This window comes from Salvelinus namaycush, chromosome 16 (assembly GCF_016432855.1).
Source record: "Salvelinus namaycush isolate Seneca chromosome 16, SaNama_1.0, whole genome shotgun sequence".
In the NCBI taxonomy this organism is placed as follows: Eukaryota; Metazoa; Chordata; class Actinopteri; order Salmoniformes; family Salmonidae; genus Salvelinus; species Salvelinus namaycush.
This window is the reverse complement of record NC_052322.1, coordinates 19261741-19333380: the sequence shown is the minus strand read 5'-3', so window position 1 is coordinate 19333380 and position 71640 is coordinate 19261741. Positions and strand designations below refer to the sequence as shown.

At 40.9% G+C, this 71640-nt stretch overlaps 4 protein-coding genes across 8 annotated transcripts in view; 2 read left to right on the top strand and 2 right to left on the bottom strand.

Annotated features, from left to right (window-relative positions):
• The window catches only part of LOC120061123 (spermatogenesis-associated serine-rich protein 2-like), a 25303-nt gene extending 11083 nt beyond the window's left edge, over nt 1-14220 (top strand). The window contains exons 2-13 of the mRNA XM_039010682.1: nt 3828-4183; nt 5244-5323; nt 5507-5615; nt 5780-5829; nt 6275-6506; nt 6649-6831; nt 6928-7063; nt 7701-7759; nt 9116-9225; nt 9385-9487; nt 11141-11274; nt 11396-14220. Coding sequence (XP_038866610.1) covers nt 4159-4183; nt 5244-5323; nt 5507-5615; nt 5780-5829; nt 6275-6506; nt 6649-6831; nt 6928-7063; nt 7701-7759; nt 9116-9225; nt 9385-9487; nt 11141-11274; nt 11396-11674 — 1500 coding nt within the window. The 5' untranslated portion in view covers nt 3828-4158 and the 3' untranslated portion in view covers nt 11675-14220. The remainder of the gene's footprint in view (nt 1-3827; nt 4184-5243; nt 5324-5506; nt 5616-5779; nt 5830-6274; nt 6507-6648; nt 6832-6927; nt 7064-7700; nt 7760-9115; nt 9226-9384; nt 9488-11140; nt 11275-11395) is intronic.
• A 12530-nt stretch (nt 14221-26750) lies between these two features.
• LOC120061122 (PAN2-PAN3 deadenylation complex catalytic subunit PAN2-like) lies at nt 26751-39716 on the bottom strand. Its single transcript, XM_039010681.1, has 26 exons — nt 39211-39716; nt 38586-38886; nt 38091-38260; nt 37711-37831; nt 37487-37564; nt 37095-37365; nt 36652-36997; nt 36163-36259; nt 35868-35990; nt 35586-35705; nt 35281-35409; nt 32679-32878; nt 32325-32473; nt 32105-32211; nt 31904-32002; nt 31567-31658; nt 31226-31367; nt 30789-30926; nt 29896-29955; nt 29699-29789; nt 28964-29121; nt 28555-28698; nt 28181-28360; nt 27791-27884; nt 27459-27662; nt 26751-27317 (listed from the first exon to the last, which is right to left on the bottom strand). Exons 2-25 carry the CDS (start codon nt 38871-38873, stop codon nt 27472-27474), a joined length of 3588 nt encoding a protein of 1195 aa, XP_038866609.1. The 5' UTR covers nt 38874-38886; nt 39211-39716; the 3' UTR covers nt 26751-27317; nt 27459-27471.
• Nucleotides 39717-47526: 7810 nt separating this feature from the next.
• LOC120060676 (ORM1-like protein 2) lies at nt 47527-54019 on the top strand. 2 transcript variants are annotated; one of them, XM_039010075.1, is made up of 4 exons: nt 47527-47566; nt 49380-49554; nt 52922-53073; nt 53242-54019. In XM_039010075.1, exons 2-4 carry the CDS (start codon nt 49381-49383, stop codon nt 53375-53377), a joined length of 462 nt encoding a protein of 153 aa, XP_038866003.1. In that variant the 5' UTR covers nt 47527-47566; nt 49380; the 3' UTR covers nt 53378-54019. The 2 variants fall into 2 exon arrangements, with proteins under 2 accessions (XP_038866003.1, XP_038866002.1); XM_039010074.1 differs by lacking the exon at nt 47527-47566 and adding an exon at nt 47816-47905.
• Nucleotides 54020-57327: 3308 nt separating this feature from the next.
• LOC120061120 (nuclear envelope integral membrane protein 1-like) lies at nt 57328-68622 on the bottom strand. Of its 4 annotated transcripts, none has more exons than XM_039010677.1 (10): nt 68522-68622; nt 67737-67858; nt 60122-60341; nt 59952-60024; nt 59552-59645; nt 59247-59361; nt 58276-58501; nt 58020-58196; nt 57634-57813; nt 57328-57377 (listed from the first exon to the last, which is right to left on the bottom strand). In XM_039010677.1, exons 1-9 carry the CDS (start codon nt 68613-68615, stop codon nt 57636-57638), a joined length of 1299 nt encoding a protein of 432 aa, XP_038866605.1. In that variant the 5' UTR covers nt 68616-68622; the 3' UTR covers nt 57328-57377; nt 57634-57635. The 4 variants fall into 4 exon arrangements, with proteins under 4 accessions (XP_038866605.1, XP_038866607.1, XP_038866604.1 ...); XM_039010679.1 differs by having other exon boundaries at nt 57330-57372; XM_039010676.1 differs by having other exon boundaries at nt 57349-57813.
• Nucleotides 68623-71640: the final 3018 nt, after the last annotated feature.

The following is a 71640-nucleotide window of genomic DNA, read 5'->3' as shown; positions in this document are numbered from 1 at the left end:
CTGGATAAGTTGCACTACCTGAGCCACTTGTGTGGGTTGTCGACTCCGTCTCATGCTACCACTAGAGTGAAAGCACCGCCAGCATTCAAAAGTGACCAAAACATCAGCCAGGAAGCATGGGAACTGAGAAGTGGTCTGTGGTCACCACCTGCAGAATCACTCCTTTATTGGGGGTGTCTTGCTAATTGCCTATAATTTCCACCTTTTGTCTATTCCATTTGCACAACAGCATGTGAAATTTGTCATTCAGTGTTGCTTCCTAAGTGGACAGTTTGATTTCACAGAAGTGTGATTGACTTGGAGTTACATTGTGTTGTTTAAGTGTTCCCTTTATTTTTTTGAGCAGTGTATATATTTTTGGTGGATGGGATGTGCTTTACTATTTTTTTTAAATCAGGACAATGTACATTCATAGTAGTATACATTTCTATAAGTTTTCCCTAGAATCGCCTAGTTATAGGCTTGACGTCAGGTCATTTCCATCTATACAGATCCTTGAGCACTAACGTGACGTTTATAGGAGCATATCAGATGAAAGCCAAGAGTCTTTCAGAAATTAAGGCATATACCCTACCAGTCAAGAGTTTTAGAACACCTACTCATTCCACGGTTTTTCTTTATTTGTACTATTTTCTACATTGTAGAATAATAGTGACGACATCAAAACTATGAAATAACACATGGAATCATGTAGTAACCAAAAAAGTCTCAAACCATCAAGCGCTATGATGAAGCTGGCTCTCACGAGGACAGCCACAGGACTGAAGACCCAGAGTTACCTCTGCTGCAGAAGATGAGTTCATTAGTTACCAGCCTCAGAAATTGCAGCCCAAATAAATGCTTCAGAGTTCAAGTAACAGATACATCTCAACATCAATTGTTCAGAGGAGACTGCGTGAATCAGGCCTTCATGGTCAAATTGCTGCAAAGAAACCAGAACTAAAGGACACCAATAAGAAGAGACTTGCTTGGGTCGAGAAACACAAGCAATGGACATTAGACGGGTGAAAATTTGTCCTTTTTGTCTGGAGTCTAAATTTGAGATTTTTGGTTCCAACCGCCGTGTGGGTGAACGGATGATCTCCGCATGTTTATGTCCCACCGTAAAGCATGGAGGTGTTATGTGTTGGGCTGCTTTGCTGGTGACACTGTCAGTGATTTATTTTGATTTCAAGGCACACTTAACCAGCATGGCTACCACAGCATTCTGCAGCGATACGCCATCCCATCTGGTTTGGGTTTAGTGGGAATATCATTTGTTTTTCAACAGGACAATGACCCAACATACCTCCAGGCTGTGTAAGGGCTATTTGACCAAGAAGGAAAGTGATGGAGTGCTGCATCAGATGACCTGGCCTACACAATCCCCTATCTCAACCAAATTGAGATGGTTTGGGATGAGTCGGACTGCGGAGTGAAGGAAAAGCAGCCAAAATGTGCTCAGCATATGTGGGAACTCCTTCAAGACTGCTGGAAATGCATTCCAGGTGAAGCTGGTTGAGAGAATGCCGAGTGTGCAAAGCTGTCAAGGCAAAGGGTTTAAGAAACATTACCATGTCTGTAATTTTGTTACCAAAAAACCCACATCTTTTTTTTTTTTTTTTTTTTTTTTTTAAATACATTTTATCCCCTTTTCTCCCCAATTTTCGTGGTATCCAATCGCTAGTAATTACTATCTTGTCTCATCGCTACAACTCCCGTACGGGCTCGGGAGAGACGAAGGTCGAAAGCCATGCGTCCTCCGAAGCACAACCCAACCAAGCCGCACTGCTTCTTTAACACAGCGCGCCTCCAACCCGGAAGCCAGCCGCACCAATGTGTCGGAGGAAACACCGTGCACCTGGCCCCCTTGGTTAGCGCGCACTGCTCCCGGCCCGCCACAGGAGTCGCTGGAGCGCGATGAGACAAGGATATCCCTACCGGCCAAACCCTCCCTAACCCGGACGACGCTAGCCCAATTGTGCGTCGCCCCACGGACCTCCCGGTCGCGGCCGGCTGCGACAGAGCCTGGGCGCGAACCCAGAGACTCTGGTGGCGCAGTTAGCACTGCGATGCAGTGCCCTAGACCACTGCGCCACCCGGGAGGCCAAAAACCCACATCTTTAAGATATTTTTTAATTTCTCTGCCTCGTGAGGGAGGCTAATGAATGTTCACTGAAGTAACAAGTAAAGGTAAACCTACCAATTAGTTTGTTTTTACTGATCAAGTTTGTTTATGAATTATTAAGCAATTAAAACTCAATGGGAAATCATAGTCACAAGCAACAGTTGGGTCACCTGCTACTGTCCTCCTTTCCACTGCTATACTGTTATGTTCTGCTCATGTATATATTTTTGGTCAAAGTAATACTGTGAAAACAGTTTGGACAACCTTTCGCTCTACCGCTCGGTCTCCAGTTAATGCCACCTCTGCCGGCTCTTACTTACACCTACTGTCACATACATTTAAGTCATTTCGCAGACCCTCTTTCCATTTACTGAAACGAGCATCCTCGTCCACCAACACCGGATGTCCATGAACGTTGAAAAGTAGTTAAAATTTGGTCAGTCTGCCCTGGCCGGACCAAATCTAAACCAATCAGACATTTCACAAGTTTGGAATATCTTGTACAGTAGAGCACACTATAGTACAGTATAATGTAGTGATTGGGGGGGTCAATACAGTTACATATCGGGATATTCTTTTTGATATATAATTTTGACATATAATTTTGACTATGGCAATTTTATTTTTGAACTAATTTTCTATACCTGCAGGTCCTGCACAAAAACTCCAGTATTTCTCCTTCATAGCTTGCTCTGTCTTTAAGTTGGAGCCCAATATTGTTTTCAGCACTTTTTATTTCCATGACTGATCAAAACTTTTCTCATGGCTTCTGTTGTCCCTCTGCAGCAGACATATGGTGAGCAATATGTTTGGAACGTCGAATCACAATAAAATCACAGTATCGAATCTCAATACATCTCGAATCTCAATACATATTGTATCGGCACCAAAGTATTGAAGTCAATGGCAATTCCCAGCCATATTATTGTACTATACTGAACATATCTACTGAACTCTGCTGTACAGTACTCTGTGATGTCCAAACTTGTGAAGCATAGACGTCTATGATTGGTAAATATTTGTTCTGCTCTTGTTTGGGGGCGGAGCTCATTACAATAATAGCCAGTGTGTAGAATAATACCCAAATATGCTAAAGAGAGCAACTGCATATTTCTGCCTTTGTACCTATTCAGGATGCATCACCTTGAAGAGAGTGATATTCAGATCCATAATTAGCCTATACATTTCTGTATAGTGCATATCAGGAACCCATGATGTAAAGTCACTTCACCAACTGTCGTTCAACGACTAAAATATATCTATTTTTAAACTCAAGGTGTCCTGTCATAGCCCGACACCGCATTCTTTCTGCAGATATCTTTGAATCTTAATTCGGAGCAGATATGTATGATTTTGGTTGCATAAATGAGGGAGATTTGACCATAATTCTGTAACCAAATTTAGCATCTGCACACTTCTTCCAGTAAACATAGTAGTCCTTGTGCATAGAGTTGTATCATGTATTTTTTGGCATACTTTTTGGGGGGTGCATTTAAGTATAAAGTCTGACTCAGTGTAATTCCGGCACCAATGTAATAATTCTTCTGTCTGAATATGCTAAATGTTATGATTTTCCTTTTTGTGCAGTTGATGGGTCAAGATTCATTACGAACTACTAGTTTGTTCCATTGGATCGTCTCATGAAACTCTGTTTTTAATCCTGTGTGCTTATTACATCCACCCTAGACAGTAACCTTATTTCCCTGTCTCCTTTTTTCAGAGTTGGCTCAACTTTGTGGAGAACGGAGAAGAAAAGTTGAATCCAAGCCTAAGTGGTGGAGGCCTGATCTGACCCTGCCTACTCCAACCCCTCCTACTGCCAGATTTGTGAGCCTTTGTTGGCTTCCTGTCTGAGAGGGAAAAATCAAGGAGGAACATTTCTACAAAGGAAGCGCTGAAGTCTTGACTTAGGAAACAAGTTCAAACTGAATATATGGAAAAGTGCATTATTTTATTGATTTGTTTTTGACTTGAGCTATAAACTGGGACGCTATACACTGGGATCAGTTGGGACCTACTTACTGTACCTTTTGGACTAGTGGTGCTGCAACATGGCGAAGAAAAACAGCCAGAAGGGTATGTGTGCTACCATTCGTCTCTGCCATGTTTTTAAAAGCAGATGAACTAGTATTGAAAATGCAATAACTAGTGTGAGTGCATTTTAAATGTTTAGAGTTGATTCTCAAAACATAGCTGGCACTAGGCTGAAGGAGCAGCACTTGACATGCAACTTCATCAAGTGTCTACCAGATCTCTTGAGTTAGAATGGATCCTTTAAAAAACAATAGCTGGCGATAGCTGAGAGAGATTGACAGTATGAACTCACATCTGTGCAGTCCACTTTGGATGGGATAGGGTCCCAGCTTTTCTCCGGAATAAAGTTAAGCTATTTCTGAAATGAAGCTCTCCATTAGGACTGTCTTTGACTTGCAGAGCACAACATCTTCTGTTGAGTCCATTGTCATTGTTAAACTGTCCTCTGGCATTCTTTGGTCATGCCACATGTATTTGGGTCACAGCAACCCAGCTGTTTCTCATCTCATTGAGCTTACTTTGTTTGGGGCTGTATTCTTATCCATCTGATGCATAAACTCCTGCTTTGCTGACTCATTCTGTTTCTACAACTGTACATCAGTTATAACCGGTTCAAATTCAATGCAGATCTCGGGTCCTTCATGGCCAGTCCAGATGCCAATATTTCTTGAGTTTAATCTCATGGCTCTAGGGCCTGTTCTTTTTGGTCCTAGCATATATAAAGCCATTCGAAGTGTTGTAAAATCTTTAGGCCTCAAGCAACTTGAAACAGTTGTTAAACGTGTACATATTTTACTTGAGAGATCATCAAGCATCTTGTCACATTTGCCCATAAAGGAAATATCTTGGTCCTAATAGGTTTTTCATGTAAATCACCTCTGTCTGTTCCACATGATTTATGATAATCCCTGTGTTCTCTGTCATGGTTTACTTTCAATACAAATAGGCCTAACTTTGAATGTCCAGGAATGACTAGGTATGGGGAGAGTTTTGTTTAGCAAATGATGTGCCTATCCATTTACAATTGTTTTGCAAATAGACCTGGGTCCAGCAGAAAACAATGAGAAATTCCAAATCAACCCTTTCTCCCTTTTTCCCCCAGATACCTCTGGTATGGTGTTCGACACAAACTTGAAAATGGTTATGTCCCAGGGAGGGACTTTTGAGAGAATGAAGGAGAAGGTAAGAACTGCAAATTATTTCTCTCTAGGCATAACATTCCAATTGATTTGAATACATTAAGTACTATTCCTCTTTAGCTAGTAGGTTTTATTGGGTGAGAAGGCCCATGGCCTTAGGATATGTATCACTATGCTAAACCTTTCTTAATTTGCCAGATCGTTCTCTTATTTGTTCTCTTCACAGATTAGTGCTGTCAGGGCCGTTGTTCCCAACAAAAGCAACAATGAGATAGTTCTGGTCTTGCAGCACTTTGAGAACTGTGTCGATAAGGCCGTCCAGGCTTTCCTAGAAGGTATGGAAATGCCATAGTGATAATTCTTGTTGTGATATAGAACAGACACCGTAGTCAAATGAATGGAAAATACCTTTTTGATTTCTAATTTAAGAATACACTGGTTCAAACTGCGTACATTAAGTACAACTTGTCACTCTTATTACCTGATGTTTTCCTCTCAGGTAGTGCTGTGGAAATCTTGAAGGAGTGGAATGTAACTGGTAAAAAGAAGGTAAACTTGTTTGTTGTCCTATACTGCAGGGTATTGCATTCTATATGCAAGGGCAACATGAGTATGAATGAAATTTGGTATCATGCGTCATGACATTTTGAAGCACGGCCTATCCCTCATGTGATTGAGACGGCACTTTTTAAAACAAGTGCCAAAGATATTCTTCCAGTGGCAGCCCATCCAGATTTTGAGGGATAAACGCTAACTTTAAAAGCAATTAACTTTAAACTCTAAATGCTAGTCAAAGGAAATGTTTTTTGTTTTATTCTTTTTTTCACCTATTTGGCTTTGATGTCAGAAGCTCTAGCTGAAAATATGGCATCTGTGTCATGAGGACCTACAACCTGCTCAACCATTGCTATATGTGAATTATTAATGAACTTCAAAAGCTGTTTAAGTTTATATTCTAGTGGTTAAAATCCAACTTTGATTATTCAACATCCAGCCCAAGAAGAAAAAGAAGCCCAAGCCCCAGCCAGAGCCTCTGGCAGAGGAGCCTGCTCCAGCCGAGACCATGCCGCCCTCTGAGACTGAGAGTAAGGAAGCTGTGAATGGGTTCCATGCCAATGGCTCCGTGTTGGACGGAGACTCGCTAGACTCTCTGAGTGAGCAGTTGGATTCTGCCTCCTTGGACGCAGCTGAGTTGGATTCTGAACCTGCCACGTCGGACATTACAGGTATTGTAATGGAGTGTTCTCAGTGGCTTTATTTTATCCATCAGATGACCTTTGGATTGTTGCGACAATATAAGACTTTTGATAATCCTCCATGTAGTTGAAACCAACCCCTACAGATCAGAAAACATCTTTGTCCTAACAGGTGCGGAAGCAGACTCTCTTTGTAGTGGCCCAAGCCCCACCCCTCACCATGCTCAAGGAGGGAGGAATCACCAGCCTCCCCGTGGCAACAAGTTCCGTTCCAGTACTAACTCCCAGCCATCCACTTCCTCTGTGCTCACCACTGACGAGAACCAACAGGGATCGTTTGGAGCCAAGAAGATTGGTTAGTGACAAATTTCTTTAAAACAAAAATGGTAATGCCTTTGTTTTTCTAAGACAATAGGTGATGTCTAGTCTAACCCTGTTCTTTGTCTCTCAGCGCCCAACATTGACCGCTCTGTGAAGGACCTGCAGAGATGCACAGTGTCGCTCACTCGCTACAGAGTGGTGGTCAAGGATGAGATGGACTCCTCTATCAAGACCATGAAGCAAACATTTGCTGAGCTCCAGAGCTGGTACATCTACCATCATTACCTCCACTACATTAGTTTGTAAAGTTGTAGTTTATTTGGAATATGAACTTATGGTGGGATATAACAGCACAAATTCCCTTATGTTAAGCAGAATGTTTATATAAGCAATTTAGGAGCCTTGATTTTAAGGTCCAATGCAGCCTGCCTTAACCCAATAGGAAATCATTTTTGGGTAACAACTAAGTACTTTACTGTGATTTGTTTTAAATTAAAATGGTAAAAAAGAAACATAGCTTCTTAGCCAAGAGCAATTTCATAAGCAATCATTTTGCTAGGACTGTCTGGGAGGGAGGGGAATATTTTAAACTAACTGTTAATGGAAGAGATGTTTGTATTTCTTTTTATTGGCCTATTCACTAATTTATCACCTGATGTTACCAGGCAGGCTAAAGCTCCAAGTGCATTGCTCTCAACTCTGCTCTACAACTACCACCAATATCTATTTCAGTGTAACATGTAGTCTATTGCTATAGTCTAACTAGTGTTATTGTAGTATAGAAATGGTGAGTGTAGCCCAAATCAAAGTACAGAGACTATCTTAGAGGGATCATGATTATTTAGATTTCTATCTTAGTAAAGAACGTAATTTCATATCTCTTCCCCTCCCCCGCTCTCTCAGCCTGATGGACAGAGAGGTTACTCTGTTGACAGAGATGGACAAAGTCAAAGCAGAGGCCAGTGAGTACAACACCTTTTTAATTAGCATTTGGACTTCAATGTATATTATACTTTATTTCTATTCTTACTATGTTTACATTTTTTTCTGAGAGCCTTTGTCCCAGAGTCGTCCTGCTGTTTAAACTTATTTTTCCATATATAGACACACACCCTATGTGTTTGAATACATATGCACTGAGCTTGTCTGATGCTTTATGCACACTGTTTGATTAAATAATTAAGACACACTGTGACTGTTAAAAGTTTATGACAGCGAGTGACTGTGTGAGTGGTGGGCATTGTCTCGCTCTCCTCCCTACTGCATTGAAAAGGCACCACGGCACAGCAAGTGTTTATTGTGCTGAAGCTGCCACATCATTACAGCCATTTAGGTTCTTTCTTGTTTGACTGGAAAGTTCTGTTACCCAAATTCCTAAGTTGTTTGCGAAAAACATTCCCTATTCTCCATCCCTGTGGCCTCCGCAATGGATTAGTCCACTGAAATAGGCTCGAATCAGACAGGTGTCTTGTGAACCATAAAAAACAAAATTGTGACTGCTTGACTAAAGAAATCTGTCGACCAGCAACCTATCGACCAAACAAACAACTAAATGGGGTCAGCTCTACAGTTAAGGTATTCCAAATAGACTAACGGTCTTAAATGTATTTCCTCAGGGTTATTTTAGATGTTAGACACACCATAATCTTCTATGTAGTGAAACATGACAGAGCAAGACTGCATATTTCCACAAGTGGGCCATTCTGCCCTCATTCTTTCCTTCTTCCCAATGCACAGTGTTGTGTGTTCTGAGGCTGGAAAAAGTGAATAGTGTCAGGTGTCATGGCAGACTAAATGCTGTCTTTGAGTCGAGGTGTGTGGGGAATTGAGGGAAGAAGAGGGAACACTAGAGCAGTTCTTTGACATTACAAAAACCCAACATTCCTTGAAATGTACCAGTTTCTGCCCTAATCTCCCCTCGTTTAGATGTGTGTTACTGTTAATGGATGAGACTTGCTTTCTTCCCTTTTTCCCCTCATGAAAAAAGTACTTTCTGTCATTTGAATCTCCTTGGCAACTGATACACAAGGTGCTCTTCCTCTGGTCATGTTTTGCATGTGTTTATCCCCCCCCCCCCTCTGTCCTGACAATGGTCAACACCAGGAAAAGCCTGGAGTTATTTATGGCTGCAGTGTTGTATCTGATCTATTTTGTAGAAACCAGTCAACTAATAGGCCTACCCTTTACCTTATAATATTGAGGACATGGCTAGTCCCAAGTTTCAGTATGGTATTGCCTCTGTGTGGATTTCTCTCTGTACAACTGAAGGCCTCTGAATATGGGGTGAGTGGTCAACTAATAATGTGTATCTGTTTCAGTGGCCATTTTGGATGGCCGTCAAAAGAGAGCAGAGGAGCTCCGCAGGCTGACTGACCAATCGGCATCCATGTCTGAGGACCAACTGAGTGAGCTGCGTGCTGACATAAAGGTAAGTTGACTACCGTAATAACACTTACACTATATAGTCAAGACAATTGTGCAACCAGCTCAGAAACTGTGTGGTGTGGGAATTGAGCCATGATCTGACCTAAGACAAGTATGAAATCCCTGGTCAGCGATGATATGTTTTCTCAAATTTTTTTTGCAGCACTTTGTGAGTGAGCGTAAATTTGATGAAGACCTGGGAAAAGCTGTGAAGTTCACTTTCGAGCTAGAACCACTGAAAATGAGCATCACAGGATTTGGATCAGGTACAGTCCTTTGTTCTTCTCTAGTTGTCTTTCCTCTCACAGAAACTCATTATGTTAGTACAGTATTGCATTGCTATTTGAAGGGCAGTATATCCATATCCTTGGTAGTAACACCCACAGAATTAAATAGAACACATATTTGTATAATAAACTCAGCAAAAAAAGAAACGTCCTCTCACTGTCAACTGCGTTTATTTTCAGCAAACTTAACATGTGTAAAAATTTGTATGAACATTCAACAACTGAGACATAAACTGAACAAGTTCCACAGACATGTGACTAACAGAAATGGAATAATGTGTCCCTGAATAAAGGGGGGTCAAAATCAAAAGTAACAGTCAGTATCTGGTGTGGCCACCAGCTGCATAAAGTACTGCATTGCATCTCCTCACAGACTGCACCAGATGTGCCAGTTCTTGCTGTGAGATGTTACCCCACTCTTCCACCAAGGCACCTGCAAGTTCCCGGACATTTCTGCGGGGAATGGCCCTAGCCCTCACCCTCTGATCCAACAGGTCCCAGACGTGCTCAATGGGATTGAGATCCTGGCTCTTCGCTGGCCATGGCAGAACACCGACATTCCTGTCTTGCAGGAAATCACGCACAGAACGAGCAGTATGGCTGGTGGCATTGTCATGTCAGGATGAGCCTGCAGGAAGGGTACCACATGAAGGAGGAGGATGTCTTCCCTGTAACGCACAGCGTTGAGATTGCCTGCAATGACAACAAGCTCAGTCCGATGATGCTGTGACACACCGCCCCAGACCATGACGGTCCCTCCACCTCCAAATCGATCCCGCTCCAGAGTACAGGCCTCGGTGTAATGCTCATTCCTTCGATGATAAACGCGAATCCGGCCATCACCTCTGAGACAAAACCGCGACTCGTCAGTGAAGAGCACTTTTTGCCAGTCCTGTCTGGTCCAGCGACGGTGGGTTTGTGCCCGTAGGCGACATTGTTGCCGGTGACGTCTGGTGAGGACCTGCCTTACAACAGGCCTACAAGCACTCAGTCCAGCCTCTCAGCCTATTGCGGACAGTCTGAACACTGATGGAGGGATTGTGCGTTCCTGGTGTATCTCGGGCAGTTGTTACCATCCTGTACCTGTCCCGCAGGTGTGACGTTCGGATGTATGCGTTGCCTGCCACTGCGAGGACGATCAGCTGTCCGTCCTGTCTCCCTATAGCGCTGTCTTAGGTGTCTCACAGTATGGACATTGCAATTTATTACCCTGGCCACATCTGCAGTCCTCATGCCTCCCTTGCAGCATGCCTCCCTTGCAGCATGCCTAAGGCACGTTCACGCAGATGAGCAGGGACCCTGGGCATCTTTCTTTTGGTGTTTTTCACTCTGTAGAAAGGCCTCTTTAGTGTCCTAAGTTTTCATAGCTGTGACCTTTATTGCCTACCGTCTGTAAGCTGTTAGTGTCTTAATGACCGTTCCACAGGTGCATGTTCATTCATTGTTTTTATGGTTCATTGAACAAGCATGGGAAACAGTGTTTAAACCCTTTACAATGAAGATCTGTGAAGTTATTTGGATTTTTACAAATTATCTTTGAAAGACAGGGTCCTGAAAAAGGGATGTTTCTTTTTTGCTGAGTTTATGTATCTCTATGGTAACACCTGCCCTCGTGTCACCCTCCCTGTTCAGTGTACCACCCTCAGACAGGTTACTCCAGCCGCTCCCGCTGTAGCTCCACCTCCTCCTCCATCACAGGCCCAGGCTCCCTAGAAGCCCCACCTCCCTCCAGCTACGAAGGACGCCCTACCCAGCCAAACAAAACGGTTAGCTCACAAAGCAACCATAAACATGCAACTAAGTTCTCATTAATGTTGTCTCCTTAGGAGTAATAATTATCAACATATGATTGTTTTATTTGATTTAACTTTGATTTTGAACTTTCAGACTTTCCTAGGCAACAGGCGTTACACGGCGGGTCCGGGGTACCACTCCGGTGGGCAGCGGTATAATGGCGGCTCCTATCGTGACAGGAACCCCAATCGTGGAGGCTACCGTTCCCAGGGCTACCAGGGCCAAGGCGATGGCCCCAGCCATCCTACTGCCACACAATCCTCCAACTCCACAAGACCCCCTTCCAACTCCGGTCCATCTTCTTCTTACCGTCAAGACCACCCTTCTCATAACGGTCTGCCCCAAAGGCCTCCGCGGACACACTGCCCCTGACACCGGAACTACCTGGCCCATTTGTCAAACCCCCTACTAACCCTGGCATTCCACCCTCAATACCCTGCCCCTTCCACCCCACTAACTCCTCTCAATGAAGAATAGAATACAAGTTTACATATTTTTGTCAATTGAGCTGTAGTGCCACCCATAGGCAACCATTCATCCTCCTAACTTGAAAATTAGCTACCCATGTTCTGCCACTTTCTCCATACTTTAGAATGAGCTATTAAGACCTATTTTCTCATGCCTGTTGATATAGCAGCTACCCAGGTCCCCTTATGTGAGTCTGTGATTTAACACTGGCCTCTGAAATAGCAAATATTATCTGGTGATGCGTTTATATGCATTTTTTTGCATTTTTATTCGATCTGTTATGATTTATTTTAGTTTTTGTTCTCGCGCATCAAATTTTTATTTTGCTTTAGGTTGCAAGTTTTTTGCAGTCTATCAAACCATTTCAGTTCCTTATTTTAGACGATACATGACACCCTTACTATGGTTTCACAAGTATGTATGGGAGATTGTCATCAATGGCATAGAATCAACACTACGTAATTGTATATTATTATTTTAGAGCTTTCCATATATACTGGTTGCTCCTGTAAATAATATGTACTCATTGAAATGTATGATGAATATGTTGTTAATCAGAACTAGCAGGTGAACCAGAGGTAATCACGTCGGTTGTTGTCTGATAGCAGTTTATTCCCTCCCTCACATGTAAATTCATTTTTTTTTTGTGGATAGTTTATCTGTCCTCCCTATTGTTATTGTATAATCCAAGGAGAGGGCTCCTTTTTTTTTATTACATACATCCTTTATTATGTGGGACTTCTCAAATCTCAGGTATGAGAAAGGAACCTACACTCCCCTTCACTTATGGTCTGAATTAGGACTTCCTTTTGTTAGTACATCTATTCTGCTGTTATTTGGTCTTCTCATTCTTTCCTTATGTTTAGTGTGTGTCAGACAGGACCATAAAGAGCATACACTTGACATGCTCGTATCACATTGCAACTTCCTTTGCCTTTCTAGAAATGCAAAGATGCTCGCATCACGAACACTGTTAAGCGCACACTCTTCTGATCTTTTACATTACTGAAAAGTGAGCTGTAGGAACTTTGTCCTTTTTCATGCATTCCCTTTCCTCTTAATTGTTTCCTAGAGAAGAAAAAAAATTGGATCAAATTTGTCTATGCTGTTTCGGTCTTATTTTGAACATGTTTTATGGCTGCTGAGTTGGGACAAATTGGTAAATGGTAATGCCAGGATTTAAGATTCTTTGTAATGTCTACAATAACTGAACAAAATCTGGAGAAATACCTCATTGTTGCCCCTTGTACACTGCCTGGTAGCATAATGTTGCTTTTGGGACTTTGCTTTACAGAGGCCTGAAAGTTCTTTTGAAATGGGGCTTGGTATGGCTTACCATTTAAGCGAAAGCAGAGTGGTCTTATGTCAAGCTGCAAGGCATGTGTATAAGATCATACAAACTAGCTGTTTCCTCTGTGTACCAAAGGGTAATACTGATGAGTAGAATAATTGAGAGAAACTTAGACTAACTGCCCCTCCCCCTCCCCCCAGGTACTTAAGTCTTCTTATAGGAGTGTAGTTTGGTCATGAGAAAAATAACTTAATTTGGGTTTTGTTATATTGCACATCAATGTAAAGATTATGTGGTTCTGGTTTGTTCATTGGTTTATAAAGTATTCTGTGGAAGTGCAGAGTATACAGTAGGGCAGATCACTTGGCATGTATCAGCAACTGTGCTTGAGCAGGTAAGGCTTGGTAGCCAACACCAAGATCTTCCAGCCTTCAGCAAATCTCTCCTCATCTCAGATCTGCACTGTAAATATAGTCTCAGTAATCATAATGCACAGTAGTGGAGATGCATGCATTACAGTACAGAGCATTCTATCTCCACAACACTGCTAGTTGTTACCTTTTGGTGCTGGGCATGTTGAGGTTTGATTTTAATAGCTGAACTGATTCTGCATAGGGAATGAATGATGCCTGTCTCAATCGCTCTTTTACCAAATGTATGTAAAGTCACATTCACAGCATTCCAAACTATCTGGATAGGTTATCGCCAAAGAGATCATATTGTCTTGTTCGAGTTGCTGCCTTTTTTTCTTACTCTGCTTATAAATAATAATAAAAAATATGATTGTTTTACAATGGGATAATCTATTCTAGGTTGAGTAACATTGTATCTTTTACATTTTTTCTTTCCTGAATCTTTACTGTATATATGTAGCTATAATTTAGTTGTACTCACATGGTGCATTTTGTATGTTATATACATATTGAGCATATGGTTTACCTATGACAACTGTAAACTTAAGTGCCTTCGCTTGTCTCCCTCCAATTAATTCACCTACCACCCGGTATGGACCAAAGACATCTGCCCTCCCCATCCATTCCAATACAAGCGCCTCTTGTATACACGGCCCTCCCCATTCATTCCAATAGAAGCACCCCACCCCCCCAATACACAGAAAGGCACACTTTTCCTTTACTATTAAAAGATTGTTTGCAATACATTAGTGTCCTTTGTCTTAATCTGCACAGTCCATTTCAATGTGACTGTATTTTACAGATCCGTAGGTCAAGTTAACTGTAAGGGGAAAAATGGTGAAAAGCTCGCCTATCACCTCTCATTTTATAAATAACTGCTCTCCCCACAATTATATGGACAAGCTTAAAGTTGTACATTTCGCTCTACATTCCAGCATTTTGGATTTGGTTTGTAAGAATTGTAATTGAAATTGCCATACTGGAGGAAGTAAGGTTGTTTAAGATGTGGCGCGAGGGGGGTGCGCGATGTTCCCCAATTCTGGAAGGGGGGCCCCGATTGGAAAAAGTTTCTGAACCCCTGCCTTAATACACCTACAATGCTGAAGATGGTATACTAAGGCGTCCTCAGGTTCGGTTTGCTCCTCGCAGAACTTGGCTAGGCGAAGTGAACGTCTGTGCTCACATCCTTCCTAAAGACCATCGCTTCAAAAATGAGAAAAAAGCGGCAGTATTACTGTTTGTCCCTCTTGAGCCACCGTAGCAACAACAGCCATAACACTTCCTCACAATGGTCCGAATTATTCTAATTTGACGTTCTTGTCGGTCTTAGCCGTGCCATTTTACATCTAGCTAGGCTGTTTGATGCAGTACTTCAAGTGAAAACATTTGCATGAAAACTAATAGTGCACTGCAGACAGTAGGGCCTAGCAGCTGCTGTGCTCTCTTGTTGAATGACCGCAAACACTTAATTGAAGAATCCCATCTATTGTTCCCACCCCTATTGTTGACCAGTCAAACGATGTAAAACAAGTCACCATTTCGTCATAATATATGCATGAACTGTGGAAAAGCACGTGTAGATGGAGTTCCTGTAGCTGTTGATTGGATTTCTGTTGTATTGCATAGACTTGGGGTAGCACTTCTCGGGATCTAGAGGAAATAATTTGTCAGACAAAGTAGTGTAACTCTGTTTGGCTTTCTTTTTCTTCTGGAGACAAAAGTTTGGAATATTGAAGGATCTCTCACCTGTTATTGGTTTGCTTTCCCTGAGTGTTAGTGTTACGAGATGGCTCTGCCATTCCCACTGGGAACATGTGTTGAATCAATGTTGTTTCAATGTAATTTGTCTTCGTATTGTGACGTCATGTCATCAAGCGGTCTACTCAAGAAAAAGGTTAAACTAACCAGCGCCTGCAACCTGATTCAGGTTCAGTCAACCTAGCAGGGTATTTAGGAACATCTCAGGAAGGAAATCATCCACATGTGTTATTTACATTTTTACTAATGTTGCAGAAATGTGCTCTAAAGCAGTATCCACAACCATCGGCTGTAGTGATCATAATATTGGAACTTTGGTTTTCCTAGATATGGTTACTAAGGCTGGGCCTAATATACTGTAGTGTATACATGTAATAAACATGCACCCATTAAGAAAATTACTAAAAACGATTAAATCCCTGTGGATTGATGAGGAATTGAAAAATGTTATGGTTGGTATGAGTCAAAAGAATTGGCAAATAAGTCTGAGTGCACAGCCGATTGGCAGACATATTATATTGTAAATTGAGATCATGTAACTAAACTTAATAAAAATAACAAACTGTGCTATGAAACAAAGATAAATGATATAATAGTAAAAAGCTTTGGAGCACCTTAAATTTGGGGGGGAAAATCCTTCACTTGAATCATTCACTAAGCCCTAAACCTCAGCAAAATCTTGTAATGAATAATGTGGATGTTGAGCAATTTGAGTAGACTAAACTGCTTAGTGTAATCCTGGATTGTAAATTGTCATGGTCAAAACATATTGATTCAACAGTAGCTAAGATGGGGAGAGGTCTGTCCATAATAAAGCACTGCTCTGCTTTCTTGACATCATTATCAATTAAAACAAGTCCTAGTTTTGTCACACCTGCCTCCCTGGACTGCTGTCCAGTCAAATGGTCAAGTGCCACAAAGAGGGACATAGTCAAATTACAGTTGGCCCAGAACAGAGCAGCACAGCTTTCCATTAAATGTACATGGAGAGCCAATATCAATAACATGTATATCTCTCCTGGCTCAAAGTAGAGGAAAGATTGACTGCATCACTGCTTGTTTTTGTGAGAGGTATTGACATGTATAAAGCACCAAGCTGTCTAAGACAAGCACACAGCTTAGACACCCATGCATACCCCACAAGACATGCCACCAGAGGTCTGTTCACAGTTCCCAAATCCAGAACAGACTATGGGAAACGCACAGTACTACATAGAGCCATGACTACATGGAACTCTATTCCACATCAAGTAACTCATGCAAGCAGTCAAATCAAATTTGAAAAAAACACGCATACGCACACACATACTAACACATGCACTGTACTCACGTACATTGTAGTAGTGTTATATTGCTGTATTATGGATGTTGGATTGTAGTTACAGTGCCTTCAGAAAGTATTCACACCCCTTGTGTTACAGCCTGAATATAAAATGTAATAAATTTAGATTTTTTTTGTTACTGGCCTACACACAATAACCCATAATTTCAAAGTGGAATTATGTTTTTTGCAAAAACATTTTTACAAATGAGTAAAAAATGAAAGCTGAAATATTCAACCCCTTTGTTATGGCAAGGCTAAATAAGTAAAGGCGTAAAAATGTGCTTAACAAGTCACATAAGAAGTTGCATGGACTAATAGTGCAATAATAGTGTTTAACATAATTTTTTTATGATTGTACCCCACACATACAATTATCTGTAAGGTCACTCAGTCGAGCAGTGAATTTCAAACACAGATTCAACCACAAAGACCAGAGAGGTTTTCAAATGCTACTCAAAGAAAGGGCACCTATTGGAAGATAGGGACAAATATCACTTTGAACACACCACTACTTTGGATGGTGTATCAATTCACCCAGTCACTACAAATATTCAGGTGTCCTTCCTAATTCACGAGGCCAATGTTGACTTTAAAACAGTTATAGAGTTTATTTGGCTGTGATAGGAGAAAACAGAGGATGGATCAACAATTTTGTAGTTACTCCACAATAATAGCCTAATTGACAGAGTGAAAAGACAAAAGCCTGTACAGAATTACAAATATTCCAAAACATGCATCCTGTTTGAAACAAGACAATACTGCAAAAAATGTTGCAAAGCAATTCACTTTTTGTCCTGAATAGAAAGTGTTTTGTTTGGGGCAAATCCAATACCACATATTACTGAGTACCACTCTCCATATTTTCAACCATAGTGGTGGCTGCATCATGTTATGGGTATGTTTGTAATCCTTAATGACTGGGGAGTTTTCAGGATAAAAAGGAAATGGAACAGAGCTAAGCACAGGCAAAATCCTAGAAGAGAACCTGGTTTAATCTGCTTTCCACCAGACACAGGGAGATTAATTCACATTTCAGCAGGACAATTAACGAACACACAAGGCCAAATCTGCGCTGGAGTTGCTTACCAAGAAGATCATGAATCTTCCTGAGTGACCGAGGTACAGTTTTGACTTAAATCTACTTGAAAATCTATGGCAAGACCTAAAAATGGTTGTTTAGCAATGATCAACAACCAATTTGACAGAGCTTGGAGAATTTTAAAAAGATTAATGACCAAATGTTCCACAATCCAAGAAAGACTCACAGCTGTAATCACTGCCAAAGGTGCTTCTACAAAGTATTGACTCAGGGGTGTGAATACTTATGTAAATTAAATATTTCTGTATTTAATTTGAAATACATTTGCAAATATTTCTAAAAACATGTTTTCACTTTGTCAATATGGGGTATTGTGTGTAGATGGGTGAGAAAAAAACATTTGTAATCAACTTTGAATTCAGGCTGTAACATAAAATGTGGAATAAGCCATGTGGTATGAATACTTTCTGAAGGCACTGTATGTTGTGGTAGAGTAGTGTGTAGTAATGTGTTGTGTGATGTACTGTTTTATTTTGTATGTAATTGCCTTAATTTTGTTAACACCCCAGGAAGGCAGCAGCTAATGGGGATCCGTAATAAATACAAAAACAAAACAAAGTTGTTTCTGAAGGTCCTCCTTCAAAGGGCATGATTTCTGGACAGCCATCAGTGAATTACTGACTGCCAAGCGTTGTATATTGGTGCTGCTGAAATCTAGCATTACCTGCTGTGCCTTTGCAATGAGCACAGCGGAGGACAAGTGAATCGAATCCTTAGAGAGGACATTTGCTGTCTCCACAATGACATGATACACATTTGTTGTTATAGGCCTATCAGCAACCATACATTCCAGCTCCAGTGGAGTGCTGCATCTGGCCTTTGGGATAATTGAGGCACTAATGTCAGCCATTCTCTGTTCGCCAAAGCAGCTGGAGGCACCTTGTTCTGGCTGTTGCTTCACATCCCTGGTGATCAACAGCTCAAAGTTATGGATTAGGGAGTCCAAAAACTGCCTTGCGAGTACCTTCCTGGACTCTTTCAACTCACATGTTGGCAGTCCCTCCTAGATTCTCACCAAGATCCGGCTCAGGATCTCTTTTGCACTGGTTACTATACCGTGTTGATTAAATCCGATGTCACTTTCAGTATAAAAGGATTCCTTGGCATTGAGGAGTAGTTGTACAGTGAACATTTTCTTCAATTTAGCTTGGACCATTTGAAGGATAATGTGGGAAACCAATTGGATTTGCTCCCAAAAGACTGTAGGCTCTGTGAAAGTATTGAAAAAATTGTCACAATCAATTACAGTCCGCAAGCCTTCCAAGAGGATATCTAGCACACCCAATGACGCCTCACCAGTGTTGTGTGGGAGCTTTATGGAGGGCTCCAGTGCTATGCTTTAACTTCCTAAGCATGATGGGATGTTAATTACTTAATTAATCCAGAAAGTACACTTGTTTGGAAGCACCTGCTTTCCATATACCTTGCTTTCAATATACTTTGTTTCCTTCATTTACTCAAGTGTTTCCATTATTTTAGCAGTTACCTGTATATTAAATATAGGAATAAAAATATTTGTTATGTTCCTATGTGTAATTTTCAGCGCAATTTCAACGTATACATAGTTCTGATGATTATGTTCATATTAGATTGATGTAACAACCTGTTAGTCAGGTTAAGTCAATATATTTAAGTTGAAGTTTCACCCTAATTTTAGCTGGTTGAAATGAAAACAGTACTGGTTGATGACTTTTTTCAAATCCAATTTATTTTCCACGTTGATTCCACATCATAATACGTTGACAAATTATGTTGAAACAACGTTGATTCAACTAGTGTGTGCCCAGTGGGCTAACAGTACTCCTACTGGCTCCACCAACATTCTACTTCCATAGCAGTGGGAAGTAGTTTCGGGGTCCCACTTGGGCAGGACCTGTTTGTTCCTGCAGGGCAACTAATTGTTTTCTCTGTCAACCTCATCCAACAAAGCACTTTTAAGGCCTTTACACACACACTGAAATATCGCAGAGTTCCCCACTGAGTACACCACTTGTCCAGTGGTGTAAAATACTTAGAACAAATTACAGATTACACAAAGACCTTAAAAGAAACACACATATTGATTGTTTTAACAGCTTTCTTATTAGAAGAATGTATAATTATCTTAATATACTGCTCAAATTCCTTATAGAAAACATGAAAAAGGGTTTTTTTATTAGTGAATTTGCATTTATGAATATGACATTTTGCCATTAGCACAATTAGATTTATGAGGTACAATTGTTTTTCTTCATCTTTATTATGGTTAAGGAAACCGAGCAGCACATTCTCCCATAACAAACAAAAGTCATCAAGAATATTATTATAACTGTGAAAATATTTCCACAATTGTTTTTTTTGTTTTTTACAAGTTTTTACATGTAGACAATGCCAGAAACTGTTTCTGGATGCTCAACACAAAAAGTACTATCAATGTTAATGTCTTTTTTGAGTTTCTTCAGGTAATGATTCGCAGGGTAATACTTATGGATCATTCTGAAAGGGACCTCTTTGACCTTGTTAACAAGCAAGTATTTGTGTGGTAATAACCAGACTTTTTCCCAACAGATATTAGTGACCAATGTATTCCAGTAACTTGTGACATAAGGAATGGAGACAATATCCCTTTGAAATAAAGCACGTATAGATCTGTTGTTCTGAGGGAGCAAGGAGAAACATAATTTCCCCATTGGAGAGTCAACTGGATTAAGCGAGGATAGGTCAAGAAGGTGAGGTCTGGCTACACCTCTAAATAACATGAGAGTTCCAGATGGAATAGCATCAAAGACTATGGCGAACTCTCTTGTTGTTACAAGGATACTGTAACGAGATAAAACTTCCTCATAATTGATTAACAGTCCTTCTGCATTAAAAAGTTGACTCACCAGCAGGATATGATTATTGAACCAGTTCTTAAAAAATAAAGACTTGTTTCTATACAAAATGTCCTTATTGTTCCAAATGAAATACTTATGCGGGGAAAAATTATGTTTCTATATTAACGATCACGCTATGAATACTTGTCTATGAAAAGCAGATACTTTTTCAGGAATCTTATCAATGTTATAGTTACAAAGTAACATAAAATTGAGGCCACCAAAACGGGAGAAGATATAATGAGGGATGAAATTGCAAATTGAAGTAGGATTCTTTAAAAAATGTTTAGCCCAACTTATCTTAAAAGTATTATTCAAAGTAGGAAAATCTAAAAAATTGAGACCACCATATTCATATGAGTTCATAACAACAGATATCCTAATATAATGTGTACGATTTTTCCAGATGAAGTTGAAAAGCACCTGGTCAACCACTTTACCTATTTTGTTGTCAAGATATAGGGACTGGGCTGCATAAGTATGTCTGGAGATACCTTCAGCTTTAGAAAGCAATACTCAACCTTTCAAGGATAAATCCCTCTGCAACCAATGGTTCAACTTCTTTTTGTTTTGTTCAATAATTAGATATGGTAATCCCAAGGTATGTTACTTTCTCCTTGACTGGAATATTGCATATAGAGGGTATCACACAGTCTTTAACAGCAAACAATTCACACTTATTAAGGTATAGGCAAAGACCAGATGCTTTGGAAAATATATTTATCACATCGACTGCTCTAGGAATCTGGTCAGCATCTTTCAAAAAGAGGGTTGTGTCATCTGCAAGTTTATTTATGATAATATCTCTGTCAGCAATAGAGATCCCTTTTATATTGCTGGATTTAACAGAACTTGTAAGAAGTTGGGTTGCAAGCAGGAAGAGGTAAGGCAAAATTGGGCAACCTTGCCTAATCGCTCTTTTCAAATCAAATCTAGGAGAAGTGCCATGCTTTAATTTAATTGAACTCTTCCCATTCATATAAAGAGTTTTAATAGTACTACAAAATAATTTCCCAAAACCAAATTTCTCAAGGGAGAGAAATAGAAACTCATGTTCCACTGTATCGAAGGCTTTATAAAAGTCTAAGAAGACAATAAAACTATCTTCGAAGATTAAATCAGAATAGTCAATAAGGTCTAACACCAGTTGGATATTATTAGAGATGTGTCTATTCCTCATGAAGCCAGATTGGGTCTCTTCTATAATTGAGTCCAATACTGCCTTCATTCTTTTTGCAAATATAGAGGCTAATATTTTGTAGTCATTATTGAGCAGACAGATTGGATGCCAATTATCGAGTAGAAGCAAGTCTTTCTTGGGCTTAGGTATGATTGTAATCAGACCTTGAGTCAAACTGGGAAGGAGAGCATTATTTGTAATGTTTTCAGAAAACACCTCCAACAGAAATGGGGCCAACTGTTGAGAAAAAGTTTTGTAAAACTCAGCAGATATACCATCAGTCCCAGGAGACTTATTATTTTGAAGGTGTTCAATAGAATAAATGATCTCTTCAACTATAATAGGGTCATCACAATGTTCCCTCTCAGCCTCCCTAATTGATTTCACATCCCCCAGAGAGTCAAAGAAAAGAGTTGAGGAAACCTCACAATAGTTAGAACTATATAAATTCCTGTAGAAGTTGCAACTAAAGTTAGAGATTAATTTGGGATCATCTGTGATGAGACCATTAATATTTAATTGTTGAATTGTATTATTTTTAGAGTGGTATTTCTCTAACCTGAAAAAATAAGATGGATTTTGTTCACCCTCCTCTAGCCACTTCTTCCTAGATCTGACAAAGGAAGGCTCCCTCTACTTTCAGATTATACATATCATCCAACTTGTTTTGTAGCTCAAACAGAACAGACTTGTCCTCCTCTGAGAGACTTTCAACAGACTTTCTTCTTCAGGTCTCCTTGTCTTGGCAAGAATACTCCCATATTTTCTTAAATATTTTCCAACCTCATATTTAAAAAAGCTCCCAGTTATTACTGTATGAATTGTCACTTATAGCTTTGTTCCAAATGTGTGTAATTAAATTGTTTATCTCCATCTTGACCAACTCATGTTTTAATATAGAGCTATTCAGCTTCCAGTAGGATGCTCTGCCAAGGCCATTATCAGAGATAAAAAGTTGAATGTCAATATAAATAGCTCTATGATCAGTAAGGGGAGTGGCATGGATGTTAACAGAAATACACTGTTAATAAAAACATTTAGCCACCAGCCAAACATCTATGCGTGATTGTCTGGAGCGTGCCTTATTACTCCATGTGAAAGACTTGTCATTAGGAAACTTTACTCTCCAAATATCTATAATATCAAACCTTTCCATAAACTGCCTCAAACTTGTATTCATAGAAGTGAACTGTACAAGTTAGCTGCCCTGCTGCTTGACATAAGTGTTGACATATCACCACGCAGGCTACGTTTTCTACTGCACCGCTTGCAAAACTGCTTTTGTGACCTCAGGCTAATTCATATTCAAGATAATTTAATGATTCATTACAAATGTATTTGATTAAACTTGACCCACTTTTCCAAAGCACAGCCCCCACACCACTAGAGGGATATCTTCAACCACCAACTTACCATCCTGAGACAAGGCCGAGTATAGCCCACAAAGATCTCCGCCACGGCACAACCCAAGGGGGGGCGCCAACCCGGACAGGAAGATCACGTCAGTGACTCAACCCACTCAAGTGACGCACCCCTCCTAGGGACAGCTCAGCCCCTGTAATAGGGTTAGAGGCAGAGAATCCCAGTAGAGAGAGGGGAACCAGCCAGGCAGAGACAGCAAGGGCGGTTTGTTGCTCCAGTGCCTTTCTGTTCACCTTCACGCTCCTGGGCCAGACTACACTCAATCATAGGACCTACCAAAGAGATGAGTCTTCAATAAAGACTTAAAGGTCGAGACCGAGTCTGCGTCTCTCACATGGGTAGGCAGACCATTCCATAAAAATTGAGCTCTATAGGAGAAAGCCCTGCCTCCAGCTGTTTGCTTAGAAATTCTAGGGACAATAAGGAGGCCTGCGTCTTGTGACCAAAGCGTACGTGTAGGTATGTACGGCAGGACCAAATCGACATGGAAAAAAGCAGTGAGATATGCAACATAGCGTTATGTTTCTGCCAAATGTTCACTGCTAGCGGAAAGGAGGGCGTGGCTTTAGCACGGACCTATACAGGAAGCCGACAGACAGGAATTCCCTGTAACGCGGAGACAGCTTCCACCTTACACCAACAAAAACGAGCCTCTCCATCAGCCAAAACATTTGCATACGCAGGATTTGTCGTACACAGTGTGACTATGACAAACAAGCCGACTGTCCGGATGAGCGTTTCAGACAGCGGGGTTACACAGAGGATCGGCTGCATGGGGGAGGGGGGTGGGGGGGGGGGGGGGGGGGAAGCGGGACTTTACATCAAATTTCCTCATAGTGAGGATATTAATGGTGACATGTGCAACACCATAACCGCCCCCATATTTAATTTAGATAATTAAAAAAATAAATGAATAAAGAATTTCTAAATAAAACCGATTGATTTTAACACAATTGTTGTGTGTGGGATGACAACATTTTATGAAATAACAAAAAAGGTGTAAATTTCAAACCATTTATTTCCCTTCATAATTTATACGCCTAAGCAAGCCTTTCATCCACATATAATTCCCACCCCCAAAAAGTAGATTTTTTTGTGTCAACAATTAGACATTGTTCTTGGGTTCCACCCTAGTACGTTACGCGTCCATCTAATCGATATCAAATAATTAGAGATAAACTAATTGTTTTTGTACCCACCATGCGTCATTTTGCGTAATGGTCATGTGAGGTGAAATGTGTATATTTTGGGACGTGAGCACTCTGTGTGTTTGACCTGATCGAAACGTTGTCAATAAAGCAGTGAATTGGGAACTTTAACAGTGTGCGGGCCATCTTGTTATTTACTTGCACCCATTCAAAAGATTAATGGACCTCCTACGTGCACACATAGAAGGTGGAAAATCAAAGTCCCCTCCAACTGATTCGTTCTGGCGCCGGCCCTGCTATAGCGTTTAAATTGATTACAGGTACAATGTCTATTGGCATTAAAAACAGGATATTATTGGATATGCTAAAGTAGAGAAAAACGGCACGGTATGATCTATTCTAGGTCTACTGAGTATGATGACTGGCTAAAGATCTCTGCTGATCGACTACCTTCTTATCCTCTTTACAATATTTACCGTATTACAAATACGTCACAACAGAGGATGACGTAAAAACTCGTTTTTTGCGCTCCCGGCTGATGAAACGTCGGGTACCACGTTTTAAACCTAAATCAAATCCATAACATTCACAAATACACTCATCCAGTGTCACCTCCTTATAATGGCAACTCTGTGCAGTGCAGTGCTCACCAATAATTTTTATTTTTTTATTTTTTTACTTACTCCAGAAAGCTCAGCACACATTTAGCTAACAAAAAACGGATTGGACATTGCAAAATATGGCAAAGAAAGTGTTTGTTGCATTTTTAATGGTTTATTGTGGTCAGACAGGCCGGAAGTAGCCCGGGTTGACTTTTCCAGAAGTTTACACCTGTCAGTGTCACCTGGAATTACAGAAGAAAACCTTCCCAAGTATGGTCAGCAGAGGGTGCTATAACCCTGAGCCGTGGAGGCCTTGGCAACATCTTAATGTCACATTCATTTCACACTACAGTAGAATATATGGTATAAATAATCCGCAAAGTAAAACATTTCTTAAACATATAGCCCACATCTTTATCACATAAAATGTGGATTTGGAGTAAAATATGAATACGAATAGACAGTTCAGTGTACTAAACTCAGCAAAATAAATAAATAACGTCCTCTCACTGTCAATTGCGTTTATTTTCAGCAAACTTAACGTGTAAATATTTGTATGAACATAACAAGATTCAACAACTGAGACATAAACTGAACAAGTTCCACAGACATGTGATAACAGAAATTGAATAATTTGTCCCTGAACAAAGGGGTGGGGGTCAAAATCAAAAGTAACAGTCAGTATCTGGTGTGGCCACCAGCTGCATTAAGTACTGCAGTGCATCTCCTCCTCATGGACTACACCAGATTTGCCAGTTCTTGCTGTGAGAGGTTACCCCACTCTTCCACCAAGGCACCTGCAAGTTCCCGGACATTTCTCGGGGGAATGGCCCTAACCCTCACACTCCGATCCAACAGGTCCCAGACGTGCTCAATGGGATTGAGATCCGGGCAATTCGCTGGCCATAGCAGAACAGATATTCCTGTCTTGCAGGATGTCTCCTGTAACGCACAGTGTTGAGATTGCCTACAATGACAACAAGCTCAGTCCGATGATGCCGTGACACACCGCCCCAGACCATGACGGACCCTCTACCTCCAAATCGATCCCGCTCCAGAGTACAGGCCTCGCTCATTCCTTCGACGATAAACATGACTCCGACCATCACCCCTTCTGAGACAAAACCGCAACTCATCAGTAAAGAGCACTTTTTGCCAGTCCTGTCTGGTCCAGCGACGGTGGGTTTGTGCCCATAGGCGATGTTGTTGCCGGTGATGTCTGGTGAGGACCTGCCTTACAACAGGCCTACAAGCCCTCAGTCCAGCCTCTCTCAGCCTATTGTGGACAGTCTGAGCACTGATGGAGGGATTGTGCGTTCCTGGTGTAACTCGGGCAGTTGTTGTTGCCATCCTGTACCGTGACCCGCAGGTGTTTATGTTCGGATGTACCGATCCTGTGCAGGTGTTGTTACACGTGGTCTGCCACTGCGAGGACAATCAGCTGTATGTCCTGTCTCCCTGTAGCGCTGTCTTAGGCATCTCACAGTCCGGACATTGCAATTTATTGCCCTGGCCACATCTGCAGTCCTCATGCCTCCTTGCAGCATGGCTAAGGCACGTTCATGCAGATGAGCAGGGACCCTGGGCATCTTTCTTTTGGTGACAGTAGAAAGGCATCTTTAGTGTCCTAAGTTTTCATAACTGTGACCTATAATTGCCTACCGTCTGTAAGCTGTTTGTGTCTTAACGACCGTTCCACAGGTGCATGTTCATTAATTGTTTATGGTTCATTGAACAAGCATGGGAAACAGTGTTTAAACCCTTTACAATGAATATCTGTGAAGTTATTTGGAAGACAGGGTCCTGAAAAAGGTAAGTTTCTTTTTTTGCTGAGTTTATATTCTGTTTTAATTACAGGCCTCTAGAAACATCACTACAAAAACTTCAGCACATTTTCAAAATACTATTCTTTGCCCATGTAGGCAGCATAATGTACAGCATAATAAAAAACATTCTTTACAAATCTAATGAAAAATAGAAAAGGAAAAATTAAATCAGAAATAGTTTTGGTTTATGCTTTGGAGAAGATCAAAACTGTTCAGTCCTTATTCAAATTCTGTACAGGCAAGCAAGGTTATGTGGAAAGTTGGGACACTGACACAACCTCGGTCAGGATTCTGCTCTTGTCGATGACTGGTCCAGTTTCATGTATGGGGGTCTTATTGAACTTATTGTAACTAGGGCTGTGACGTCATGGAATTTTTGATGGCGGTTATTGGTCAGCCAAATTACCGCGGTCATCATTATAACCTTTAAAATAGCAACAACAAAAAAATACAGTTATTTTATTTTCATGACGGTCTTCATCCATAACTCTTGGTTAAACGGTTGTACGGTAATTGTGTTAGCCCTAGTTGTAACAATACAAAAGAAAAAGCTGATTGAAATAGAGAGTGAATCAGTTTGTCTTCAGGCCCTCTTCACAGTCCCGTCATTGAGGGAAAGACAACTGTACCTGTGGGAGGGGACCACATTTAATCAGTGTGGATTGATTGATACTGTAAACTGCTAATAATAGTAAGTAAAGTTTAGTTAATCTCAATCATTTCTAAACCCCACCAACATTACACTCTCTAATGCTATGCCAGTTTCATACTTTTTGGGCTACCTTAACCATCTCCTGTGTCACAGTCCGGGACTTTCCAGTCCATCTTGCGGCCTTTCTCGTAGAGTCCCTTCAGAACTTTGCGGACTTCGTTGTTTCCTCCTCCACGACTCAGTTCCAGGTACTTATTGTACAGCGAAAGTGCGGTGCGTGCATCCTCGATACTGTCATGGGTTTCACCCTGGATGTTAAGGTCTGGAGAAGCAAGTAGCAGTTTTGCCTTTTCACACAATTTTGTGTTACATGGAGAAATTTGGAAAATGTCAGACTAAGAAGTAATTTCTATATGAACAAAACAGTGGTTGAGGAGTATAAACTCTTACCCAGGAAGTACCAGGCGAGAAAGCGCAGAGAGATCATCCTCTTACGAGGCATATGGAACAGGTAGACTGTGTCAACTACCTGATCCTTCAGCACCTGAGCAAGGAAACATAAAAACACAGATGAGCTCCCAAACTCCCTCCACTGAAATGACCCTGTCTACTGTTTCTAGCTAACCAATAGGGCTGGAATACTGGACACAGATTAAGATTGGTTCTGGACTAAAAAGCCATTTTAAAGGACATTTTCCATTGAGCATTCTTTTTAGTCCGAGGCTTAATCTGTGTCTGGGAAACCGGACCATAATCTTTACTAAAACTGCAGCCAGGGGTATAGAAACAGGTAAATTTGGTTCAATTTCACAATCCGATATATTAAGTATACAAATTTACCAGCAAATTTATAACCCGGAAGTCCTTTTGTAAACCATGGCCAACAAAGCGCACTCCGGTGTCAATGAGGAAGCGCAGCTTCAGGTAAGTTGACTTCAGAGTGGTCAAGTGCTTAGAGGAAATCTTAGCATCTAGGTCCCCTGGTTTGATGCCTGAGTACTGGGTCAGATAGTCCACCACCTGCACCAGCAAAAGAGTGAAGTAGATTCAACTTCAAGAACTAAGATGAGTTGAATTTAGGTATTTTTGTTAAGAAGCTGTATTGTTCGTGGTTATTTAACATCCGATTTTACTGCAAAGCAATAATTATCGGAACATCCATCCATCCTGTTAAAGTACTCATATTATCGCCAGGTCGAGAGGGGCTGCATTACCTGCTCCTGAGTGGAGATGTAGTCGTCGATGAATGGTACTCCATCGTTGGGACCCTGACCGCGCACACAGGTGATCCGTGCCACAGACATCTGACTGGGCTTAATGGTAGACTTGGTACCGTCGCTGCGTAGCTCTGCCTCCTCCTACATACCCAAAGACATGGATTTGATCCATAGGGGGGAATTTAAACAGTGGATCTCCAAGCAGAGATGTTGATTATTAGCATAATTTCTATGATGCTAGGGTGAAGCTGCCCCTCCTATACACCTATTTAATGATTACGGTTAGGATCTGGGTAGGAAAAACTATTCCAAAACCGTAGCTGAAAAGGAACCTTCTAGATACATAGTTGACCTAGCACTCTGACTTATACACCAAATCTAGCAATCACACTTCTGCCAGACTGACCTGGTTGAGGGTTACAAACTCAGCGTCCAGTCCCACGAGGTCTCCGGCCTGGGGCATCTCACTGACCATGAGGGGGATGAATGTGGCGTGGCTCTTCCTCTGCTTCCTCGCCAGTGATGCCTCTGTCAGCAGCACACTGGCCTCGATGGGGTTTTTAACTGGGAAAGACCGACAGAAATCAAGTGTTGGGGTGGGGGTGTTATCAAACAGGTAATAAGTGCAGTCACACACAGTACCACAAACACCACCCATCTTCACAGAGGAGGTCAAGGTTACGTTGCGTACTGGTTTGGAATGACACCAAGACAAATATCCTGACGTGTTATGTATACTGAACAAAATTATAAATACAACTTGCAACAATTTCAAAGATTTTACTGAGTTACAGGTCATATAAGGAAATCAGTCAATTGAAATACTTTCATTAGGCCCTAATCTATGGATTTCACATGACTGGGAATACAGATATGCATCTCGTGGTCACAGATACCTTAAAAAAAGTGGGCCTCACAATGGGTCTCACTCACGATCTCGTCATGGTATTTCTGTGCATTCAAATTGGCATCGATAAAATGCAATTGTGTTTATGCCTGCCCATACCATAACCCCACCGCCACCATGGGGCACTTTGTTCAAAACGTTGACATCGGCCAACCGCTCGCACACACGACACCATACATGTAGTCTGCGGTTGTGAGGCCAGTTGGACATACTGCCAATGAGTGGATTGCTTACTGCGTAGGTCGTATTTGGAGTGGTAGTTTCTCTTGGCGTAATACAAGATGGCAGGCACCTTCCAGTTCACATCAAACTGTGCTGCTTCCGCCTGAAACACACAAACAAAAACACAAACACTTATTGTAGACTCCTGTTATATTTGAGGAATTAATAAGATATTTGATATGTTGATTCAATGAGTAATCAAAGATGACCTTGTCAATTGGCTCAATCAGGAAATCATTGAATAGATACCACTGCTGGTGTGTTACCCCCTTAAACCGCAACATGAACAAAAATAAATGAGTCAAATATGGTTTTCACATTATTATTATTAGCATATATACAATGAGTGTACAAAACACTAAGAATTCCTTCCTAATATTGAGTTAAACCCCCCCCTTTGCCCTCAGAACAGACTCAATTCGTCAGGGCATGGAATCTACAAGGAGTCGAAAGCGTTTCACAGGGATGCTGGCCCATGTTGACCCCAATGCTTCCCACAGTTGTGTCAAGTTGGCTGGTCGATGTCCTTTAAGTGGTGGATCATTCTTGATACACACAGGAAACTGTTGAGCATGGAAAACCCAGCAGCATTGCAGTTCTTGACACAAACCGGTGCACTTGGCATCCTACTACCATACCCCTTTCAAAAAACACAAATATTTTGTCTTGCCCATTCACCCTCTACATCTTTCTTTTTTTATTTTTTAAATGTAACCTTTATTTAACTAGGCAAGTCAGTTAAGAACAAATTCTTATTTACAATGACGGCCTACCCCGGCCAAATCTGGACGATGCTGGGCCAATTGTGCGCCGCCCTATGGGACTCTCAATCCCAGCCGGATGTGATGGCACACATACACAATCAGTCTAAATGCTTAAAAATCCTTCTTTAATGTCTCCTCGCCATCATCTACACTGATTGAAGTGGATTTAACAAGTGACATCAATAAGGGATTATAGCATTCACCTGGATTGACCTGGTCAATCTGTCATGGAAAGAGCAGGTGTTCTCAATGTTTTGTACACTCAGTGTAGCTTTCCATTCTCCTGATATCTGTTGATGTTCTTACTTTGGCTCTAACAGATCTATCCATCCACTCACCTCTTTTCTGACGTGATAGGTCTCTCCCACTTTGATGTGTGCTACCAGGTTTCCCCCGGTTCGAGCGTCCAGTACATGAGGCACAGTAACCACCAAATCATAGAGAGACGCTCCTTCAGCCTCCTCAGTGGAGCTCAGCTAAACGATTGGTTAAAGAAAAAGCATTTTCATACATACAGTACTAATACAGTTCATTCTATTAAACTGAAACCAGTACGGAAAAACAAAAACAAGCTAGAAGGAGCCAAATGGAAAAAACATCTTGGAAAATGATTTGGTGAGTGAACCTATGAATGTGAAGTAAACGTAGTTGTTGGCTGTTCTGTGTCTCTCACCTAGGGTTGCACAATTCCATGAACTTTCAATCAATTCCCTGGATTTCTTGAAAACCAGGGATTCTAAAAAACAATCCCAGAATTTTGAAACCCTTCTCTCACCTCTTCTTCCTCTGGCCAACTGCTTATCTCCAGGCCCTGGCTTTTGCTGATGGACATCTTCAGAGTGAGAGGGATCCAGATGTGACGCAGGTCCTCCACTCTGGTGTCAAAGGTCAGGCCCTCCGTATTGACCAGCCCATCCCTAAACAACATGGAGGTTATCAAAAGTGCATTGAGGGAAATTTGTATTTCAGTTTACTTCCTGAATTGGCCCCGACGCAGGGTAACATTTCAAAAACAAAATGTCAGATGATCATTGTTTTAACAAGCTTTCCCATCAATATTTCCTGAGAGTATGAACTCTCACTAGCCAAATATGTGGAAAGGTTCATCATTCGTACTCTAAGCACCACTCAGTTGGTTGTTGTGGTGGAGGTTCTTTGGGCTTATGGGGTTCCATTTCCTCTTTCTTCTTGGCCTTGATGAAAGCGTACTGTGGAGAGAGAGGAACAGCTTGATTCACTATAATAACTTTGTGGCAAAATATTACTGACACTGGAAACACAAACAACACCATCGGGATAATAGAAGTACTAAATCTGTAATGTGCTCCTGTAGCTCCTGTAAATATATGGCCAACATGTCATTGTAAATATCAATAGCAGTCTGTATTCAGCATTTGCCATTGTAGGAGGAAAAACTCAAGCGGTCGATTATGGTTTGGATTTAAGAGCTCACCTCTGCCTGAGCCTTCCAGAACTCAGCTTCTTTGACACTGTTCACCTCACAGTTAATGACCAGTACATCAGGAAGGCAGCGGATGTTCCGTGTCTGCACCTAGCGATAGATGGATACAGGAAAAACACATTAAAGAATCGACTCAAACAATAAACAAACAAATTTTAAAACTAAAAAAGGTTTTTAAAAAGTGTCACTTACTGTGGGCTGGTACTTTTCACAGTTCTCACACCATGCCTGTGTACTCTGCTCCAGACATATACTCTTCTTCAGGATCTCAGCAAAGTCGTACTCCTTTATCGTCTTATCTAACAGAATAGGGTTTACAGTAAAACATCAATATATGATCAATTGTACTACCCAAATAACAGTGATACTAGTCAAATACTTGCAGAGTAAAGATGATTAGGGGAAAACTTACCAAGTGAGTTCTGCTCAGGGTAGTGCATGGTGAAGAGCAAGGTGAGAGAGGAGCGTACTGTCTCCTTTCCACAGCGACACAGGCTGCTGTTCTCAACCTCACACCCAAACTGCCTTCCGATGACAGACTCGCCTGAGGAGCCCAGAGCACTGTCCCAACAGAGCATTAAAGAATTATCAAGCCAAAGTCATCACTAAACACAAATAGAAGATGCTCTAGTATACACTAAATAAATGTTAAATGCTGATTTACTTCCTAACATTGAGAGTTTAAGAAATGCACATCATTTTAACTAGTATCTTTTTTTGGGGGGGGGGCTGTTAAAAATGTAAAACAAAAGGAAAAAGGTGTCACCTGCTGCTGGCTCCTCGGTAGGCCTGTGGCCCCTCCTGCTCCTGGGTCTCCTGGTGGAGCTGGGTTAGAATGAAGCGGTTCCAGCTCTGGATGAGACGACCCAGCCTGGCCTTCCCCGTCTGCTCATCAGAGTCAGCCAGGATTAGGCCCAGGGCAGACGCCTCTGGGATTGTTCGGAAAGCTCGGAGGAAATTACTGGCCTTTGGGAGGGGTTAGAGGGGACAGTGGTTGCAATGAGTGAATGGCCATGGGAGTAGGCAGCAGGATGGTTCAATTATGGTCCGTCAGTTCAGTGCATACATAAACACATTACAGTACTCTATTACCTCTATTACAACTGCATCAAACTCTTTATTACAACTCTATTACATCTACATAAGAACATTACTACAGGGGTCTATGATTTTGTATTGAGAGATGGACCATATGACAGAGTGTGAGATGTGTCATGGCTGTCGGTGGCATAGAGCTAGAATGAATAGAGTGGCTTGGAACCTCTGACCCTACAGGTCGTCACTTGTTACCACAGCCAAAGTCAGAAGGCCCACCGACTCGACCAATCAAATGAGGAAGTGCGATAACGCGTATGCCGGTTTACCGTTCATGGGAAACGACCAATCAGATGAGGGAGTGTGATGACACGTATGCCAACCGGCTCGCAGGGCAGATAAGAGACATGGATTTCTCTTATCTATTGATGCGTCAATGATTTGGTTATTTATTAGCTATAATAAAACCAACCGTTATAAATGAAGTGTTAATCAGATGTCTTATTCTTACTCATGGTTACTTGTCTTAACCCAAAATAGGTTTACTCCAATAGCTGCATTGTTTTTAAAATGGCATGTAGACAAATAGATTTACACATTACATTGACATAGTAGTCTTTTAGCAGACGCTCTTATCCAGAGCGACTTACAAGAGCAATTAGGGTTAGTGACTTGCTCAAGGGCATAACGACTGATTTTTCACCTGGTCGGCTCGGGGATTCGAACCAGCAACCTTTCAGATACAGTCCCAACGCTCTTAACAGCTAGGCTACCTGCCGCCCATCTTGAGTTTAGATTTTTATGTTCAATATCCACAAGTAAAACGTACACAGTTTCAGACATTTCCATTTTTTAAAAATGGCTGACTTAACATGAAAACATCAACCCTGTTACTTTATTTTGCACCTAGGCACTTAAATTACACCGAGTATACAAAACGTTAAGGACACGTGCTCTTTCCATGATAGACTGGCTTGGTGAATCCATGTGAAAGCTATGATCCCTTATTGATGTCACTTGTTAAATCCACTTCAACCAGTGTAGATGAAAGGGAGGAGACAGGTTAAAGAAGGATTTTTAAGCCAACTTGACACAACTGTGGGAAGCATTGGAGTCAACATGGGCCAGCATCCCTGTTGAACACTTTCGACACCTTGTAGAGTCCATGCCCCGAATGGAGACTGTTCTGAGGGCAAAAGTGTGTGTGTGTGTGTGTGGGGGGGGGGGGTCTTCATTTTTGATATACTCAGTGTATTTAACTCCACATAGCCTTGCGGTCCACCTTTTTTGTATTTTGTACCAGTTTCCGTCTCTGTACAAAGGCATGGTCTTCAAGCTAAAGAAGTGGTGTTTGTGGTACTGTGTGTGACTGCACTTATTACCCGTTTGATAACACCCCCACCCCAACACTTGATTTCTGTCAGTCTTTCCCAGTTAAAAACACTTCCCATCGAGGCCAGTGTGCTGCTGACAGAGGCATCACTGGCGAGGAAGCAGAAGAAGAGCCACGCCACATTCATCCCCCTCATGGTCAGTGAGATGCCCCAGGCCGGAGACCTCGTGGGACTGGACGCTGAGTTTGTCACCCTCAACCAGGTCAGTCTGGCAGAAGTGTGATTGCTAGATTTGGTGTATAAATCAGAGTGCTAGGTCAACTATGTATCTCAAAGGTTCCTCTAAGGTACAGTTTTGGATAAGTTTTTCCTACCCAGATCCTTAACTGAAACTCAGTAAAATCTTTGAAATTGTTGTATGTTGCGTTTATATTTTTGTTCAGTGTTTATGTGTACTTCACACTGTTGAGGTAAAAAATCTGAGTATAATGCTGTATGGATGTGAAACCCAATACATGTTCATGTCATCATCACCAGTCAATTGCATTACAGTTAAAAACGACTCACTACCACCACTGATTTCTGTATGCTAGCTATGCTACCAGTTTATACGAATGGGAGTAGCATTTAGCAGTCACTTCTAAACCTGAAAAGGGACAACTTCTAAATGCAGCAAAAATAGCTAAATGTATGCACCATCAGACTTTAGTAAACACATCAATCATGACGGATTTGATGAATAACCACTTCGTTAGATTAGATTTGTTGAATGTGCCCCAATCTGGCAACCTTCTATCCCCCACAGTCTGCGTTCCATTGATTTATTTACCACATCTATGTCGGTTGAGTTAACTTAACAAATCACAGCACAGATTGAAGGGAATAATTCCTGCATTTACTTCCTGGCACGGGTACACTCAAAATGGCTGCCAGTCCACCCATTATGCCATCATTGACTTGAATGGAGAAGGCCTTTCTATTCCTATGATCGGTGGCTACCTGACAGGGGTCTCCTCGTGACAGGTCCAGCATGTGGAAGAGGAAGCCCAGCTCACACGCCAGACAGAACTCCTTCTGACACAGGTGGTTCTGGACCAGGCAGCGGATTGGCTCCAGGAAATACAACACCTAACCAATTAGACACACAGGGAAAACACACACTGAAATAATCTTACAACATTTTCATTTGTAAATGGGAACAAATAATGTACAAATAATCATGAGCTCGATAAACTAAACAAATATAAATCAACCTTGGTATACTTACAGTATATAAATAAACGCCACTCATTTCCGATTCTCACCTGGATCATGCAGTTGCAGTAAGCATTGGGAATGTGAGGTTCAAGACCAGCAAACAGAGTCCTGTTGTAATGTTTGAAGTCAAAGTCCTCCAGGCCAAGTTTGGAGTATTTGATGGTGACCTGATGGACACAAAACAATCCAAGATGTCAGGTCTTAACGTTACCACAACAAGCTAGCCTCATCACCCACATTGAACTGTGCTCATAACACATATTCATACTAATAAACCACACATTTCAAAATTACAGGTAGATAACAATGTAATTAGTAAAGAGACACACCTTCCTGTATTTCTTGGGCACCATGTACAGGTGTGGTTCTTCATCTCGACCAAGAAGAGACTCAGTAACACCCTGATTGTAGTTATCATAGTCCAGCTCCACCTCCTTGATCTTGTAAGGAACCTGAAACACAGCAAACAAGTCATTGGGTCACCAAGAGAGGATTTCTATACAAGCCAAGCATAGCTCAGTATCCAACTCTTCCTGGATAACACTGCCTGGACAAAAAATGGATGAAAACCCATTGCTTCTGATGTTAAAAAAAATACACTGAATTTGTGGATGATTGATGTACCTGGTTCCGGGGACGTGTGCGAGGATTGGGAGCATAACCAATGAACCCTACAGAGTTCATAGTGCGCAGGATCTCTGGGTCCACTGGAGGTGCTCGTCTGGAGGATAAAAAGGTGAGAAATATTTTTATACTTACTTTAACTTAGTCATTTACATTTTAGTCCTTTAGCAGACACTCTTATCCAGAGTGACTTACAGTTCGTGCATTCATCTTAAGACAGCTAGGTGGGACAACCACATACCACAGTCGTAAGAAAATGTTACCTCAAAGAAGTTATCAGCAATCTGTGGTAGCAAGAAAATACACTTTTCGGGAGAGGGGAGAAGACAATTGATCCTTCTGGCACAAGAGAATATATCTACGGGAACTTTTGGGAAGAGATTGGCATTACCCCAGCTCAAGGTGCAGTGAATTCACCCCATAGCCTACTTCAACAGATCAAAGTCCCAAAAGGACACAACACTTGTCTTAAAACAATGTGTTAAGTACCTAGGGCTGGGAGTGGCCTGTGTGGTGACCCAGTCTGACAGCAGCGGCTCTGAGCTGTTCAAAGGCATGGGGATGAGGGACAAGGGCAACAGGTCATGGCTCCAGTCTAGCTGAGGCAAGGAGTCTACCAGACAGGGCAGCGCAAACTCTGTCTCCCGTGAGTAGCTGTTGTAGGAGACTTCTGGGGCGTCTGACCAAAGGTGCACACCTCCCCCAGAGTCCCCAAAAGCCAAAGCCTGCTTGCTGGAAGACACATCAAAGCTCATGAGCAACTGGCCCACGGTGTTGACATGGAAGACGTCAGCCAGGTTGGCTAGTCCAGTGGGCTCACAGAACTGGCACTCTCCTGAGGATGGAGGGAAAAGATGGTCAATTATTTTCTGCAGTCTGATAAATACAGCTAGCAGGCTACATAACAAACACATCCCCCATTTGATCAATACCTGTCTGTGAGATGATGGCCAGGCGTGACGTGTATGTAGGGATGAAGCGCAAGAAGAGGGGGTCCACGTGCACCTGGAGTGGTGTCACAGTGCGCATCATGCGCAGGTCAAACACCATGAGGAAGCGGTCACACGCCAGTCTGTTCAGCCCTCGACTGGAGAACCCACATGCAGCCAGGAGGTTGCCATGGACATCGAAGTCTGACAGGCTACCGGAGAAGGCATCAAACTCATGTTCTAGCTTGAAAGTGCGCAGGTCACAAAGGGACACCTGGTTTTGTGGGAGGCAAGATGATGAGCTAAACGAATGGTTAAGTATGTAAAAAGCCCGAGTAGCATTTTCCAAACACTGAGAAACATGGGTGGCCTTGGGCCTCTCTTGTTGTCCTTACCTTCCCAGATGTGTTCCCACAGAATAAGAAACGATTGGACTGCCGCATGATAGCTACCCCTGGAGCCTCGACTGTGAACTAGGCATTGGAAGGAAAGATCACAATATTTACAATTATTCATCTATTCAATCACTTATTTTCAAGAGCCTATAGGCCAAAAAATACAGGCAAAATTATTTATTGCAACTATAGTTATATTTTCACATGCTGATGTTATGCAATACCTTTTGGGTCTGCTGCACAGTATTAAGGTCAAATTCAAGCACATAATTCTGTAGTCCACCCATGAGCATTGCATTGTTTTCTGTCATAAGCAGACTATGCATGTCAGCTCCCTCCTCCATTCTGAAATGTACACATTCATTAATTAAGACAATTGCACTATACTGTACAGTATTCAAGATGCACATCCAAACTGAAGCTGTAACTTTGCTTCAACTGTATGTTGATTCTACAGATACATTTTTGCAAGCATCATTTCAGCACCCACCTTTGAACCGAAGCAAACATGGCTGCATGGCTCGCATAATAACATTAATGGGTTATCAGTGAGAACTAAATCAGTAAGAACTACAATGTGCAAAAGATTTTGCATGACACTCACGGGTAGTCGAACATTACGAGGCCTCCACGAGTTTGGCATTTGAGATTACTCTTAGAGAGAAACAGAACCCCCGTCTCCATGCTCTGAATCTGACGAATGTCATCAGTCGAGTGCGCCTGGAAAGATGAGTAGCGGCCCATGGTCGAACCAAAGAAGGACATTGCATGTCCCTATGGTAAAGAGAGTGGGGAAACAAGTTAATATCACTGGGAAAAAAGGTGCCGAATAGCCCATATCGCAAAATTACACAAAAAGTGCCAACTGAAACAAAAGTGAACAAAACATTTGGGGACACACATGTTCCAAGTACTAGTAATACCCTATTGGGTTGTTCCACCAAAAAGTACTGCGTAACACAATGATGTTACTTATAGATTACTTGGATATGAAGCGTGAAAATGCTAATATAGGTACCATCTAAGATAATCTAAGATAGTGGCTTGCTGAAATTACATGGAATGACCCTATTTTCGCACATAATAATTTGTCTCTTACCCTGTGGTTTCCCATCCAGAGTAGCTCCTCTTGCAGGTCAAAGTGAGTTGCTGTGACAGGAACGCCCACCTCTGCATGCACACTATGGAGCTCAGAGAACATCCCCTCCATCATGTGCACAGACTCGGGTACGGCCACGGGAAGACCCTCTGGATCAAGCTCCACACCTTGCAACAAACCCGGATTGAGTCGTGGATCCATCGAGGGCTCCCTACTCGGCTCTAGATTCCCATGGAGGGCGGGTGCGTATTCACCCATTCCTGGGTCCAGACCATCAAAGTTCATCATGAGGACATCTGTCCTGGAAATAAAATGGGTGCATGTTGTTCAAATAGTCTATAATCCAATTTGCAAGCCTGACTGTAGTAGCCAGTTAGCTACAGATTATGAATTATATTTAGGTAGCATTCTCATTAGGCCATCATTGTATATATAGAATTTGTTCTTAACTGACTAGCAGAGTTAAATAAAGGTTCAATAAAAATAAATAAATGAACAACACCAGTGACCTCTTGGCGTAACAGAGGTGTATTCATTCCGCAGATTCTGTTCCAAAACGTTTTTTAAACGGAAGCAAACATAATGAAATGTGGAAGAATTTACCGCTGAGGTATATGGGACTTACCTGAATTTGTCCAATAGAAACTTATTTTAGTTGCACGTTTTGCAACTGTTTGGACTAATGATTACACCCCAGCTAATCTAGCCCTGTCAGCATGCTAAGCATAATAGGTAACCATCAGGGCTATAGTTGTTGGTTTGCTGTATTCGTAAACTAAGTAAGAATTACAATATTGCTATACTGGATTGCAATAGTACAGTGTTCATTATTTTTAAGGCAATTAAAAGAAAACAAACTAGTTTGCTGTATCGGCCCAACATGTGCGGATTTCATGCAACTGTTTGCTAGCTAACTAACGTTAGCGACGTTAGTAAGCATGAGCTACAGTTTGGATAACACAACTCCTAATACGAATCCCATGTTCAAAATCAATGGAAACGAAGACATTATTAATTGACTAAATGTATAGCTGTACACTGTGCCCCAAATAATAGCTTCTCAGTTGCTAATTTTGTTTTGTAGATTTCTTTGCATCCATGATTGCTTCATTCATAATAACAATAAAACCAACGAGCAACCAAGTACTTCCGGAGCAAATAGTGTCGCTACATTCACGGAACGACAAAGTTCAGAACCAACCCTCAATTTTCTTATTCTTCATCCAATATGTTGCATTACCGCCACCTACTAAACTGGAGTACAACTCCCTTATACTTTGCTTGAAAAATAAATAAACAAATACCCTACCATCTAACACTACATTATCAACAAAAATTCAAAAAATAAATCAAATATAAATATCACCCTACTTCACTATTTAAATCTATTTAGTCCTACCTCATGCCAACAACCTGAAAGGATGGGACATCACCACTTAACACACCCTGTAACTCTTCTGATGTCAAGTCTCGCACACCCAAATACTTCTCTGCAGCTGCCACCACAACCTACATTTTCTGCAACTTACATTCCATCCCTGCAGTACAGTTGATAACCATTGCTATAAATGCTAAAAATGCAATCTTACTGAAACATGTATCACTTGTTGGCCTATCCCTCTGTACTGGTACAGATCTACTCCTCTCAGGATCCCTCCCCCTTGACCCATCTTCCTCTACTTGCTTCACTGCCTCAGCATATGACAACTTCTGCACTACTCTAACCCTGGAAACATCCACCTGCCTCTCTCGCACAGAACATTTCTGACCCCAGCCCCATGAGCAATCCTACAATTAACACATACCACTACTTTCCCCAATGCTACACATTCCTTTGTCTCATGCCCTTCTGCACACTTCTCACACCTAGGAACCTCCCTCCTACACACTGCTGCCACATGCCCATAAGCTTGACACCTGTAACAATTCGGTACAAAGGTTTGTAAAGGATAACTTATATATCCTAACATCACTTTGTCGGGCAAAGACTCAACATCAAAACTCAAAAGAACAGACAATGACTCTTCTGTTTCACCACTCTCGCCACCCTGTCTGCGTCGCACCAAATGACGAGCATCACAAACACCGGGAATCTTCCCCTTCAGTTGGTCAACTTTAACATTTACTGCTACCCCAGTAATCACTCCTTTCAATGGTGCCCTTTTCTTGAGAGTGAAACAATTCACATTTCTTGCTCCCATTCGTATAACGCCGAGCGCCTTCTACCCTCACCTATTCCAAAGTACCCAAATCTGTTTTCACCCACCCTGAAACCACAAATGGATCAGCCAAAAGGCAAGGGGCCACTTTTTCCAAAAACTTCACTCCTACTGTCACAGGCTCAGCTTTATCTCAACCCTTGGTGCAAGCCTCGGGCTCCGAGAACTTCACCACACCTACCACCTCCGATACTTTGCCCTCATTCCTTTCCATTTCTCCTTCTCTCTTCAGCTCACTCTGCTTATACTTTCTACCATTCTTCTTTAACAAACCATCTCCCTTTTTCTGCCATTTTTAACTGACTCAAGCTCACTATCTTCCTCCCTCTCTCTCTTAGACCTCCTCTGCCTCTCTTTTCCCTCCATTCCTCCTCCATATACCAAGTATACGTCTCCTTATGATAATACTGTGCTTCTCCTGACATATATCTTGTTCTTGCTTTCTCAAGGGACGCCATTTAACCGGCTGTCACAATCTCCATTCAATCAGTACGAACCCCTTGGGATGTTGCACTCAACAGTGCATCCCACTTATAATGCAGCTGCTTCGTCTTGATGTTATTCCAAACTCTCAATGTTAAAAACATTGCAGTCGATTGTAGGTAAAGTGTTGGTAGTCTAATGTTAATTTTACAGTGAAAAGTAAATCCTTGAACTCTCACCTCTTTGGCTGTGCAGTAGGCCACACAATTTAATGTTTTTTTGTTTTTTTGTGAAGCATATGCTTCGGCCTAATCTAGATCTGATGAAATGTATGTTTTGAACCTGGGTGGGAATCAGAACATAGACTATTCTAATACAGGCCTGATGGCAAGTGTTTGTGTTTTGGGAGTTGCCTGTTCTCAACTGAAGACATTTTTGTGTTGATCATGCATATTCACACATTGGCTCCACCAGACCAGTGAATTTGAATACATTTCTGTTCTACATTTCCTTCCCTTTATCTTTCCTTGTGAAATAAAAACATGTTCTCTAATTTAAACAAAGAACAATAGATGTGTTCTCATACTTATACATAACAATGACATTATTCATTGCGGTATTTGCCTGTGTACTTTTCAGTGTAGGCCTAACCTCCATTTTAGTGGTCAACAAAATATTCTTCTCATGATAAGAATTTGTCAGAGGCTCAAGAAGCAAGCGGAAAGTTTACACTACTCACAGCCCCACACATTAGAAGCCATGAATGTACATTTCACAGTGGTTCTTTATGTAACAAATGTTGGCTAATTTCACTTGAAAGCTGTAGTTATACAGATGCCAAACTGCAAAATACATTACAAAAGAGGAAATCCATCTGTAAATGATGATGACAGAGCTAGCCAACAAGAGTAATTGATGAAATGTCATCAATGAAATGTCATCAATTGAAATTCTTCTTGTATAATTTTGAGTCAAAAAGTTTGAAAGAGTTTGAATCATTATGCAGAGTTGTTGGCTTAATGTATTTTATCAAATATAAAACATAATTTTATTAAAAAGTGGTTTTATTTTGGGGGAATATTCATCAGGCAAGAGTACTTTAAACTTAAATATCTAGGGCTAGGCCTATTAAATAACCAGTTTAACACCTTTTTAAATAAACAAGACAAATATTTTAATAAAACAGCAATTAGGCTTCAAAACAATTGTATTCACTATGAACCATTTGATGAATAGGTGTGCGTTTGGGTCGATTAGGCTAATTAAGACTTTTAGCTTGCATACTTATTTTCTATAAAAGTCCCAAGCTCTACAAATTGAATAGGGTATAAGTGCATTTATTGTCTGCACTCATACTGTCAGGTGAACACATACGCTACAATAATTTCAATAATAAATAGACAACATTGGTTCATTTGTCATTGGAAAATAGTCAAATGCTTTGCAAACACATTCTTTACAATATGGCGTGGACAACATTAACGAAAACGAAACTCCACATTTGAACTCTATTGGCTATAGGCTAAAACTCACCTGAAGGATGCCCCGGGAAAGTCCTCGCGTGACTCACCGGCCTGTATAAGCATATAAATGGACAGGGACTCCGCTGCAATGTCACCGACACTGCGATTTATAAACACATGCAATACGGACCTGCAGAACTGCAATCAATCGTAGAAGAAATCAGAGTCATGTACCTGCCGTTCATAACCGTTGTTAGCCTTCTTGCGGTATTTACAGTTGCATTAGGCGCTCCAGTTAACCAAACAGTTGGAATCAGTTGGAATAAAGTCACAGAGGGCTCTTTAAAACTAAATGAACTTGCTAAAAGACTCTTAACTGAGGTAAGTTGATTATCATCAGTATTCAGTATTGATAATGGTAGGGTGATGATAAAACCGAATTAAAGTAGGCCTAAACTACCCTGGTTCTTGATGCTTTTGTGGGACATTTGGTACCTATTAGTTAAAAACAGGTTCAATTAACGTTGTTTCCACTTTATTTCAACCCCAAAATCAATGTGATGACGTTGAATCAACGTGAGACATTTATTGGATTTGACAAAAGTAATACATTTAAGAGCATTTCGTCATTTTTCCGCCCAACTTTTTACCGAAATCCAATGACATTGTGTTTAAAAAAAAAGTTAAATTCACTTTAGTTGACAACTCAATCAAATGTAAATCAAAACTAGATGTTGAACTGACGTCTGTGCCCAGTGGGTAGTCTGACCGTTAGAAGTGGAAATTAATAGGTGCCTGCCACAGATAGGCAACTTGTATTGAATCTGCCTCTGAAACATTTAATCATGTCCTGCAGGAGCTCAGTCATTTGAAAAATGTGGAAAGAGTTGTCAAAGGGCCAAGAGTGCTGGTGGAAGCCACAGACAAATGTGATCCAAAAAACCTAAGAGCAGATTCAATGGTAAGTCACAACTTCCATTCGGTTCCATTCTGATAGTGAGTTAACTTGGACCAACAACTTCAATAAGACACATATGTGGTCAATGGTTATACAAATGCAATTTTTTTCTAAATGTTTAAAGCACTAACCAATTCTATCATCGGTCAGACACAAATGCTAATTTTTTGAGAAACAAATACACAACACCAAGTGTACAAAACTGAGATGATTAATCACCTTTTGTCTTTTTTACCATGATCCACCTAAGCCTTGTCTTAAGAAGATGGTTTTTGTTCTGAAGAACTACAGTACAGTATTTGGGATAATTAGTCAGTTCAAGAATAACTGTGCAAAAACTGGAAAGATGGTGAACACAGTACTGAAAGAACTCCTTTTAGAATTGAAGGTAAGTCCAGTGTATTTGATGTCTGAACCTACTGATGTCTCAATCTACAGAATCATATTTCAATAATTTATTAATTGAGGGGCTGCATATCCTTACTCTTAATTGTTTTGTAGGAGCCCCATCCTCATTCAGAAGAGAAGTGGCAGGAAGTGAAGAGCTGGGAAGAGCCAGGACTGTGCCGTGACAATATTGAGAAGCTGTTCTCCTTCTCCATCCTCATGGCTCGGGTCTTTGCCCCTGGTGATCCTGCAAAACACATACTGGATTCGCCTAAATATTGTATCTAGAGCTGCGAAGCAGGCCACAATTGATTCGTCATCTGTGATCTGTTTCAGTATTAGACAACTTAGTAGTAGATGGACATCTACATTCATTGTACGATCAATTTGGTCAAAATAGTCTGAAATGACAAGTAACTTTTGTGGTGTTGTATGTTATTACAATGTTTCATAAACATTTCATTAACACACTTATATATCTGCCTGTGTTCCACTTTGGAACAGTTGTTTATATTTAGGAATATATTTATATATGTATCTATTCATCTTAATATATTTATCAAATGTATGAAATTGTGAAGTAACTTAACATATTTTTAACATATGTATTTATTTAACTTATTTCATTTATGTTAACACCTATTTATCTGCCAATGTAATATTTTTTAAACAAAATGTATTTATTATTGGATATCATTTTCCACGTGTTAAATTGCTTAAAACAATAAACAACTTTTAACTTTGAACTCTTGTTGTGATATCTTGTTGTGTCAATAACATGTCTATATTTGCCCTTACATCTACTGTAGGGATGGATTGACCACCTTTCAATTCTGGAAAATGCCAGATGGGCTGGACCATTTTTTTTAGTTGGCTGGGCTGGTCAAAATTGACACACACTCCTAATTTTTTGTTGCTGATAAAAATAAAACAATGAAAAATATGTTTTTTATTTGTTTTTTGAGCAATTTCTCTGTTCTAATCTACACTAAACAAAAATATAAATGTGTAACAGTATAACTTTAGTCCGTCCCCTCGCCCATAAACCGGGCGCTAACCAGGGACCCTCTGCACACATCAACAACTGACACCCACGAAGCATCGTTACCCATCGCTCCACAAAGGCCCTTGCGGAGCAAAGGGAACCACGACTTTAAGGTCTCAAAGCGAGTGACGTCACCGATTGAAACGCTATTAGCGCGCACCACCGCTAACTAGCTAGCCATTTCACATCGGTTACAAATGCAACATGTAAAGTGTTGGTACCATGTTTCTAGAGCTGGGGGGGGGGGGGAATAAATTTTCCATAAGCACAAAAAGCTTATTTCTCTCAAATTTTGTGCACACATTTATTCATATCTCTGTTAGTGAGCATTTATCATTTGCCAAGATAATCCATCCACTTGACAGGTGTGGCATATCAATAATCTGATTAAACGGCATGATCATTACACAGGTGCACCTTGTGCTGGAGACAATAAAAGGCCACTTTAAAATGTGCAGTTTTGTCTCACATCACAATGCCACAGATGTCTCAAGATTGAGGGAGCATGCAATTGACACGCTGACTGCAGGAATGTCTGCCAGAGCTGTTGCCAGATAATTAAATGTTCATTTGTCTTCAATAAGCTGCCTCCAATGTCGTTTTAGAGCATTTGGCAATACGTAAAACCAGCTTCACAACCCCAGACCATGCGTAAATATGCCAGCCCAGGACCTCCACATCGGTCTTCTTCACCTGTGGGATCGTCTTTGAAATTGTTACATGTTTTGTTTATATTTTTGTTCAGTATATAATGAGGCTTTAGCCGATCAATGGGCAAAGGCCGGCCCCCCTACCAAGATGGGCCGGGCTGGTTTTCTGATAGGCTGAGCTGAGGTCACGCAAACTCATTCAAAGTCAAATGCAGCATTAGCAAAGAGACCTGTCCAGACTCTGTCATCAGTTAGACAGCCAAGATCATGGATCGTAAAAAACGGAAAGGGTGCCTACAAACCTAGAAAGAGCACATTCTACATTGTCACCTCACTCAAAATGTCTTATTTTTGGGGCGGCTAAAACTATAAATTGGTCAAAAACTATTATCCTCATGGATTCATGTAATGGAAGTGTCTGCCCTGCTGCTGTGATGAGCGAGTCACTCTCCTCTCCTCCCATGTGCTTGAGAGAAAATTTGTTCTGATCATATAACATTTAAAAATGCAATTGTGTGAAAAACACAGCTTAGGAAGCTTCGTACCCTTGGCCCTGTCGAAGAGTGGAGAGTTTAATCTTTCTGTAGGTATAATTTGTATTTATCAACTTTCAGTATTCATCTCAATAGCAATTCTTTTACAACCAAGATATTTGATATGGCTTTGAGATATGGAGCGGCACGTACGCGAATTGTAAACCGGCCATTGTGAGGGAATAGGCCTATAGGTCTCATGGGTATTAGCCTACAACTGTGTTTTGTGTTTCCACCTCAGGTGTTGAACCCCAATTTAATAAGCCTATGATATTAGTTAGTGCACATACAGATGTATGTAATTAATCTCTATTGAACGCCCACTGGAAGCGCAGTGACGTGGGCTGGTGGTTATAAATTGCCAGGGTCAAATTATTTTCCCAGTCTGCCCCTGATCTACTGTAATAATACATATTATTCAACAGCTAATAATCTATACTAGGGAGGTCATCTAGGAATCTCTAATGGCTGTCACAGGATTTCTCAAACTGCAGTCAAGCACTACACTACATAAGAAGGAAGCTGTGCTTTCCTAAAACATTCCTGTTATTCTTTATGGAGGTGCACAGCTTCCTATTGTTTCCCCATACTTCAATATGTCTATTATTGTGGGTAGACGTGTAATGCTGACTACAATTCCTTCAAATAATGATTACGTAATGTTGACAGTAATTCAAACTGTAAAAAAATTATGTTGTACTCACTTTCCCCAAAAAAGGAACTTGCACTCAGTGCACATAAGCTAACTTATACAAGGAAGTTTGGTTTATGACTCATTCCTTCACTGAATGGGCAGAACTCTTTTGAAGACATTTAATTAAAAAGCACACTGACGTACTGGTAATACATAAGCAAAAGCATTATTTTGTATTTTATTTCTCCCCCCCAAAATTATGCATATTTGTTTTTTTCTGCCCGCTCACCAGTTGTGGAAAAAGTACTGAATTGTCATACTTGAGCAAAAGTAAAGATACCTTAAGAGAAAAGGACTCAAGTACAAGTAAAATACTACTTGAGTAAAAGTCTAAAAGTATTTGGTTTAAAATAAACTTAAGTATTAAAAGTCAATGGAATTGCTCAAATGTACTTAAAAGTATCAAAAGACAAAGTAAAAGTATAAACCATTTCAAATTCCTTATATTAATTAAGCAAACCAGACCGCACATTTGTCAAGTTTTTTTAATTGACGGATAGCCAGGGGCACACTCCAACACTCAGACATAATTTACAAACGAAACATTTGTGTTTAGTGAGTCCGCCAGATCGGAGGCAGTGGGGATGACCAGGGATGTTCTCTTGATAAGTATGTGAATTGGACCATTTTCCTGTCAAACTGCATCGAGTACTTTTGGTGTCAGGGAAAGGGTATGGAGTAAAAATGTCATTATTTTCTTTGGGAATGTAGTGAAGTAAAAGTAGGCAAAAATATAAATAATAAAGTAAAGTACAGATACCCAAAAAAACTACTTAAGTATTATTTTTTATTGAGTACTTTACACCACTGCCGCTCACTCATTATAACTTTCTTATTGGGAAACTGTTGTGCGGTAAAATCCGATTCTGATAACATGGCACCATTACAGCCAATCCAAAACGAACAATGGAATGAGCATGTTTAGAGGTTTCCTGGTTACAACAAAATGTGAGTTTCTAGCTAGATTGTAAGGAAAGTTTGTTCTAAAATGCTAAATGTCATGGGTTAGCACCTATTCACATAATCTAAGTAGATTTTGCAGATTCATTTGAGTTTTCACGGCACAAACAGCTGTTGTTATTTAGCTACAGTAGCTAGCTAGCCAGCTTGCTGGTGGAGTTAGCTTGCTAGTTAGATAGACTTTTAGCTAGCTAGCTAGTTAAAGCAGCAATCGGCGGTGGAAACAATAACAAAGCGAACTCCCCACCACTGTTCAGTATAAAGCGGGTGTATGGGGCTTGAGAATTGTAAACACTCGCAAATTCAAAGACAGGACTGACCTCCATGATATCAAAAGTATACCCTTACGAAAAAAGTTTGCAGTATAACTGAAGTACGTATTTACAGTATTTTTTTTACTGCAGTAATTTTGCAGTTTAACTGCAGTTACAGTGCAGTATAACTGCAGTACAATATCTGCAATACCACAGTTGACTGCATTTACCTCACTTTTACTGCACTTTTTTTGCAAGGGTAGTTTTAACCATGTTTATTATGCAATACAGTGTTTATTTACATTTACTTTGTTTACAAACATTGGAGTAAAACAAGCGTATATTTTGGGTTCTGATGGGGTACGACAGTTGAACTAAGGCATTTGTAAGTAATTTTTTAATTTTTTATCAATGGGTACATGTAAGTATGAAAATGGATGTAGGAACTGCTGATTGCCCATTTAACTTAAAGAGCTAGCTAACTAATAGCTGACTTCTAAACGACCGACTGTAGTCACCAAATCAGGACTAAAGTGGCATGAGCTACTCAGTCAGATGAGTTGACGTTAGACCCACTTGCTATATCAACAACAAGATATTAGCTAGTTTTCGTAGTAGTTAGCCAGACTGAGGGAGGGATCATGGCTGTGGGGATCAGTGGCAGAATTCTCAATTTCTCAAATACACTTGGATTGGAATATATATATATATTTTTTTATACAAGCCATGAAATATGTACAGTATATTGATAGCTACCTACCCACGATAATAGGATGCAGTAACAGATGGTCACTTTACCTGACCTAGTGGTATACTGGAAGGAGAACTAGGCCACTAGATTTCTACTTCCCACTTGACATCAATGTTCTATATCTGACATAGCCTACCTCATCTTCTCACGTTGATCTGTGAAATGAGTAATTGAGGGAACTGTGAAATATGCAAATGATGTACTCATTCTCCTTTTGTTTAGTACAATTTTCACAGAATTGAATTCTAGATTTTATGTTATTCATATACCAATCAAAAAATCTGCTCTTTCAAATTTTCCATTTAACATCATACTTCAATTCTAGAAATTAATAGGAATTTCCCAAGCCGTAGGCCTAGATCCTGTAGATTGATTTCCTGCATTAAGCTTCAATGTTTCCTGTATCAAGCTTCAATTTCCAATGACCATCATTTGTAATCAGCCTCTGTTCCCTCAGGATGAATGTGGGTGTGGCTCACAGTGAGGTGAACCCCAACACGCAGGTAATGAACAGCAGAGGGATCTGGCTGGCATACCTACTGCTGGTCACCGTGCTGCACGTCATCCTATTGAGCATCCCTGTCCTCACAGTGCCCCTCGTCTGGACCCTCACAAATGTCATCCATAATCTGGTCAGAACAAGTATTTATAGTTTGTTTTTTGTTTTTCCAACCAAATGTAGGCCTCATTTAAATATATTTAAGCCCCTCTTTTTGATAGATATAGCAATTTAAGTTATTGGATCCTCATAATTTTGAACAGTAGAGTAATGCAGACTTGTGTTATGACATTGTAATGACTAATAAGTGTGTCTGTTGTAGAGGTCGACCGATTATGATTTTTCAACGCCGATACCGATTAATCTGCCGATTTTTATATATATTTGTAAAAATGACAATTACAACAATACTGAATGAACATGAACCCTTTTTATTTTAACTTAATATAATACATAAATAAAATCTATTTAGTCTCAAATAAATAATGAAACATGTTCAATTTGGTTTAAATAATGCAAAAACACAGTGTTGGAGAAGAAAGTAAAAGTGCAATATGTGCCATGTAAAAAAGCTAACGTTTAAGTTCCTTGCTCAGAACATGAGAACATATGAAAGCTGGTGGTTCAATATTCCCAGTTCTTCAATATTCCCAGTTAAGAAGTTTTAGGTTGTAGTTTTTATAGGAATTATGACGCGTCAACTATTTCTCTATAACATTTGTATTTCATATACCTTTGACAATTGGATGTTCTTATAGGCACTTTAGTATTGCCAGCCTAATCTCGGGAGTTGATAGGCTTGAAGTCATAAACAGCGCTATGCTTCAAGCATTGCTAAGAGCGGCTCGCAAACGCAGTAAAGTGCTGTTTGAATGAATGCTTATGAGCCTGCTGCTGCCTAACACCGCTCAGTCAGACTGTTCTATCAAATCATAGACTTAATTATAATAAACACACAGAAATACGAGCCTTTGGTCATTGATATGGTCAAATCCGGAAACAATCATTTTGAAAACAAAATGTTTATTCTGTCAGTGAAATACGTAACCATTCTGTATTTTGTAAAAACGGGTGGCAACCCTAAGTCTACATATTGCTGTTACATTGCACAACCTTCAATGTTATGTCATAATTATGTAAAATTCTGGCAAATTAATTACGGTCTTTGTTAGGAAGAAACACAGTTAGCAACGAGCCAGGCGGCCCAAACTGTTCCATATACAGTTGAAGTCGGAAGTTTACATACACTTAGGTTGGAGTCATTAAAACTCATTTTTCAACCACTCCACAAATTTCTTGTTAACAAACTATAGTTTTGGCAAGTCGGTTAAGACATCTACTTTGTGCATGACATAAGCAATTTTTCCAACAATTGTTTACAGACAGATTATTTCACTTATAATTCACTGTATCACAATTCCAGTGGGTCAGAAGTTTACATAAACTAAGTTGACTGTGCCTTTAAACAACTTGGAAAATTCCAGAAAATTATGTCATGGCTTTAGAAGCTTCTGATAGGCTAATTGACATAATTTGAGTCAATTGGAGGTGTACCTGTGGATGTATTTCAAGGCCTACCTTCAAACTCCGTGCCTCTTTGCTTGACATTATGGGAAAATCAAAATAAATCAGCCAAGACCTCAGAAAAAAAATTGTAGACCTCCACAAGTCTGGTTCATCCTCGTGAGCAATTTCCAAATGCCTGAAGGTACCACGTTCATCTGTACAAACAATAGTAAGCAAGTATAAACACCATGGGACCACGCAGTTGTCATACCACTCACGAAGGAGGCGCGTTTTGTCTCCTAGAGATGAACATACTTTGGTGCGAAAAGTTCAAATCAATCCCAGAACAACAGCAAAGGACCTTGTGAAGATGCTGGAGGAAACAGTACAAAGGTATCTATATCCACAGTAAAACGAGTCCAATATCGACATAACCTGAAAGGCCGCTCAGCAAGGAAGAAGCCACTGCTCCAAAACCGCCATAAAAAAGCCAGACTACGGTTTGCAACTGCACATTGGGACAAAGATCGTACTTTTTGGAGAAATGTCCTCTGGTCTGATGAAACAAAAATAGAACTGTTTGGCCATAATGACCATCGTTATGTTTGGAGGAAAAAGGGGGAGGCTTGCAAGCCGAAGAACACCATCCCAATCGTGAAGCACGGGGGTGGCAGCATCATGTTGTGGGGGTGCTTTGCTGCAAGAGGGACTGGTGCACTTCACAAAATAGATTGTATCATGAGGATGGACAATTATGTGGATATATTGAAGCAACATCTCAAGACATCAGTCAGGAAGTTAAAGCTTGGTCGCAAATGGGTCTTCCAAATGGACAATGACCCCAAGCATACTTCCAAAGTTGTGGTAAAATGGCTTAAGGACAACAAAGTCAAGGTATTGGAGTGGCCATCCCAAAGCCCTGACCTCAATCCTATAGTTTGTGGGCAGAACTGAAAAAGCGTGTGTGAACAAGGAGGCCTACAAACCTAACTCAGTTACACCAGCTCTGTCAGGAGGAATGGGCCAAAATTCACCCAACTTATTGTGGGAAGCTTGTGGAAGGCTACCCGAAACGTTTGACCCAAGTTAAACAATTTAAAGTCAATGCTACCGAATACTAATTGAGTGTATGTAAACGTCTGACCCACTGGGAATGTGATGAAAGAAATAATAGCTGAAATAAATCATTCTCTCTACTACTATTCTGACATTTCACAGTCTTAAAATAAAGTGGTGATCCTAACTGACCTAAGACAAGGAATCTTTACTGGGATTAAATGTCAGGAATTGTGAAAAACTGAGTTTAAATGTATTTGGCTAAGGTGTATGTAAACTTCCGACTTAAACTGTACCCTGACTCTGCTTACACTGAATGCAAGAGAAGTGACACAATTTCCCTAGTTAATATTTTCTGCTATCATGCATTTCTTTTAACTAAATATGCAGGTTTAAAAAAATATACTTCTGTGTATTGATTTTAAGGAAGGCATTGATGTTTATGGTTAGGTACATTTGTAACGATTTTTCTTTTTTCGCGAATGCGCTTTTGATAAATCATCACCTGTTTGGCAAAGTTGAAGTAGGCTGTGATTCGATGATAAATTAACAGGCACCGCATTGATTATATGCAACGCAGGACAAGCTAGATAAACTAGTAATATCATCAACCATGTGTAGTTAACTAGTGATTATGTTTAGATTGATTGTTTTTTATAGGATAAGTTTAATGCTAGCTAGCAACTTACCTTGGCTCCTTGCAGCCACAAGGTCATTTTGATGCTGCACTCGTGTAACAGGCGGTCAACCTGCCAAGCAGTCTCCTCATGGATTGCAATGTAATCGGCCATAATCGGCATCCAAAAAGGCAGATTACCGATTATTATGAAAACTTGAAATCGGCCCTAATTAATCCACCAGACCAGGGTAATTAATCGGTCGACCTCTATTCCACATCCTTTTGTATATATAGCGTATGTGTGATCTGTCCACCACAGGTGATGTACTTGTTTCTGCACACGGTGAAAGGAACTCCTTTTGAGACACCAGACCAGGGCAAAGCTCGCTTACTCACACACTGGGAACAGATGGACAACGGCATCCAGTTCACATCCTCACGCAAATTCCTCACCATCTCACCCATTGTACTGTAAGACAGAACATTTGTGCATACTAGTATTATCCATGTGCTTTGGAGCAAAACATGTTATTTTTTCTTATGGCTTGCAATGATAGTTTAACATAGACGAGTAATTATTGCATTCTTGTTTGTTATCAGCATTGAATAATAACTCTAAACCATCTGTTAATTATTCAGGTATATTCTTGCCAGTTTCTACACCAAGTACGATGCCACGCATTTCCTGGTCAATACAGGCTCTCTCCTCAGTGTCCTCCTTCCAAAGCTGCCCCTGTTCCATGGAGTACGAATATTTGGGATCAATAAGTACTGACACAACTGGATAGTATCAGATTTATGTTTTATTTATGTGTAGTTCATTTCTTAGGTCCAGAGGCAGAAGTGAAGAAGACATGTTCGGTAACTTTGAACTGTTTTGAAGGAAATTGTTGTTTTTATTGCACAGTTCATGTTACCTCTCTGACCAAAAACAAAGGAAGCAAAATGCGCTGAACACAAAGCTATATGATTAAGAGCTACTGAGTGGCCACTGCTTTATTTCACTATATTTATTTTCATTATTTGACATTCATAATGTATGTGTGCAATGTGAATGTATCCTCAAACCATTCTTCTCTCTTTGGTTGGATAACATGTATTTGCCATTTTCTAGAAAGAGCTTTAATGTGAACTTCATCACCTTGAAAACTAAGTCTTCATAATTACTTGTATTTGTCCACACAGAATGTGTGATTAGAGAGTTTAGGATAGTGGCAGCCATACAAATGGAGTGGTGGGCACCAGTATGTGTGTGGTGCCTTAAAGTTTTCAGTTGGCTGCCACATTTTTTTCATTTAGTTTGGTGACCAATCCATGTGAAGACTCTTGGATATACATTGCCATGTGAGTATTCTCAATATGTGATAGTGACTAAATAATAAATGTTCCAATATCAGGTTTGATTCTTCAGCCTACATCTAAATACTTCCTGTGTTTGTTTGGAAATTTGGGGTACATCCTTACCATATTGTACACACACATAAGTGCACTGTGCAGCAGATTAATAATTACACAAGACAAAGTTTAATTATTGCATTGATTGTTCTCATCTAATCCCACAATGTTCCTATTGTAATTCCTTGGATGGTGTGGGTTTTGAATGACATGAGGGAAACCTAAGGGGAATGTTCAGCAGAGGAACAGCAACACAGGAGTATAGTAACATTGTGCAGGAGTGAGGGGTCGGACCATCATGTAAATTCTCAGATTGCCTGTGTGGGGATTCTGGGGAACTCCACACACTTTACATGAGGCCTATCACGTTTCCTGTGATGTGCTGATAAAACAGGGATTTCCGCCCGAGCTATGACCATGTTTGCATTTCAGTTATGAGGTGTCTCCCTACTGAGGTGGTGTGTTTGCTCTCCTGGGGGAAGTAGTGGAAATGGTGTCCTGGGTAATAATTTGACTACGCTGTAGAATATGCCAATCTGTTTTCCTGGTAAGCACATGCAAATTATATAGTAGCTCCATCATCAGCTGTCAGACTGCAGAAACCCATATGGGGTTGCCTGACTCGCACCCACTGTCTGGAATGCAAACAACATTTGTGTCACCTTTTCAGAAGTAGAAGTGAAAAGCAAAAGTGTTGCACCACCTGGCTTGAGAATTGCAGCTAACAGGATGACAATCTATTCTGAAACCTGGTAATATTGAAGGTTGTCAAGGTGAACATTGTAGTTAGTCAAAGCATAGGGTGTTTGTCCCTAAATACCAGAAAATACCCGAATGGCGCAGCGGCCTAAGACTCTGCGTCTCAGTGTAAGAGGCGTCACTACAGTCCCTGGTTCGAATCCAGGCTGTATCTCATCCGGCCATGATTGGGAGTCCCATAGGGCAGCGAACAATTGTCCCAGCGTCGTCATTGTAAATAAGAATTTGTTCTTAACTGACTTGCCTAGTTAAAATAAATATACAGCATAATAATACCAATTAGCCATACCCCCTGGATACATGTTGATACCCCCAGATATTTTTCCAAAATTTGAACAAAAAAATAAATACATTATTCAGTTTGGATATAATTTTTTTTTTAAAAGGTGTATTGCACCCCCTGTTGGTCATGTATAGCAGTTTCAGTACAACTCATACAGACAATGAATCATTCCGTACCACCATCTTTCTAGGGCTTTATGCTCCTCTCAGTATTCCCCTTCTTCAGCAACAGGTGAGTGGGCTTTCCACTGGTGGAAATTGTCTCTCAATATGAAGTGGGATTTTACGATATCATTAATTTATTGACATCCACATGATTATTTACAATGAACAGTACACAACTACCTGGCCACCAAATCTGTAAAGGTGTATGCATAGCCAATTCTACAACACAGAATAGAGGCCAGAATACAAAAGTACAATATCTCACAGTATAAAAGTATTATCCATTTTTAAGGCAATGCTTGTGATATGCTGTCCGAGGGTAACTTTGGATGGGCCATTGTCCCCGAACCCCGTATTTATGCTGGCAGGACAGGGCCAGTCTGTTGTATCTGGTGTTGTGTGTAATATTAAGTATGCTCTCTCTAATTCTTCTCTCTCTCCCCTCCCAGAGGACCTGAGTCCTAGGACAATGCCTCAGGACTAACTGGCCTGATGACCCCTGGCAGTCCCCGCCCCCAGTCCACCTGGTCGTGCTGCTCATCCAGTTTCTGCTATTCTGCCTGCGGTTATGGAACCCGGACCTGTTCACCGGACGTGCTACCTTGTCCAGGACCTGCTGTTTCGACCCTCTCTCTACCGCACCTGCTGTCTCGACCTCTGAATGCTCAGATTAAAAGCCAACTGATATTTACAGAGGGTGCAAAAGGTCAGCACCTCAGAAGTAACATGGGTGTCACAATCATTCCATGGAGGGCCAAGTGTCTGCTGGTTTTAGTTTTTTCCTTTCAATTAAGACCTAGACAACCAGGTGAGGGGAGTTCCTTACTAATCAGTGACCTTAATTTATCAATCAATTACAAGGGAGCAGAAAAAACCTGCTGACACTCGGCCCTCCGTGGAATGAATTTGACACGTGCTCTATAAATCACTGATTATTTGACTCTGCTGGTTATCTACGCACTTTTGAACATCTTGAAGAACAATCTGGCTTTAAATGGCCATGTACTCTAAATAATCTCCATCTGGCCACGCCTCAGAGCCTGGTTCCTCTCTAGGTTTCTTCCTAGTTCCAGCCTTTCTAGGGAGTTTTCCTAGCCATTGTGCTTCTACATCTGCATTGCTTGCTCTTTGGGGTTTTAGGCTGGGTTTCTGTAGAAGCACTTTGTGACAACTGCTGATGTAAAAAGGGATTTATAAATACATTAGATGGATATGAACCCTATAAATCTCAGTCCAAACAAAACATGAAAGTAACTAAGAACATAACAATGTAGACGTGTCACACACCGTCAAAGAAAGGTTATAATACTTGCAATGGTACACTTACACATTACTGTTTTTATTCCCGTACATTTTTTAAATTATATAAATTCAGGCTCAATGGCTGTAAACATCATGCTTTAAATACCAAAATATGAATTTCTTCCCCAACAGATGTCAGTTTGCCCTTTTTTTTATTTTTTATTACTTGTCAGCTATGAATTGCTCCCCGTTTACATCGGCACGTGTATGATGACGCAAAAAAATTGTTACGGAAAATCAACAATAATACCAAAGAAAACAAATGACCTTGCAGTTAAGACCAAGATAAAGTTGTGACATTCCTCCAAGAAAATAAAATACCCCATTCTTAGTGGTCATAAACCCTTACTTACTGACCAATAGGTTTCTCAGATGAATTCAAACACAGGACTCAATCCTAATTTGAGAAACACTACATTCTCATTTCTCAAGTCAGAATCTGGCTCTGTGTCGATAACCAAAACGTGTGGTTGCCATAAGCAATCTACACTGAGTATACAAAACATCAGGAACACCTGCTCTTTCCATGACAGACTGACCAGGTGAAAGCTATGACCCCTTCTTAATGTCACTTGTTAAATCCACTTCAATCAGTGTAGATGAAGGGGAGAAAACAGGTAACTTTTTTTATTTTTAAGCCTTGAGACAATTGAAACATGAATTGTGTATGTGTGCCATTCAGAGGGTGAATGGGCAAGACAAAAATTTAAGTTCCTTGGAATGAGGTGTGTATCAAGAATGGTCCACCACCCAAAGGACATCCAGCCCACTTGACACAACTGTGGGAAGCATTGGAGTCAACATGGGCCAGCACCATTGTGGAACGCTTTCAACACCTTGTAGAGTCCATGCGCCGACAAATTGAGGCTGTTCTGGGGGCAAAAGGGGGAGCAACTCAATATTAGGAAGGTGTTACGAATGTTTTGTACACTCAGTGTACAGTATTATGTATGCCGCAACCTGGATGCCAGACATTAGCTCACAGGCCTAGCAATGGCCAGATTCCACCATCTCCATGGCGATTCATGAGCACCTGTCTTATGGTTGGAGGAGAGCTGTAGGGGTTGAAAGCCAGTCAGCACTATGCTCCATTAACCTTGCTACAGGAAAATAACCACATCTATTCACCTTCACAAGTCTCTGTCATTCCATCGAAGGTCTTCTTTTTTCAAAGCATTCATCATATTCTCCTCATCTTCCTCATCTGTGTCAAAGAAATCATCCTCAAAGAACGATCCATATTCCTGCGCATGCACAGAAACCTCATTCGATATCAGGTGAGGTGAGCCCTCCACAAAATCAGCAAACCTGTGGATCACAACATCATTGCCTTTAACATCAAGCTTTTGAACAACACTGATCATATGTTTAGTTCAAACCAGGAATGGGAAAGAGACAGTTACGTGACTAGTAGTAGACCTAAAAAGACAATAGTCACCCTGGGACTGAAATCTAGCTTTTCAGGCTAGCAGGACATACATTTCAGTAGGTATTTCAATGCTACTGACTGTCACCTTTTTGGGGACGCAAGTCGAGAGACGGCCTTCCATTTGCTGAAGTCTGGACTGCTGCAGTACTTCCTCAGCTCCTCCAGGGCATGCTGCGTCTCCACCTCCCCCTGTTTCTGGAACTCCTCTTCAGTCAGCAGCCGACGAGGCTCTGGCTTCCAGCGCAGAGTTGGCTTGACTTTGCTGCACAATGAGAATTCTAACATTATTAAAAATGCCAATAAACACGAATAAAAGAATCATTAGAGTTATAAAAAACTACCGCCAAGCAAGAAGGATCAATGAAATGGAATACTCCAGGTTCTTAGAGCAGAAGGCAGCCACGATGATGGCCAACGCCACTTGCTGAACCTGGATCCCACTGTAGATCAGTAGCAGGCCAAACAACTGCAGTGTCCAGGACAGGATATTTATACTCCTTTCCTCCACAAGAGGGCCATGACGATAGCACACAGCAAAACTGATAAACCCAACCACTGCAGCATAGCCTAAAGTACACAGAAACAATTCATTCAACTGTTCCTACTACAAACATGGAGCAATGGTTGTGAACTTATCATACCAGATACAAAAAGTTAGAGCGATAAACAAGGTACTTCTGAGAGTTTGTTGCGATTGTGTTTATTACTATCGATACTTTTTTTTTTTTTTTTTTTTTTTTAGGGGTGGATCAGCTTAATATTGCGGAAAGAATGTTGCTTCCAATGTAATTGTCTGCATCATTTCCAATCCCCCATATTTTTTGGGGTAAATATATATATCCATACACGCATGCATACATATATACATATATACATACACATACCTATATAGACATACATACTTTTTTAAAGAATATACCTTTATTATTATTCCCCGCAACCCTACCACCGCTCCCCCAATTGGAGTAAACTAATAAACACTTCTGCTTTTACCTTCAATTTATACATCTTATACCTATTTTACAGACACAGACTACTTTATAATAGTTCTCTCTTGTTTGTTCTTAGTCCTTCCTCTATTTCTGTTGTCCATCCAATTTTATTTCCACTTGTAACTGTGCTATTTCACAAAAGCTCCGCACCTATACACATTTCACAGATCCCGTATGCCCTACATTGTTTATCTTGTTATTAGTCCCACCCTTCAGTTCCACTCAACCCTTCCCATCTATCTTCCAACATCATCCATTTCGGATTTTTATTTGCCATATATTTTTCAACTGTGCTGTGATGCTTTACTATCGATACTTACCAAAAGCCATGTGCCAGTGCTCTCTCAGAATCATCTGTAGGTTCCTGAACACAAGCTGGATGATGTAAACGGAAAAGGACCAACCACCAACTATTACCATGTAAAATGGGCTTTTCTGAGAAAAGAAAATGAAGATTATGGGGTATGAAATCTAAACATATATTTTTATGACTCTCGTACATGGTACAAATCAGAAAGGTCTCCCAAATATGAACTATCAGGGTACACCCCGACTTTTTGTTTTGTTCAAATCAAAATGTGTTAGTAGTGGGTGAGGCCTTGATATAGAAGACTTGACTTCTTACCTTGGGCAGAAAGCGTGCCATGATGAAGATGAGGATGATAAGGGAGGCAATCATACCTGTGCTCATGCCAGCAGAGTAATAGAATACCTGACTCCTGTTAGATAGCGACAAAAAACCACATCAATCATCCTAGCCGCGGGAAGTAGGGGTGCTGCAGCACCACCTGATAAATCAGAAATAAATAATAATCCACATTTTGTGAGAAAAAAAATGGTTTTCACTGGGCCTTTATTACTCCCGTATGAGGACAAAAATTTTCCTCAGCAGCGCGGCAAGAATAAATTCTCTACAGCCCCACCCCTAAACATATTCCCGCAGCCATTACAATCATAAAGGCGAGATTATCAGGATCATGTCATTAAAATAGAGGGTAAAATGTGAACACAATTCATTTAGTTACCTGCTGAGTGAGTCTGCAAAGATGAATAACAGCACTCCAGCCAGGAATGTCACAAACATGTAAATGTCAAATTCTGCAGGAGTAAAGCAGAGACAGCAACGATTCCACATGAAATCAATATGTAATAGGCTCGTAACTAACAAAGACACCCCACCTTTCCTTTAACTTACTTCGTATGGGCATTACAGTGTATTGTGCTCCAAGGTTGATGGGGTCAATCTTGAAGCAGGTCTTTGGGCTGAACAGGCTGATGCTGATGGTGGTTTCATTGGTCTGCTCAAGCATTAGGTACTGCACAAGACCCCAGACACTGAAGTGTTCTAGTTCCTGCAGCTTCTCCTCATCCTCCACAACAGTCACCTTCAGCTGTTTCGAGCTCCATACTCTAATCTGTCGGCAATAAGACAAGTATTAGCTACACACAAATATAAAACATACAGTGCATTTTGGAAAGTATTCAGACCCCTTGACCTTTTCCACATGTTACGTTACAGCCTCATTCTAAAATGGATTAAATTAAAACAAATCCTCAGCAATCTACACACAACACCCCATAAATGCAACAAAGCAAAAAAAGGTTTCAAATGTTTTATTTTATTTATTAAAAATGAAATAGAAATACCTTATTTACATACAGTACCAGTCAAAAGTTTGGACACACCTACTCATTCCAGGGTATTTCTTATGTTTCACTATTTTCGACATTGTGGAATAATAGTGAAGACATTAAAACTATGAAATAACACATACGAAATCATGTAGTAACCAAAAAAAGTGTTAAACAAATCGAAATATATTTTAGATTTCAGATTCTTTAAAGTAGCCACCCTTCGCCTTGATGACCAGTTTTGCCCACTCTTGGCATTCTCTCAATCAGCTTCATGAGGTAAAAACCTGGAATGCATTTCACTTAAAAGGTGTGCCTTGTTAAAAGTTGTGGAATTCCCTTTCTTCTTAATGTGTTTGAGCAAATCATGTCTTCTGACAAGATAGGGGTGGTATACAGAAGATAATATGACTTGGTCTTTTACCAAGTAGGGCTATGGCAAGAATAGCTCAAATAAGCAAAGAGAAATGACAGTCCATTACTTTAAGACATGAAGGTCAGTCAATCTGGACAATTTCAAGAACTTTGAAAGTTTCTTCAAGTGCAGTCGCAAAAGCCATCAAGCACTATGACGAAACTGGCGCTCATGAGGACCGCCACAGTAAAAGAAGACCCAGAGTTACCTCTGCTGCAGAGGATAAGTTCATTAGAGTTACCAGCCTCAGAAATTGCAGCCCAAATAAATGCTTCACAGAGTTCAAGTAATAGACATCTCAACATTAGTTAAATAAAAGGTTAAAAAAATAGAAGACTGCGTGAATCAGGCCTTCATGGTCGATTTGCTGCAAAGAAACCACTACTTAAGGACACCAATAAGAAGAAAATACTTGCTTGGGCCAAGAAACACAAGCAATGGAAATTAGACCGGTGGAAATCTGTAATTTGGTCTGATGAGTCCAAATTTGAGATTTTTGATTCCAACCGCCGTGTCTTTGTGAGACGCAGAGTAGGTGAACGGATGACCTCCGCATGTGTGGTTCCCACCGTGAAGCACGGAGGAGGTGTGATGTTGTGGGGGTGCTTTGCTGGTGACACTGTCTGTGATTTATTTAGACTTCAAAGCACACTTAACCAGCATAGCTACCACAGCATTCTGCAGCGACACGCCATCCCATCTGGTTTGCTCTTAGTGGGACTATCATTTGTTTTTATACAGGACAATGACCCAACACACCTCCAGGCTGTGTAAGGGCTATTTGACCAAGAAGGAGAGTGATGGAGTTCTGCATCAGATGACCTGGCCTCCACAATCACCCGACCTCAACCCGATTGAGATGGTTTGGGATGAGTTGGACTGCAGAGTGAAGGAAATGCAGCCAACAAGTGCTCAGCATATGTGGGAACTCCTTCAAGACTGTTGGAAATGCCTTCCAGGTGAAACTGGTAAAGAGAATGCCAAGAGTGTGCAAAGCTGTCATCAAGGCAAAGGGTGGCTACTTTGAAAAATCTAAATCTAGGTGTTTAACACTTTTTTGGTTACTAAATTATTCCATATGTCTTATTTCATAGTTTTGATAAAACCCTTGATTGAGTAGGTGTGTCCAAACTTCTGACTGGTACTGTAAGTATTCAGACACTTTGCTATGAGACTCGAAATTGAGCTCGGGTGCATCCTGTTTCCATTGATCATCCTTGAGATGTTTCTACAACTTGATTGGAGTCCACCTGTGGTAAATTCAATTGATTGGATATGATTTGGAAAGGCACACACCTGACTATATAAGGTCCCACAGTTGACAGTGCATGTCAGAGCAAAAACCACGCCATGAGGTCGAAAGAATTGTCCGTAGAGTGCTGAGACAGGATTATGTTGACGCACAGATCTGGGGAAGGGTACCAATTTGTTTTTGCAGCATTGAAGCTACCCAAGAACACAGTGGCTTCCATCATTCTTAATGGAACCACCAAGACTCTTCCTAGAGCTGGCCAGCCGGCCAAATGGAGCAATCGAAGGAGAAGGGCCTTAGTCAGGGAGATGAACAAGAACCCGATGGTCACTGACAGAGCTCTAGAGTTCTTCTGTAGAGATGGGAGAACCTTCCAGTAGGACATCCATCTCTGCAGCACTCCACCAATCGGGCTTTATGGTAGAGTGGCCAGACGGAAGCCACTCCTCAGTAACAGGCACATGACAGCCCACTTGGAGTTTGCCAAAAGGCACCAAAAGTACTCTCAGACCATGAGAAACAAGATTCTCTGGTCTGATGAAACCAAGATGGAACACTGAATGCCAAGTGTCACATTTGGAGGGAACCTGGAACCATCCCTATGGTGAAGCATGGCGGTGGCAGAATCATGCTGTTGGGATGTTTTTCAGCGGCAAGGAATGGGAGACTAGTCAGGATCGAGTGAAGGATGAACGGAGCAAAGTAGAGAGAGATCCTTGATGAAAACCGGCTCCAGAGCACTCAGGACCTCGGAATGGGGCGAAGGTTCACCTTCCAACAGGACAACTACCCTAAGCACACAGCCAAGACAATGCAGGAGTGGCTTCGGTACAAGTCTCTGAATGTCCTTGAGTGGCCCTGCCAGAGCCCGGACATAAACCTGATCGAACATCTCTGGAGACCTGAAAATAAACTCAGCAAAAAAAGAAACGTCCTCTCACTGTCAACTGCGTTTACTTTCAGCTACCTTAACATGTGTAAATATTTGTATGAACATAACAAGATTCAACAACAGACATAAACTGAGCAAGTTCCACAGACATGTGACTAACAGAAATGGAATAATGCGTCCCTGAACAAGGGGGGGGGGTCAAAATCAGAAGTAACAGTCAGTATCTGGTGTGGCCACCAGCTGCATTAAGTACTGCAGTGCATCTCCTCCTCATGGACTGCACCAGATTTGCCAGTTCTTGCTGTGAGACGTTACCCCATTTTTCCACCAAGGCACCTGCAAGTTCCCAGACATTTCTGGGGGGAATGGTCCTAGCCCTCACCCTCCGATCCAACAGGTCCCAGACATGCTCAATGGGATTGCGATCCGGGCTCTTCGCTGGTCATGGCAGAACACTGACATTCCTGTCTTGCAGGAAATCATGCACGACTGATGGCATTGTCATGCTGGAGGGATGTCAGGATGAGCCTGCAGGAAGGGTACCACATGAGGGAGGAGGATGTCTTCCCTGTAACGCACAGCGTTGAGATTGCCCGCAATGACAACAAGCTCAGTCCGATGATGCTGTGACACACCGCCCCAGACGATGACGGACCCTCCACCTCCAAATCGATCCCGCTCCAGAGTACAGGCCTCGGTGTAATGCTCATTCCTTCGACGATAAACGCGAATCCGGCCATCACCTCTGAGACAAAACCGCGACTCGTCAGTGAAGAGCACTTTTTGCCAGTCCTGTCTGGTCCAGCGATGGTGGGTTTGTGCCCATAGGCGACGTTGTTGCCGGTGATGTCTGGTGAGGATCTGCCTTGCAACAGGCCTACAAGCCCTCAGTCCAGCCTCTCTCAGCCTATTGCGGACAGTCTGAGCACTGATGGAGGGATTGTGCGTTCCTGGTGTAACTCAGGCAGTTGTTGCCACTCTGTACCTGTCCCGCAGGTGTGATGTTCTGATGTACCGATCCTGTGCAGGTGTTGATACACGTGGTCTGCCACTGCGAGGACGATCAGCTGTCCGTCCTGCCTCCCTGTAGCGCTGTCTCAAAGTACGGACATTGCAATTTATTGCCCTGGCCACATCTGCGGTCCTCATGCCTCCTTGCAGCATGCCTAAGGCACGTTCACGCAGATGAGCAGGGTCCCTGGGCATCTTTCTTTTGGTGTTTTTCAGAGTCAGTAGAAAGGCCTCTATAGTGTCCTAAGTTTTCATAACTGTGACCTGCCTACCATCTGTAAGCTGTTAGTGTCTTAACGACCGTTCCACAGGTGCATGTTCATTAATTGTTCATTAAACAAGCATGGGAAACAGTGTTTAAACCCTTTACAATGAAGATCTGTGAAGTTATTTGAATTTTTACGAATTATCTTTGAAAGACCTTTTTTTTGCTGAGTATAGCTGTGCAGTAACGCTCTCCAGCCAACCTGACAGAGCTTGAAAGGATCTGCAGAGAAGAATGGGAGAAACTCCTCAAATACAGGTATGCCAAGCTTGTAGCGTCATACCCACGAAGACGCAAGGCTGTAATTGCTTTCAAAATTGTTTCAAAAAGGGCTGAGTAAAGGGTCTGAATACTTATGTAAATGTAACACTTCAGTTATAAATTTTTTATAAATTACCACAAATTTCTAAGAACCTGTTTTTTGCTTGTCGTTATGGGGTATTGTGTATAGATTGATGACGGGGGAAAAACGATTTAATCCATTTTAGAATACAGCTGTAACCTAACAAAATCTAGAAAAAGTCAAGGGGTCTGAATACTTCCCAAAACCATTTTCTGTTAAAGCAAGGCACCACAGGCTGAAATGAAATTTCCATTAGAATTTTCAAAAAGTAAACAAAAATGTAAACTTGATGAAAATTTTTATTTTCCTTGGTTTATCATATAACCGTCAATTTTTATGAATTTTAATATCTTTAAAATGGACATACATCAATAATTTCGAAGCTCAGTACATTAATTTACACCTAATTTCAAAGCCCATTTCATAGTGTTACAAACTGGACTATATTTAGTAACTGAATTTGAAGATATGGTGACTGGGTATAAATAGGGGTTTGGCAGACTAAATTTCCCAAAAGTCAGACTCTTCCCACACGCCAACTCATTTTCTCAGCTTCAGAAGCATCTGCATTCACCACATTTTGTGTGGTTATCCTTAGATACAGTTTAAGTTGGAAGTTTACATACACTTAGGATGGAGTCATTAAAACTCATTTTTCAACCACTCCACAAATTTCTTCTATAGTTTTGGCAAGTCAGTTAGAACATCTACTTTGTGCATGACACAATTCATTTTTCCAACAATTGTTTACAGACAGATTATTTCACTTATAATTCACTGTATCACAATTCCAGTGGGTCAGAAGTTTACATAAACTAAGTTGACTGTGCCTTTAAACAACTTGGAAAATTCCAGAAAATTATGTCATGGCTTTAGAAGCTTCTGATAGGCTAATTGACATAATTTGAGTCAATTGGAGGTGTACCTGTGGATGTATTTCAAGGCCTACCTTCAAACTCCGTGCCTCTTTGCTTGACATTATGGGAAAATCAAAATAAATCAGCCAAGACCTCAGAAAAAAAATTGTAGACCTCCACAAGTCTGGTTCATCCTCGTGAGCAATTTCCAAATGCCTGAAGGTACCACGTTCATCTGTACAAACAATAGTAAGCAAGTATAAACACCATGGGACCACGCAGTTGTCATACCACTCACGAAGGAGGCGCGTTTTGTCTCCTAGAGATGAACATACTTTGGTGCGAAAAGTTCAAATCAATCCCAGAACAACAGCAAAGGACCTTGTGAAGATGCTGGAGGAAACAGGTACAAAAGTATCTATATCCACAGTAAAACGAGTCCAATATCGACATAACCTGAAAGGCCGCTCAGCAAGGAAGAAGCCACTGCTCCAAAACCGCCATAAAAAAGCCAGACTACGGTTTGCAACTGCACATGGGGACACAGATCGTACTTTTTGGAGAAATGTCCTCTGGTCTGATGAAACAAAAATAGAACTGTTTGGCCATAATGACCATCGTTATGTTTGGAGGAAAAAGGGGGAGGCTTGCAAGCCGAAGAACATCATCCCAATCGTGAAGCACGGGGGTGGCAGCATCATGTTGTGGGGGTGCTTTGCTGCAAGAGGGACTGGTGCACTTCACAAAATAGATTGTATCATGAGGATGGACAATTATGTGGATATATTGAAGCAACATCTCAAGCAACATCAGTCAGGAAGTTAAAGCTTGGTCGCAAATGGGTCTTCCAAATGGACAATGACCCAAAGCATACATCCAAAGTTGTGGCAAAACGGCTTAAGGACAACAAAGTCAAGGTATTGGGAGTGGCCATCACAAAGCCCTGACCTCAATCCTATAGAAAATTTGTGGGCAGAACTGAAAAAGCCTGTGCGAGCAACGAGGCCTACAAACCTGACTCAGGTACACCAGCTCTGTGGAGGAGGAATGGGCCAAATTTCACCCAACTTATTGTGGGAAGCTTGTGGAAGGCTACCCAAAACGTTTGACCCAAGTTAAACAATTTAAAGGCAAAGCTACCAAATACTAATTGAGTGTATGTAAACTTCTGACCCACTGGGAATGTGATGTGATGAAAGAAATAAAAGCTGAAATAAATCATTCGCTCTACTATTATTCTGACATTTCACATTCTTAAAATAAAGTGGTGATCCTGACCTAAGACGGGAAAGTTTTACTAGGACTAAATGTCAGGAATTGTGAAAAAATGGGTTTAAATGTATTTGGCTAAGGTGTATGTAAACTTCCGACTTCAACTGTATATTCTCCAGAATTGCCCAGAGAAAATTGATATGTTGTCCATTTTTGATTCTACATAACATTTTCTTAGGAAACTTTTTTGTTGTTGTCTTTAGTATTTTACAGATAGAAAGATGAAAACAAGTATTTATCCACAATGTGCTTTGGACACGTCCAGTCCTGGAATGTCTAAACAAAACAAAACATCATCCAGTGTCCATAAAAATGGAATAGCGTGATATGCAAATATTCACATATTTAATGAGATATCACCATATTTGCATATTTTAAAGGGATATTTTTGGAATTTTAACAACGAGACCCTTTATTTACTTCCCTAGGGTCAGACGAACTTGTGGATGCCATTTTTATGTCTGTCTGCAGTACGAAGGAAGCTCGAGGTAGTTTCACAAGCCAATACTAACTAGTGTTAGCACAATGACTGGAAGTCTATGGGTATCTACTTCGTCAATGCGCTGATGCTAGTTAGCAACTTCCTTCAAACCGCAAGCAGAGACATAAATGGTATCCTCAAGTTCATCTGACTCTGGGGACGTAGATAAATGGCCTCATTGCCAAAGTCTTGAAGTATCCCTTTAATAAAATATTTCTGAAAAGTTAAATATACAAAAAAGTAATGTGTCTACATTTAACTGGTAAAATCTGAGAACCAGCCTGTTTGTGCTATCATGCCAACTCCTTACCCCTTGTCACTCACTGGCATAACAACAATGAAGTTGGCTAGAGCACAAACAGATTTGGGACTAGCCTACTTTTCTCTTACCTGGATTCTTGTCCATGTTTCCTTCCAACCTGGGGCAATTGGGTTGAGATAGCAGAAGTGACTCGACCCTGTTCTGTCAGACTCCTGGCCATCTTTGATATTGATTATGTTGATATTACTTCCTGTGAAAATTGCAAGTTGTGAGGGCACCGACTGTATTTATCAGCAAACTTCTGAATGCTTTGCACAATCTGCTAGCGAGCCAACCAAAGTCAAGCTGGACATTGGCTTTCATGACAGGGCTTAGCTAGTAGCTACATATCTACTAGCTTATGTAACGTAAGTGAGACACCAGAAACAGACAACGATTGAAGTATTTGGTTAACGCTAGCTGACTTGGTTATAGCCGAAGATGTATGTTATAGCGAACGTCAGCTAAGCAAGTAAAGAGTGTGGAATGTGGACTCGGAGGGTTGCAGCAGCTGGCTAGCTAATGTTAGTTTCTGGTACTAGTTTAACTTTCCATTTTAATCACTTACCTAGCTAGAGTGTATTATATATATATATATATATATATATATATATATATATATATATATATATAATCCAATGACTGTATATAAGAAGGGTCTAATCTCACCTGGATACTGACAGAATAGCTAACGTTAGTTCGCTAGCATGCAGGCTAGCTATAACGTTAGTTCACCTGGCTGGACCAGTTAAACGTTTGCTAAATTTGCTCGATAACTTGCCTCATCGCAAACAAAAAGTTAGCATCACGCATTTCAAGTTGGCTATCAATTCCCCTCCCCGCTTCAAATTACATAGCTAGCTATATACTATACCTGAGGTTTGGTGTGTCCCTAATATACACAAAAGCACAATTAGCAAAACTATTTTGGAGAGGGGTCCATTTTTCCATTTCATGTATCCCGCCATGACAGAAGTCTACACCGAAACCACGTGGTTCTTGTTACAGAAACAACTACCCAATCACATAAGAGGTAAACTGTTCCGATACGTTCAAGATGTGAATGTTTATGAATTTGTAGAAATTATGCGAAAATAAGACATTATGGGCACAGAAAGAACAAATCTTCATTGTAAGTATATTTGTTATGGGGGTATATTTTCTACTCGTGTCATGTTTATTTGAAAGACTGTAGATGATAAATAAATCACACCTTGGTCTGTGGAAGAAAAAAAATCTAATGCGTCACAATCTACTTGAAAAGGTACAATATTTTCTGTTCTGTCTTTCTACCACAGGGGACAGCCATCCGCTTAGCTTAAAGGTAAAATGGCTCGATTTTCAGTCAATTGCTGTAGGTGGTGTTTCTATATCACATACACCTCATCACCCTTTGATGTTGTGAATTATTACACTACATAACATGAAGGACTTTATTCACATGCACTTTATGTTCTGCAATAGTGCTGACCGCTTGGTCCCTCAACGCAGATGGTTAACTACTATAGGAAGCCTAGGCAGAGAGCTCTGTAATTATTGTACAAATGTGTTTTTTCAACTTTTAAAATTTTATTTAGATAACAATTAGTTTTTATTGCATATATCTGGTGGTTTTGAGCCACGGATTTGCGGTTGACTAACAGGTTAAATATTTTTGGCTTGGCTAGCTAGCTAATGTTTTAGTTTAAAAAAATGCACCTAGAGGGACACATTACCAGCTTTTTTGTTTCACCTTGCTGCCAGTTCGTGATCATTTGAGAACTTAATGAATACAGCAGTGCTGAGGCAGTAGAGGGCTTGTAAGTGAGGACGACTGGCTACTATTCTGAACTTTGTGTGGTGATCTTTTTGGTGCCCAGAGCTGCTGAGGCATCAACCAAGTGGGGGCTACACAGAGTGGAAACCCAGTGGTTATAAAACAGGCTGGTTCCCAGACTTGCCCTCTACAAGATCATCAGCAGACTCCATCAATATCATCTACCATCCTCTGACCAGCTCCCTTCACCAGCCATGAACTGACCCTCTCCATCTTCAGATGATGCAGCATTCAAAGACTTCATCTCTCTTGGTTGACCTGTCATGATACTGTACATTGCTTGTTTGTTTTTTGCTCTTGAATCGCTTTGAGATGAAGAAGCTCTTCTTCATCTTCTTTTTTTTCCCTTCTTCTTCTTCTGTGGATTTTATACGCCGGTTGGCAACCAACTTTAAGGTGCATTATCGCCACAAACTGGACTGGAGTGTGGACCAGAGACAGTGAAGGTCTAAATCCTACCCAATAATCTAATCTCCCTAAGGAAACGAAATACATCATTAAATACTACATTCACTTAATCCTGGCACAATCCTGGCACTTCAACCCCATTACTCCACAAATCCAATAACATTTGCTCCCTTTCTCTCACATATTTCTGGCACTGAAATAGAACATGTTCCACTGCCTTCATCTTCTCCTGACAATGATCACACCTCCCAGTCGAATGTTTCCCCACCACTTTCAATGTACTATTTAGCCTTTATGTCCCAGTCGCAGCCTTGTGACTACACTTTCCTCCCTTCTCTCTTGGCCTGAGGACCTCTCTGCCTCCACCTTTTCCTGGATCTTATACAGGTGTCTTCCCTTACACACCCTGTTCCACAACTCTTGCCACTTATTTTTAACCACTGTTCTTATTAACCCCTTGGTTTCTGCTTTACTGATTGACAGTTCCATCTCAACATTAGGATGTTTAAGAGCCTGCCCTGGCAATAATATCCACTTCCTCGTTCCCCTCTACTTCCTATGAAAAGCTCTGTAGAAATGTAATGTAGAAATGTAATAACTTATTATTATTATTATCACTGATTAGTCCATTATTAATGTAGGCCGCTCTGTGTAGTGTCGCTCTGTGGTACAGGAAGTCTATAGCTTTCCGCAGAGAAACACTGAGCACTACATGACTCAGAGATCCTCTGATATCATCCCCTATGTCACAGGGAACAGCACTATCTGTAGCCCTTAACAGAATTTGGTCTTGTTGCTCTTTGCTCTTTTCAAAATAGAAACTCTGTAGAACATTGACTACAATATTGTCTGTGAGTAGGCTAATGTTGTTGAGCCTATATAGTTGAATCTTAAATGAAAATAAAATGTTCACACTACAAGATTAACACCATGTGATATAGTGTGAATGCGACCAACTTGTGAATCACCATGTGTACTCTTTCAGAATTGTGATCATGACTACGTCCCCTGGCCTTCGAAAACCTCATCCCCATGCAACACAGCTTTTGAGAGCTCTGATCAGCTCACTCCTATTTGTGCCTGCCCTGCCCTATATAATGGAGCTATATACGGGGAGCTATATAATGGAGCTATATACGGGGAGCACCAGTACCAGATCAATGTGCAGAGGTACGTGGTACTTATGTACATGAAAGCAGGATAAAGTAACAAGGCATCCAGATAGATAATAATAAGAGTAAAATAAAGAACAGTAGCAGCAGCAAATGATGAGTGTAAAAGTGTGTGTGAGTGTGCGTGTGTGTGTTTGTTTGTGTTGTGTCGGGTTGCGTGTTATGTGTGTGTGTATGTGCGCGTCTGTAGTGTTTGAATATGTGAGGGATTTGTGTGAGAGTGACAGTGTAGTGTGTATATGGTGTGTATATAAAGTCTAGTGAGTGAGCGTAGGGTCAGTGCAAGATAGAGTCAGTGCAGATAGTTCGGGTACCATTAATTGACTATTTAGCAGTCTGGCTATTTAACAGTTATGGCTTGTGGGTAGAAGCTGTCTCAGAGCCTGTTGGTCCTTGAGCCGATGCTCCGGTACCATTTGCCGGACGGTAGCAGAGTGAACAGTCTATGGCTTGGGTGGCTGGAGTCTGGCAATTTTTCGGGCCTTCCTTTGACACCGCCTGCTATAGAGGTCATGGATGGCACGGAGCTCGGCCCCAGTGATGTACTGGGCTGTCCGCACCACCCTTTGTTGTGCTTTGCGGTCAAGGGTGGTGCAA

Bases quoted from the DNA above. Each gene is read 5' to 3' on its own strand.
- LOC120061120 (XM_039010677.1), bottom strand. From the start codon at position 68,615: ATGGCGGGATACATGAAATGGAAAAATGGACCCCTCTCCAAAATAGTT. The intron at 59,646-59,951 runs GTAACTAAATGA...GCTATCTAACAG, and splicing joins TTTGCAGACTCACTCAGCAG to GAGTCAGGTATTCTATTACT. The intron at 57,814-58,019 runs GTGACAGTCAGT...TGTGATCCACAG, and splicing joins CGACTTGCGTCCCCAAAAAG to GTTTGCTGATTTTGTGGAGG.
- LOC120061122 (XM_039010681.1), bottom strand. From the start codon at position 38,873: ATGATGAACTTTGATGGTCTGGACCCAGGAATGGGTGAATACGCACCC. The intron at 37,565-37,710 runs GTATTGCATAAC...TCCAATGCCTAG, and splicing joins CTGTGCAGCAGACCCAAAAG to TTCACAGTCGAGGCTCCAGG. The intron at 30,927-31,225 runs GTGAGAGAAGGG...CCAATCGTTTAG, and splicing joins GTTGGCCAGAGGAAGAAGAG to CTGAGCTCCACTGAGGAGGC.
- LOC120060676 (XM_039010074.1), top strand. The intron at 49,555-52,921 runs GTCAGAACAAGT...TGTCCACCACAG, and splicing joins CAAATGTCATCCATAATCTG to GTGATGTACTTGTTTCTGCA. The intron at 53,074-53,241 runs GTAAGACAGAAC...TTAATTATTCAG, and splicing joins ACCATCTCACCCATTGTACT to GTATATTCTTGCCAGTTTCT.